At 38.1% G+C, this 72,089-nt stretch overlaps 1 protein-coding gene across 1 annotated transcript; it reads left to right on the forward strand.

Annotated features, from left to right (window-relative positions):
• Nucleotides 1-1,731: 1,731 nt before the first annotated feature.
• LOC145807884 (uncharacterized) lies at nucleotides 1,732-30,014 on the forward strand. Its single transcript, XM_082906867.1, has 11 exons — nucleotides 1,732-3,865; nucleotides 3,979-4,052; nucleotides 4,119-5,421; nucleotides 7,432-7,547; nucleotides 7,731-8,123; nucleotides 8,675-8,731; nucleotides 9,590-9,992; nucleotides 10,308-10,468; nucleotides 26,045-26,079; nucleotides 29,657-29,750; nucleotides 29,850-30,014. The coding sequence occupies exons 1-11, from the start codon at nucleotides 1,732-1,734 to the stop codon at nucleotides 30,012-30,014; spliced, it is 4,935 nt and encodes a 1,644-aa protein (XP_082762993.1).
• Nucleotides 30,015-72,089: the final 42,075 nt, after the last annotated feature.

Genomic DNA, 72,089 nt, shown 5'->3' on the forward strand with positions numbered 1-72,089 from the left:
AATGTGATTGCATTGCCATTGAATGAGAGAAATACTAGTTACAATTGGGTGTAACTTGTATTTTTGGGTAAGTCATTTTAATGTTGAATGAGAAAAAATGTTGATTGCATTGAGTATTATTGTTTTTTGATTGGCCATTGAATATTATTATTTGAGAGAGAGAGACAGAAACGGTAGGCTTGAACCAAAATCGGCACCAACTGTGGCTTGAACCTTGATCTCTAACTTTCACTAACTAAATAAATTAATAAACAAACAAAATGAACATAATACAATCCCTTAAGCCTCCGTTTGGGAAGTGGGTTGGCTTTTTGGCTTTTTGGCTTTTTTAGCTATTTTAGCCTGGGCTAAAAAGTTTGGTTTGTGAAGGGTTTTTTGACTTTTTGGTTTTTTTGACTTTTTTTGTGAGAGAAGATGTAATGATTATGGGTTGGATGTGATATTTTGTTTTTTGTGACTAAAATAGCCTATTTTGTCTTTTGTGGCTAAAATAGCCAAAAAAGTCCCGTTTAGCTCTTGCCAAACGGAGCCTAATTGAGTTCCTATTATTGATGTTGAAATAGAATGGAGTGGACTAGTGAGAATAATGAGCACCCCTCACTGCATTTTATATTTTCACTTTTTTTTAGAAATATAATTTGCTCCCATTGAACAAGTTCATGATAGAAACCATACATAAACCTCAGTATCAAAGAAACATATCCAGCCAAATTTGAATCATTCATCGCCGGCTCAACCCAGTTCTAAATCTGAGGTGGCGCGTGGGGTTGAGGCAGGGGAGCAGGTGGCAAACGGTTTTGAGGCTGGTACAAAGTCGGGAATGGTGGCACGATCTGTGGAACATGCAGCTGTACAAGGAGTGGGGGACGTGGAACCGTTGGGGCGTAATATGGACAAAAGGGATATTCTTGCAAAGTCTGGTAGTGCTGGTACAGTTTTTTCGGATTGTTTGGGTGATTCAATTTTGTCTCAACTGGTTGGGCCAATATCAGAGGGCCATAATCTGGCCAGTGTTGGGGCTTATAACTCTGGGCCAAACGTTTCTACTAGGCCTTCCTATTTTGTTTCAGAACCTGTTGAAGGCCAATCAGATCTCGTCCCAGTTCCCCCTCTGAACAATTTGGCTCGCCCAATTAGTATAGTGGAGTTGAGCCCACCTTCTAGCCCAAAGGCTGATTCAAAGACAGTTGTGCTAGATGAATGTTTGTCCATTGTGTTTAATACGTTAACTCTCAAACGTAAGGCCCCTGAGGTGGAGGAGGCTTTTGCTCGAACACCTAAATTGCTTAAAGGATCTGAGCTTACTAACATTCCTGTTGCTGAATTGGATATCCCTTCTCTTACTACTTCAACGACAGTCCCTTCGAAAACTAGATCCTCTATCCGGAGAGCGACTCCAAAATCAATTGGGAAAGGTAGAAGGGTAAGTAGAGCGAAATTGTTCGAAATTCAGGTGCACGAGGTTTCTTCAGAACATAATGGGGCTTTGGAAGCTGCAATACCAGGTAATTCTTTGTCTACTGGTTCTGCAGAGTATCTTTCTCAAGTGCCTAGTACATATCCTTATAGCAGTGAGATGGAGAATGGGAATAGGGCTCTGGTGGCTGGCCCAGAACAGCCACACCCACCATGTTGATACTCAGCTGGAACTGTCAGGGTTTGGGACGACCCCTGACAGTCCAGATCCTCCGAGGGTTGATTTCAACCTATCGTCCCAAAGTGGTGTTTTTAATGGAAACAAAGAATAAAGCGGGTTATTTGGATAGACTTCGCAGACGGTTTCACTTTCCTCACAAATTTTATGTAGACCCCCTTGGTATATCAGGGGGTTTAGCTGTATGGTGGACTGATGATATTCAACTTGATGTTCGCTTTTCATCGCGGAACATGATTCATAGTGTTATTTCTTCACCTGATTGTCAGAGTAGCTGGGCAGCTTCCTTTGTATACACTCCACCCCAAAAACAAATTCGAAAAAATTTCTGGATAAAATTTCAGCAGATGGCACATGAAAATTCTTACCCTTGGCTTTGTATAGGGGATCTCAATGAAATCAGCTGCATGGAAGAAAACTCCGGAGGAGCAGAATGTCGCATGAGTCAGCTTCAAGCTTTTATGGAGTTGCTCTCTGATTGTGCTCTTATGGATCTGGAATTCAAGGGCCCGCCTTTTACCTGGTCTAATAATCAACGAGGTGCTGACAATATCCGAGAGAGACTGGATCGGGCAGTGGCCACAGTAGAGTGGAGAGGTCTTTATCCTTGTGCCCAAGTGTTTCATGAGCCCATGTTTGGGTCAGACCACTGTCCTTTAATTCTCAAATGTTGTGTCCCTTTGAAAAATATTCCACGGGTGTTTAAATTCGAAACTATGTGGTCTTCTAGCCCTGGTTGTCTTGATGTGATTAAATCCCGATGGGACAAGTTTCAAGCAGGATCGCCAATGTTCCAACTAGTTAACCGGCTGCGGGAGTGTAGGGAGGGGTTAAAGAGTTGGAGTAAAGAATGTTTCAGGAACACCAAGATTCAGATTGCTCGCCTGAAAATGGAGTTGGCAAATCTCCAATCTCTACCTTCTTTTACTGATAATTCAGAACTTCACAATCAGATTCAATCTCAGTTGAAAGAATTACTAGCTCGTGAAGAGATGTATCTCCATCAAAGGTCACGGGTTAGATGGTTAACTTATGGGGATAAAAATTCTAGATTTTTTCATGCCACAATGATTCAACGTCGTCAGCGCAATCAAATCCTTAAACTTCAAGACGAGAATGGCCGTTGGATGGAATCTGACCCTGAAATAAACAGCCATCTGTTGGAATATTTTTCTCAGTTGTTTTCAAGTGTGGGAGATAGAAATATTAATGACGCTCTTTCTGTGGTTCAGCCGCTGGTAACAGCCTCAATGAACCGTCAGTTAATCTCCATGTTATCTGAGGAGGAAGTTAAAACTGCTATTTTCCAACTTGGCGCTGTTAAAGCACCTGGACCAGATGGTTTCCCTGGTTTCTTTTTTCAAAAGTACTGGGATGTGGTTGGCCCCAAAGTTTATCAAGCTGTTCGAAGTTTTTTTATGGGAGGGTTTATGCTTAAAGAGCTCAATCAAACAAATTTGGTTCTGATCCCCAAAATTGGTAATCCTACAAGTTTATCACAGTTCCGTCCTATCAGCCTTTGTAACTTTATTGTTAAGATCATCACAAAAATCTTGGCCAATCGTTTGAAAAAAGTGCTCGGTTCGTTAATCTCCCCAAATCAGTCAGCGTTTGTCCCGGGTAGGTTGATTCAAGATAATATCCTCATAGCGCATGAAGCTTTTCACTCCTTGAAACTGAAGAAGGGTGGGCAAGTGGGTTATATGGCCATAAAGCTTGATTTTAACAAAGCCTATGATCGTATAGAATGGGATTTCTTGGCTGCGGTTTTGCAGAAATTGGGTTTTCATCCGCAGTGGATCAATTGGATTATGGAATGTGTATCAACTGTAAGCTTCTCAATCTGTGTAAATGGTGAAAAAAGGGCTGCTTTCATTCCCACCCGTGGGCTTCGCCAAGGGGATCCGTTATCTCCCTATCTTTTTATTATGGTCGCGGATGTACTCTCTAATCTTCTCTCACAAAGTCTCACGGACCGGCATATCACTGGTTTTAAGCTTACAAGGCACTGCCCAGCTCTCTCTCATCTGTTATTCGCTGATGATGTGCTCCTTTTCCTAAAGGCAGAGGTCTCGGAATGTCAAAAAGTTTTGGATATCCTGTCAACTTATTGTGCTGCTTCTGGTCAAATGGTCAATTTTGACAAGTCCAGTGTCCAATTTTCCTCTAATGTGCCTCAAACTTTATGCAACTCCATTTGTGCCATGTCTGGTCTTACGGTTTCACACCCATCTGCAAAATATTTGGGGCTGCCCTTTTTTTGAGGAAGATCGAAAGCAGAGGCTTACGAGTTTCTTATAGAAAAAGTGGTGTCAAAACTTCAGGGTTGGAAGATGAAGTTGCTTTCACAAGCTGCCAGGGAAACCCTGATAAAGGCGGTAGTTCAAGCAATCCCCTCGTATGCAATGGCCTGTTTTGCTTTTCCAAAAAAGTTCTGTGCTAAATTGAATTCCTACATTCGCAGTTGTTGGTGGGGAGGGGAGTTGGATGGGAAAGGGATCCACTGGGTTTTCGTGATTTCCACAGCTTCAATTTGGCTTTGCTTGCAAGACAGGGATGGAGATTACTTAAGTATCCGCACTCTCTAAGTGCTCGTATTTTGAAAGGCATTTACTTCCCTCATTCTAGCTTTATGTTTGCAAATAAAGGTCGTCGGGCTTCTTGGGCATGGGCAAGCATTCTGCAAGGACGAGAAATTTTAAAAAAGGGGGTCCGGTGGCAAGTTAATGATGGGTCTTCTATCCGTTTTTGGGAGGACAAATGGGTCCCCTCCCTCCCTAATTTTCAACTCACTTCCATGCAGCCTGTGAACTGTGAGATTAATAGAGTGGTGGATGCTATTGATAATACTTCAAAGAGCTGGAAATTGGATGCCCTTAGGTCCCTTGTGTCAGCCTCTAAACTTCAAGCTATTTCCTCCATTCCCATTGCTTTGGCACCGTTGGCAGATTCTCAGGTTTGGCATTTTGAATCTAAAGGCTCATATTCGGTCTCCTCGGGGTATCACACTGTTAGGTCCCTTGTACATGACCCTATAACACACTCTCCGTCTTCTTCCTTCCAAATTCCTAGTAATTTTTGGAAACACATTTGGGCTCTCAAAGTTCCGCCAAAAATCCGCCACTTTTGGTGGCGAGCGTGCCAGAATGCTCTAGCTTCTAGAGAGAACTTGGTCCGGCGAAGGTGTGCTTTTTCTAATCTCTGTCCAATTTGCCAATCTAATCCCGAATCGGTGGAGCATTTACTGTTTGGGTGTCACTGGGTTCGTGCAATATGGTTTGGGAGTAATCTAAATTTCAGAGTTAACTGGAGTTCCATCCACTCGGTCCTTGAATGGTCGTGTGCTATGATGGAGCAGTTACCAAATGCTACTGAACGGGAGTTTTTCTTTCAGCACGTTGCTTGGACTGGTTGGTTTATTTGGAAGGGCAGGAATGATTTTATCTTTAATCACCAACAGATAGATCCTCTTTCAGTTTTATCTCGAGTTCGGATGGCCATGGCAGAATTTGAGTCAGCTATGGGTTTGGGCGCTGTCTCGCGTCTTCAGATTCAGGCTGCTGCCCCTTTTTCTGTAGCAAACTGGGTGCCTCCGTCTATGGGGAATTTTAAAATCAATTGCGATGTGGCTGTTAAGAGGGGCTCTAATCTAGCTGCAGTCGCCGCGGTCCTTCGGAACTCTAAGGGTCAGCTGCTGGATGGACTCACCAAGAAGTGTAGTATTTCTTCTTCTTTTCAAGGCGAAGCTCTAGCTTGCCGACTCGCTTGTTAGTTGGCTCAAGAGTTCAATCCAGCACTGGTGGTTGTGGAAAGCGACAATAAATTTGTCATCCACTTGTGTGTTTCTGAGGATGTTCCCCCTTGGGAGTGTGGAGCCATTATCCATGATATCAAGGGGATGGCTGCTCGATGTCCGTTGTCTTTCCAGTGGTGTCCGAGAGCAGCAAATGGAACAGCTCACTAGGTGGCCCAGGCATTCCTGCATGGCAATCTTTCTCTTGATTGGGTCTCACACCCTCCTGCTGCGTTACGTATTCTGTGTAATGTGGTTTAGCTTGGTGGTTTGCTTTGTTTCCTCATTTTCTATGTTCAAAAAAAAAAAGAAGAAACATATCAATTATGACACAAAGCATTTACGTATTCCATTCCAGATGATGACAAGCCATAAGGGCCACAAATTACACTTTTTTAGGAAAATATCCTGGACTCTCTGCACTGTAGAAGGAGTAAGATGTAGAGCACCATCTAGCTTCCTTATATGCACCAAAGATATATATTTTGTAACAATGCTACCTCCTAAATTTCTTTTCCTGGAGAAGAAGCAATGGCGGTATCTGGGGAATAAGTATTGGCTAACTCTACGTCAGTAGCTGCGGTAATACAGAGGATGCAAGTATTATCCAAAATGATTAGGCATAAAACGTATGTAGATGACTTTTTAAGTCTACTGTCAAATTAGGGAGAGAAAACACAAATAAAAAATCAAAGTGAAAGAAAAAAAGAGAACTAAAAAATATTAATAATAATTAACGCTTAAATGAGTGTGGAAGTGACCATTTAAGGGCTGAGAAGGAAGGGGGTGGATTTGCCCTCGAGTTTGAAATCTCTTTGTTCTTGATCTGCGCCATCTTCATCTGCATATGGATTTCAAGATAAATAGAGTTCAAGTTTGAAGTCTCTATTTCATATCTGCACCGTCTGTATCAACGTCTAGATTTGGAGATAAATCGAGTTCGACTTTTAAAGCTTTATGTTCCAAATCTACGCCATCTTCATTAGCTTCTAGCTTCAGAGATAAATCATGTTCAAGTTGTAGGCTTTTTGTTTCAGATCTGCACCGTCCTCATTTGCATTTGGATTTGAAGATGAATCAAGTTCAAGCTCGAAGGCTCTCTATTTTAGATCTATGCTTTTGTGAGTGCTTTCAATTCAATCTATCTGTTCTTTTTGTCTCTTACTAAACTCGAACTTATTATCTGCTTATATATATGCATATGAACATGTGAGAATATTAGGTTTTATGTATATATGGTAGTATATATATTCCATATATATTAGGGATTGAGCATATATTTTTGTTTTCTTTTTCAGTTCTAGGGTTAGATTGCTATATAAACCATTGTATTCTTGTATTAGAAACAAAATTGAATATACATAAAACATTTAGAAATTTTACAAGGTATCAGAGCCAAAACTGTAGAAACTGTTGCTCTTTCTCAGTCGTGGGTTGTGGGTGATCTTTTCCCCCAATCACGATATTGAAACAGGTTCTTGAATTTTCTCTCTCTAGTTCTTGACACTAATTCTTTGGTTTGCATCGCGACATCAGTTCAGTTACTGATTTAATCCCTTAGTCAAAGTCGTGCATGGTCTTCGCTGGTTAAAGTCGAGTGGTCTGGTCTCCATAGATCGATCAACTCTAGTTCGTGTTCATCAGAAGCCTCTCTCTCTCTCTCTCTCTCTCTCTCTCTCTCTGTGTGTGTGGAATCACGATCGTGGTTCAACTGAAATCTTTTTTTTTAGCCTTGGTTTTCACGATCGAAGAAGGGTTCGACTTTGCCCCTCTTGATCGACTTTTGTTTTTTTTTTCTCTCTCTCTCTCTCTCTATCTCTCTCTCTCTCAGCTTCTCTTCAATTTCAGTCGATGGTAGTCTATTTTGGTTAAATTTAAACCACTGTTTCAAGTTTATTACACTACAACCTCTCAATTTTCTATTTATTCCACCTTGCCCCATTAGTATTCTTCTTTTGTTTTTTCTGGTTTATTATAATGTTAGACACCAAACTCCAAGCTATCAGATGCAAACTTACTGGTGCCAATTATGCTTATTGGGCCAGTGTTATGAAGAATTTTCTTCTTGGTCAGAAAAAATGGAATTATGTTTCTGGTTCTGTTTCTTGTCCATCAAACCCAAAATAAGAAGGATATCTGACTTCCTGTGACACTTGGAATTGTGACAATGCCAAAGTTCTGACCTGGTTTCATAATTCTGTGAATGACCGTATTGGGATGATATTTTCCAAATACAGTATCGCCAAAGAGGTGTGAGACTATTTATTAAGTGTGTATCAGTAGTCCAACTCTGCCAAGCGATATGAGGTAGAAATAGCTATTCAGAGTGCTTGTCAGCGGGATCAGTCTATTCAGGACTTCTACATTGAGATAATAGGTTTCTGGGATAAGTTGGATCTCACGGAAGCATCTAGCCTCAAGGCACTAGACGCCTATGTTGAGTTTCGGGAACATGATCATTTAGTGCAGTTCTTAACGGTTCTCTTCCCTCAGTATGACGCTATCCGTGGCGGCATACTTCACCAGTCTCCTTTTCCATCTGTGGATGCTATTGTTCTTGAGCTCTTTTCTAAGGAAACCCGTCTTAAGACTACCAGTCAAACTCCGTCTCCCTCTGTCTTCTTGGCCCCTACTCAGCCTCCTCTATTATCGACCCTACCTCTTCATCAGCTTCAGGCCATTGCGAAAGCTCAAGAAAGGGCCACTAGCTTCTGATGAGTGTGCATTTTGCCATAAAAAAAGCCATTGGAAGTACAGCTGTCCTAAGAAGGGAAGTTAGTCTACTCCGTCTTCTCAGACACCTCAAACACAATTCAGAGGTCTTGCTTCGAGTAATTTTTGGCCTCTTACTGTTTATACTGCATTTGCTTTGGCTTTTAATCCTGATTTGGCTTCCTTGAGTGTCCAGATTGCTCAACTTCAGTATCTCTTGTCTACCTCTCAGCCATCCTCATGTGCCTCCACTTTCACATCTTTTCATTGTTTACTTGGGTCCTCTTCAAGTATCTCCTCTTCTATCTGGCTTTTTTACTCTAGTGCCTCTCATCATATGACTCCTTACCTTAACTTACTTCAAAACTATATCCCCCCATCACTCTGCCATATTTGTTGTTACTATTCCCTCTGTTATTTATATTTCTCATCTACCTGTCAGTTTATTATCTGTTAGTCAACTTGATACTTTTGGTTTTGATGCTATCCTTTTCTCTTATGTCTGTTGTGTGCAGGATTGGGTGTCCAAGAAGCAAATTGGAACCGACTGTAGAGTTGGAGATCTCTATGTGGTCAAAAAGCTTGCATCTCCCTCTATCGACCTCTCCAGTTATACTTTTCTTATTTCAATTAAATTCTTAGTCGAGTCAATTTTATTTGTGGCATTCTCACCTAGGTCATTTGTTTGTTGATTGCTTACAGTCTTTAGCTCAGTTAGGATTATTGGGTCAAGTTTATCCTAGTCAAATTGATGAATGTTGGGGGTGTAAACTTGCCAAAATATTAGTTTTACCATTTAATAAAAGTACTTCTATTTCTATTTCTCTTTTTTCTCTTGTACATATTGATGTCTGAGAACCCTTTCATATTCTCACTAAAAGGGGTTCTGCATACTACGCGTCTTTTATTGATGATTACACCCGCTATACTTTGGTATATATTATGACTCATAAATCTGACTTCTACCAAATATAACGTACATTTCAGTCTATGATCACTACACAGTTTCGATCTATCATTAAATTGTTACAGTTTGACTTGGGTGAGGAATATTTTAAAACTAAGTTCTGTGAGTATTTAGCCAATTTGGATACCATTCACCAAACCTCCAGTACTGATACACCAGCCTAAAATGGTCACGCTAAACGTAAACACTGTCATCTCCTTGAGACAGCTAGTCTTTCTTTCTCTTTGTCTCTGTTTCCCACTCTTTTTTGGAGTGAAGTAGTTCTCACTGTTGTTTTTCTTCTAAACCATATGCCTACTCCCCTACTCTCTGGTTGTTCTCCATATGAGGCTCTATTCTCTCAACTTCCCAATTACTTTCTCTTGCGTATTTTTGGGTTTGCTTGTTTTGTCATTTTTTTTTTGCGTAAAGATAGGACCAAACTTAGTGCCTGATCTATTCTATGTGTTTTTTTGGGCTACAGTCTTACCAAAATGGCTATCGCTATTATGACCTTGTTTCTGATCGTCTTTATGTCTCTCGCCATGTTGCCTTTCGCGAACATCTATCTTACTTTCAACTTCCTTATATCACTACTCTAGTTTCCAAAGAAGATTTAGTTCACATTGATCCATTTTCTTCTGAGGTCCTTGTGGATAAGTACATCTCTACTGTTTCCCATAAGCATGTTTCCTCTACCACCCCTCTTGCTGAGTCCCTCTCTACTGACCCCTATGAATCTATTTCCTCTTTTCTTCCCCATCTAGCTTCATCTCCGTCTCCTTTTCCGTTGTTTGTCTATTCTTGTCATAAGGCTCTCTCTCCACAGGTTGTCTCTGCCCCTACTGCCGACCCTTTTGCCTCGGACAACTCTAATCTTGCCAACTGTAAGTATCCCTTTTGCATCCGTAAATAGGTAATCAAACTTCATTTTGCTAAAACACATTTTTCTCCTTCATACTGTACATTTTTGTCTGTTATTCACTCTTTTTCACAACCCCAGTCTTACAAGGAGGCCTGTCAAGATCCTAATTGGATTCGAGCTATAGAGGATGAGTTGTTTGTTTTGTAAAAGACTACTACTAGGGAGCTGGTTCATTTGCCTGCTGGCAAGAATCTGATTGGTTTCAAATGAGTCTATAAAGTCAAGACTCATTCTGATGGTTCTCTTGAATACTACAAAACTTGTATGGTTGCGAAAGGTATCTCACAAGAGTATGGTATTGATTATGAGAAAACATTTGCCTTTGTTGCCAAGATGACTACTATTCGTACTTTGATCTATGTTACTGTTGCTCGTCATTGCCCTCTTTATCAAATGGAAATTAAGAATTCTTTTCTTAATAACGATCTCACTGAGGAGGTTTATTAGCGTCTTCCCCTTGGCCTTCCTCATTCCTCTAGACATATTTGTTGTCTTTGGCATGCTCTATATGGTTTGAAGCAATCTCCTCGTACTTCGTATAATCATTTTCAGACAACTGTTATTGAGCTTTGGTTTCATCCTTATACCCATGACTTCACTTTATTTTTCCTTCACACATCTGTTAATTTTGTTTCCTTATATATATATATATATATATATTAGCGTAATGTTCTGTGCCATGCACGGCTAATATATTTATATTATTATCATTTTTTTATATTGTCATAAAATAAAATAGAAAATCATTGTGTAGCACATAAAGACAGAAGAAATTTAAGATGATGTAAAATATTGACAATGTAGTAATAAATTGTTGACAAATTAAAGTATTAAAATTATTTCAAAATTAAATGTGCATCAATTTGGATAATAATGTAATAATGGTCCATTATGATTTATTTCATTATGAGTGAAAGTGTTATAATGTGCATCGAGCATAGTTTTAAGTACCAAATTTGTTGGCTTCCAAAAGTGAAAAAAGTAGTCCTAAAAATTTTTTTTAAAAAAAAGATTAAATTATTCTCAATAATAGTATCAAGAACCAAATGAATGTATTTTAGCATTAAAATTTTAAAAATCTCACTAAAAATGTACTTTTTAAACAAACAAAAAAGATAATAATTTATCACTAAATGTATAGTAACAATAATCTGACAATAAAAATATTTGGTCTTTAAAAATTAATTTTGTCCATAAATGAACTTTTGTTATAATGATATGTCAAAAATGAACTTTTGTCTACAATATTTGGTCCCTAAAAGTTATTTTTCCCTTAATGGTTTTTTTGCGTAATATGTATTTTAATTAAAAATAAGAATATATGTATTTAATTAAAAACACCTTGATGTTTTACCTTAAACCTAAATAAAAATTAATAAAATTATTACTAAAACTAGAATTAAAAACACCTTGATGTGTTTTACCTTAAACCCAAATAAAAAGTAATAAAATAATTACTAACAACTTTAATCAAATTATTTTTAATTAAATACACATTACCGAAATGTACTTTTAGGAACAAAATAAATTAATACGGTTAAGGTTTAAGAAAATCTTATTAATATTTGTTTCAATGGAAAACCAAAATATTTTTTTCTTAATATTTAAATTAAATGCATAGCAATTTAAACATTTTTATTAATATTTACATTTAATTCATAGACAATTTTGCTTGAAAAGAGAATGTACTTTTAATAATAAAGTTATTAGCCGTGCATAGCACGGTTAAGGTTTAAGATTTGTGTTTTGTTCCAAATGAAAATACATATGAATGTCTTGATAAAAAAAAAAATATTTTTGCATTAATGTAAAATCTTAATATTTGTTCCATTATTGTAACTTACGTTGCATTAGTAACTTGTCCCATTTCATCCATGAATATGGATTTGATCCATTTTACAAAAAAATTAAAAAATAATTCCTTAAAAACAAATATAATGAGTAAAGAAAAATCAATCATAAAAAATAGAATAATGATATACAAACAAAAAAACTCTACATAATTTTTAAACATAATGATGTGACTCTTCTTTCACTTCAAAGCAAAACACCATCAAAGATGGATTTATTTAGAATTTTTTTGTATGAATTTTATATATGTTTAGAATTTTCTTGAAAAATAATTATATACCAATAATGTATTAATAAGTTATAAATGTGCCAACAGGATTGGTTGAGTTGGTAAGGATCACACTCTTTACCTTTAAGGCTTAGGTTCGATTTCCACTGCCAGCAGTCCTCTTTGGTTGGCGTTCTATAAGTCCAATATAAGTTCTCATTGAGACCTGACCCAAGCCCTGGCCCTAGACTGGGATAGCTTCTGGTCACGACTCAAACCCGCCCCTATAGGTTTAGCGTTGTAACCGGCCAGTAATCCTGGGATTACCGAAGGCTTCTATGACATATTGACATAATATTAGGGGCTAGCAGAAGCAAACAACAAATATACAATATCTATTGAGCTGTGCAGACTTATATGAGATAGAAAAATTTGAAACTTTTCATATAAATACTTATGCACCATTCTTACGTCATCATATATATACAGATTAGACAAAAAGGGACTTAGTCCTATTTACAAAATAAACAAAGCCTTGTTTAAGCAAACAAGAAAACAAAACTAGAACTTTATGTACTTAGCCATAATCACTAGGCATATCCGGAACCTCCATGGGAGGCACATAGGTTGGCTAACCAAACAGAATCCAGGTAGAAGCTCTAGGCCTGGTTACGTGGCTGATCACCTATATACATAAATAATACAGTGAGCTGGAGCCCAGTGAATAATAACAAAGTAAAGAGTTTTAATGAATGATATCCGTCACAGAGTCTTATGCATATTCAGATTTCAGTTAGAAACGGATTCATATTCATATTCTTATTCAAATCACATACAAGAATTAGAGTTCATACTTAATCTTACATAGTACATCTGTTAGTGCTACAATCACATGCAAAGCATCAAAGGTCATACTTATCAGTTCCATAATGGAACCTCCGGTCGGGTAAGGATAACTTGTCAGTTCCATAAAGAAACCTCTGGACTAGGAACTTGTAAACTTGTCAGTTCCACCTAGGAACCTCCAGCCGGGTACAAATAGCTTGTCAGTTCCATAAGGAACCTCCGGACTGGGAACTTGTAAACTTGTCAGTTCCACCTAGAAACCTCCAACCGGGTACAGATAGCTTGTCAGTTCCATAAGGAACCTCCGGTATCGGGAACTTGTAACATACTTGAATCATAGCATAATGTCACTTGTAACATACTTGAATCGTAGAATATTGTCATTTGTAACATACTTGAATCATAGCATACTGTCACATGTAACATACTTGAATTATAGCATATTGTCACTTGTAACATACTTGAATCATAGCATAATGTCATAAATGCTTGTTATAGTTGGACAATCATTCATATAATGAAACATAGCATCTCATTGAACAGATCTTACTTCGTAGACAGAAAGTATCTTATCTTGAACTTAGCTTTACTAAGTTATTACTCACAGTGTTCAAATGCCTGGTTTGCCTTTGTAATTGACCCTACACAATTCATAATACACATAGAAATTGGGTTACAATACAATTTATTCCGTTCTTTAACTTGTTTAACATTCTTAGGCTTCTCTTATGTTCTTTAATTCATTTACAATGTTTAATGCATGCCTAAGAGTGTTTTGGAAAGCAAGAGAACGGAAAGCGAAGTATAGAACAACTTTTTAAAATTTCCGAAACAGGGCTCTCTGCTTGAGCGTAGTTTCGTCTGCTCGAGCGGACCCCTTTGTTCTGAAAAAGTATTGGTTACTTGCATTTTATGCTCGAGTGAGGAGTCTAGTAAAACAGGGTACGCTCGAGCGGGACTTTCCACGCTCGAGCGAACAGGTCAAATTTTGGATTTTTCCAGATTATGTTTGAGCTTCCAAACTTGGTTCCAACCAATGTAATTAATATCATGAGACTCATATTTCCACCATATAACTTTTAAGATGAACATAAGGACCAATTTTACAGGATTTGAATCTCAATTTCACATAAATCCATCTCATAAATTCGAATCATATCAAACTCACTTCATAACTTCAAAGCTCATGCAAATTAATTTTCATATCATTTTGAAATATACATGCATGTGAATTATAGGCTTAATTTTCAACTTAAATAGTACAATTGATGATCAACTTCATGAAATTCAACATTATTATGCTTGTATGTGCCAAATAGCCTTCAATTTATTATAAAATGCATGTTTGTACTCAAATATGCAAACTCATAACAATCCTTTACATGGATGTACACACAAATTTGAAATTCATCAAATTCAATTCAATTCAATTCATGTTCTTCATATCAAGCCTAATTCCAAACTCACAAATTCTAAAACTTGAATTGAGCTTTTAAAATAATTTCAAAACTTGGGTTCATACATGACTTGTCTAAAACATACAAACTCTTAAATAATCAAGAAAATATGACCAATTTTAAATCATTTACATCAAAACTCCTTTAATTTATAAATTAAGCTCATTGTTCATAAACCCATAAATTTTCAAAGCTTAATTCTTATTTCATCAAAACATGAAATCAGTTATTAGAAATCCATAATGCATGTACAATTAGAACATTAAAACTTGTAGAATTTATCCATGCATGTAGAAATTAGAATCAATTCGTGCATGATATTCCAAAATCAAACCAAAAATAATTAATTTCTAAATTAATTTTCATAAATTTGAACATAGCTTTAATTTCTCATTTTCTTTTTAATTACATAAAATTGACTTCAAGTTCTTTCTATTTTCCTTCAAAACATGAATTTAAAGCTATAACCTTCTAAAAAAAAAATCATTTGCACGTATGAAACATTTATCAAAATCCCACCAATTCTACCTTATCAAACTCAAACCATAATTAAACTCTTAATTTACACCAAAACTCAATCACAAACTTATAATCTTTAAATTATGAATTAATTTCTTAACTTACATTACATGCATGGGTTAAAAATCTAATTATAAAATCAAAACTTTATTTAACATTCTAAATTTTCACAAACTTGATTCTCATGAAACATTTCCTTTTTCTCTTCAAATGTGAATTTGAATTAATTCAGATTTTTCATAATTCATGAAACATATTGTAATTAGAGTATTAATTTGCTCATGCATGTAACAATGAGGTTTATTTTCATGCAAGATTACAACATCAAATTCAAAATAATTAATTCTTAAATTTATTCCATAATCATCCACATGCATGTAACCCATTTCACGTTTAGAACCCAATTTCAAATTAGCTTCCATAATCTTACACTTAAGTCAATTTTTCTTCATCTTCTTGCTATTGATTCCAATTTCACCTCTAATTTCAAGTGTAATGTAAAGATTCTACACAAATTAACATAAATTCTATACCTTAAACTTTAAATGAATTGAAATTCTTGAACTTTCCTTCCTCTCCTTGATTCTCTTCTTGTATTTCTTTCCCTTGACTTGAACCCACCAGCACAATTCTCTCTCTCTCTCTCTCTCTCTCTCTCTCTGTTCTCCTTTCTCTCTCCTTCGGCTCTGTTTTTTTTTCCAGCACCCTCGCCACTTGATGATGTATATCATGTATATGGCACTGTCGCCTTGAACTACCAAGAACACCAACATCCCCTTTTGCATTATAATTATATTAAAAATAAATTAATATACCAATTACATTTTAGTTTAATTGAACATCATTTAATCTTAATTAATCTTGATTAGCCCAAACACAAATCTTACATAATTTAATTAGTCTAATTGACTTCCATTAGAACCTAATTAATTATATTTAAATTTATCAATCCGAATCAGATATTAATTAAACTCCCCAAAAGACTCCAAATATCAAATTGAACTTATTCTCATCCTCGATTTTGATTTCTTAAATCATTTAAGCCTTCAATTTCTGATCAGACTCACAATTTCGTCAATAAATTGCTTATCCAAATTAGGCACCCCATAAATGAATTTAATTCATAATAATCTTAATTCCTAATTTGTATAACTTAATCAACTTCAATTTAGACCCAATTAATCGAATCTTAATATTATAAATTTGAATCGAATATTTAATTAAACCCCCAAATGTGTCCGTAATTAAGATTAAATTGATTTAACTTTTTAACTTCACTTCTTTAAGCCGTTTGGACCCTTAATTTCTAATTTTAAAATAAATGTTTAATAGAATCATATATGAATCAATCTCTATAATTTTCGTGAATCCCTGATTAAATCATAATAATTGACAATCAAATTTTAAATTTTCTTAATTAATTAAGTGCTAATCATTATATGTGATGGGGTCGTTACACTTCTTCTCATCTAAACTTTTTAACACCAAAGTAAAAAAGAAGAAGTTATAAATGTAAAAGTCTGGCGTCATAAAAGAGAATGATATAAATTTAACATAATAAAATAGTTAGGAATCTAACATCACAAAAAAAAAAAAGTTGCATATACAAAGATTCATCAATGATTATCTCTCAAAAATCAAAAAATAGTAGAAGTCTGAAATGTAGGTAGTGATTCTCCTCTCAAAGATCAAAAAGAGTTTAAAAGAAAAAGAATTAAGTCTTTGAGTTTAAAAGAAACATTGGTATTATTATAGAATTTCTATGAAAAAATTCTGTAATAAAGTTAATGGAATTATTTTATAATAAACATGTCGTCCGTATTGAAGGTAATGAGATTATTATTATCTATATATTATATAAGTAAAAAAGAGTTTTTAGTCACAAGCCTTGTGAGAACTCTAAAGTCTCATTTCACAATTGTTAATTTTTATAATTTCAAAAATATTTGAAAATAATACTATTGGCTAACAAACTAATTATAAATTTTAAAAAATACCACCTCCTAAAATTTCAAATTGCAAGTTCCTAAAATCTCTCTCCTAATATTTTTCTATTTCCTAATTCTCATCTCATAACAAAGTAATCATATATATATATTATTAAAAATAATATTTTTTACATTATAAAGGTTTATTTTTTTTCTAAAAAAGTCACATCAGCCTGTCTTTTTCATTTACATATAAAATTCTATACAAATTCAATTTCAATTCTAATAATCAATTTTATATGGACTCTATTTGAGAAATATTTATTTTCTATATATTTTTATATAATTGATAGTTTAATTTAATTATCATGATATTTGGAGGAAATTTTTTTTTGATATACAAATAAATAAATAAGACAAAATTTGCATAATTATGTGCATCGTACGGATCAAATTAATTTTTTTTTTTTGTCTATCTTATTGATATCTTAATATTAATTTTTATTTAACATGAAATTATTTATTACAAAATATTTATATTTAATTTAAATTTTATATACCTATATACAATATAAATGAGTAATTCAAAAAGAATATTAAAGAAAAAATCAGTACGCTACATAATTAATTTATGTATTTTCTTTTTAGTAAAATCACAATATATTTATATTTAATCTTTCAAAAAAATTGTGTAATTCTATTTACACATATTTTTATTTTCCAAATAAAAATAAGTAATTAGAATTACTTTTAATTTTATATTACTTAATTTCTTTCTAATTTAACTATTAATTTTACTGTAATGTCCCGGACATGCATCTGATTAATTTGTCATCTAATTACATTGTTATGTGCTAATTGATTATGCGTTTGATGAGAAATTGTATGTGAATTAGCAGGGTTTGAATTTATATCTGTTGATTGTAGAAAAATTTGTTGCATTTACAACTTTAAATGAAAAATTGAAGGTCTTAGAGGCACTAGAAACCAAAACTAAGCACATATTTGTGATCAGCATAATTTTTAGGACTTAATAAAAAGTTTGATAAAAATTTGATTCAGAATGAACTAAGTGGGTTTAATTGAAAATTATATATATTGGCCTTAGTTGAGAGACTCAACAAAATATCTTCATTCTTGAAGACAAAAAAACGGGGAGAGAGAGAGAGAGAGAGAGAGAGAGAGAACTCAAGAAGAAGAAGGAGAACAAGGGGGATTAAGCCAAATCTTCACCAAGTTAACCATCTAAGATCAGATTTTCCCTCTAATTTCATGAGTCCAAGTCATAGCACTCATGAAATCTAACAATCTAAGGGTTAATTGTGTAAGTTGATGTTAGAAACCCACATGAGCTTTAAAGAGAGGAATTATAGGAAATAGCTCAAGATCTTGTCATCCATGTGTAAACGTTCCCGAACGTCCCGGGAGGGAAATCCCGTTCTGTTCATTGGGCTCACTACAGTTCAGGACTCAAATGTCACGGTCCTGTATCTAATATCGCAGAGTGCAATGCAAGACCGATGAATCATCAAAGAGTCCACATCCAGCAAATCGTTTTTGAAAATAGATTTTTTGAAAGAAGTGCCAAACATGGACTGCTTTGCCAGATACATAGTCGCCACCTAAATATTTTATTTTTGGGGAAATTTAGGAAACCCTGACTCGTTGCCTAAGGCCACGTGTCCGTCATCACCAAAGGTGCCTCGGCTCGGGAACTTGGGTGCGATTGGGGAAGGTCACTTCGTGAGCACCCCTGCTCGCCCGATCAAAGATCGGCATCTACTAACCATGATATCTAGTTTTGAAAACATTATGCATTCTTATTCCAGTTATTAGCCTATATTTACTATGTGATGCGCACAGCATACAAGTATCGATTGGATCGCCTAAATTGGAACGAAACATCTCATGTTTGTTTTGAAAACGGTTTGCTACTCGTAAGTAGGCTAAAATGTGGATTTGTCACCCTCAGGTGGGCTTAGAAAACATGGTTTTGCCACTATCTAATGGGCTTAAAACTCGCAGTCGATGAGTTGTTCCAATCCAAATAACCCAACCTTCACCCACAGGCATTCAGGTAGGTATATCACATAAGCACATAGCCTCATGGTAAGCATGCTATCATGGCAGTCACTCACACACATGCAAGGATGCTAAAGCATAAAACTTACCGAGTACTTCAAGCCAAAACAAAAGCTATGTTAGAAATCCATGCATGATCCTAACTATACAGAAATGCCTAATGCTACACATGCAAAAATGCAACTACAATAGGCTCGGCTATTCTAAGAATAACATATGAGATGCTACAGCTAACACGTATTCATTTTGGAATTGAGATACAAATGCAGTTAGTATGATGCGCCGAGCCCGGTGCATGCAAAACAGATGAATGACACAAACATGCAAGCATAAGTATGCTAATTGAAACATGCCCTAATCTAACCATCATAAGCTGGTAAATAAAAGGGAGAAAGACGTGGGATTGAAAGACATGCATCACACGCACACACACTTATTACAGTTGTGCCCTCGCTCGGAGGGTCCGAATAAATAATATAGTCCGAATAAATAATTAAATATTACAAAACCCTAATTAATTAACAAATTAACTAAGAAAGCGGATAAACTAGCATGCAAGCCTATGGACTGCCTGAGCTCTGTTCCGAATGATGAAAGATGCATGCTTGATTTGCCTGGCGCGGAAATCCATTACGATGCCCCGATTCGCCTTTGTTTGCAATTAATCTCGGAATGTTGTGCAAGGCTCCGGAAGGCTGTTGATTTCTGATTTGCTGCAACAGAGGCAAGAAAGGGGCACAAAAAAGTATTTTCACATATGTATGCATGACTACTCTTCAGGGAGTGTAGTCCTCGATCCTCGTCCCACCAATCACGCATCTCGATGCATGATGGCCGAGGAGTCGAATTGCACGACTCGATGTGAAATGAATGCACATGAAAACACAACAAAACCTAAACTCCATCATGGGTAATCCGGAGTGTCGACGACCGGGAATTGAGACACGTTCCGTCACTCAGAGTACGAAACGTCCCTCGTTTTCCGTGCTTGGGCTAACTCCTATCCCAAACACAATGCAAATGAGATGGCATACACAATGCGACTAACATACAACCTAGCATACGCAATGCTATGGACTGAAATGGCATACACAATGCACGATGGACTTACATCAACATGAGTGGACCTTAGCCACACTCACATCAGTGGCCATTAGATGAAAATGAGACAACCGAAATGTGTGCACACATGCACGAATACCAAGGACCGAACCTAAGGCATGTCATGCAACTCTAACAAGGCATAGCAAAGGATGAAACATGACATGGAATAGCATAAATTACAGTTATGAAACATCATGAAATATGGTCCCGAAACATGCAAATATGGCACACAATGCAAGCTAGGGGGCCCGTGTACCGAAACTAGTGAAGTGCGTTACACTAGAGGTACCTAAAGCAATGCACCAAAGGCGAAACCAACCCCAAACAGACCCTAGGCAGGTCTGAAACAGTGGAAAATTGGCCTAAAATGATGACTCGGAATGCAACGAAATGGAGCTCATTCAATGGTCGGTAAATGGGGCATACAAGCCCGACTCTCAAACGCATTTAAAGAGATGAAAACATGGCAACATGGAATTCAAACAAGCTCTGAAATGTGATGAATAATAGCCTCAAAACATGAACACACCTCAGTATATGCATGGAATGGATCTCAAAACTTAAAGCTAAGCATGGACCTTGAACTACAAGCATGCAGAACTTAACATCATTCAACCATAAGACCCAAAAACAGAGCTAGGGCAGTCCAAAATAAGCACATTATCAGTTTAAGGCATGGCCAAAATATGCTAGAATCAATGGCTTATAAAGCATGCAAAGAAAGCTAGTGAACTATGAGTTGTTCTACAACTATATGAAGCATATGAGGGCTCACCCAACCAGCCAAAAATAGAAGTATTTCATGCCAAAATATGCCCAAATAACCACTGAAACTCAGTCAATGCATGCAAAAATGATGGGCTCCTTTGAAAGGCCAAGAAGAGGGTTACTCTACACATACATGATAGACAAACAAAAGGGAAAAACCACATCTGGAAATGAGTTATGACAGCCCTAAAACCCACCAAAAAGAGCCTGAAATTAGTCTAGGAAGCATGCAATGAAAGGCCCCTTTGAAAGGCCTTGAATGGGATTGTTCTACACATGCATCATAGACATAAAATATGGTCAAAGAGGCTCCGGACATAGCTAAGACAGACCTTGAAACTCACAAAATAGGGCCTGAAATGTGACTTCAAAACATGCAAGATGGAGCCCTTTTGGAAGGCCAACAATGCTAGTAAAGAGAACAAGGGGTGAGAGGGTCACCCCTCTCTGATTTTGAAGCTTAAAAACACATCTAAGCCACTGAAAATCCACTGGATTTCAGTGGCTAAAAGGCCAAACCAAGGCCAATGCAAATGCTCACATGCAAGGCTCAAAACATGAGGAAATGAAGCATGGAAGGGGGAAGATGACCCTAAACAGAAAAGAGTCCTTAAACAAACATGTTTAGAAGATCAAAAAAAGACTTTTTCTAGTTTATGAAAAATCCCTAAAATGCTTGCAAGTAAGGCTAAGATATCATGCAAAATAAGCCCTAAAAGAGAGATGAAACATACAAGGATGTAGGAGACCTCAAATAGAAAAGTATCCTTAATCAAACTTCAAGAGGAGCTCAAAATAAGACACTTTATAGTTTATAAAGAAAACCCATAAATGCTTGCAAATAGGGCTAAGCTATGGAGCAAAATAATGCAAAAAAAGAGGGAAATGGTGTGTTACCCTTAAAGCTCAAGAAGACAGCAGCAAAAGGGGTCCAAACTTTTAGCTAAAACCAGATTTTGGAGCTCAAAATGATCCTCAAAGAACCTCAACCCAATGGTAGTTGAGTTTGATCAAGGGTGCCTAGGCAAAGGAGAGGTATATCTCCAAGTATAGCTCTTGCTATGCACACAAAGGCAAGAGAAGGAGAGAGAGGCAGAGATTTGGCTCTGGAATTTCTAGTGAGAGATGGATTTTTTAGAGTGAGAAGCTCCCAAAACTTGCTTAGGAAGATTGTCCTTCAAAATGAGAGATATAACTCATATATAGCCATATACAAGAGTTGGTTCAAAAAAATCTGAGTTTGGAACAGCTGGAGCTTGTGGAAGACAGCTGGAGGATAAATATCTGAGTTTGGGATTTGTAGACCACTTTTCTGGTCGGCCAGCCACTTTTTCTGGAGAGGGTGGTCGACCAGCGACCTTTTCGGGTCGGCCAGCTAGTTTAGGAAAATTCTGCTTTCTAGGTCCAACTTCAAATGGCCATAACTCCTTCATATGAACTCCTTTTCAGGTCACTCTTGTGTCCAAATTGAAGCCCCGGAAGTTATATTTTCAATGGAACCAGCCTTACATTAAAATTCCTCTTGTGAAAAAAGTTATGCCTATTTTGGTGAAGCCGCGCAGATTCGGTCCAACCGGATTCATGCCGAACTTCTTCCAAACTAGTTTTCTTCTCTCCTTTCTTCTTTTCTTCAACTCCAAACCCCTAAACAAAGTGTTTTGAAAGATTTTTCAAAGATTTCATCTCTCTTTCATTCATTTCTACTTTGTCCTTGCTCGGTTTACCGAAAAGTGCAACATTTGACAAAACGCGAGCCTCGAAACATCGTAAAAACTTTATTTCAAAAACGTTTTGAAAGAGAGAGTTTTGAGGTCTAAAATATTTTGATCAAGATTGTTTTGGTCCAAAAAGGGGTATGAAGTTGAGATTTGACTCTCTCCTTGCCGAAGAAACTGAACCTTTCCCCTGCACACCTTTCTCCACCATATAAACCATCAGTCGCATCCAAGTCTTAAGGGCGGTAAAAAATGGGGTGTCTACACCATGGCATGAGTTCATGAAATTTTTGTTCATACATGTGAAATCTTGCATGGTTCTTCAATTGAGAAAGAAACCCATGAGTTTTGAGAATTGGAGTTCAAACTTGCATGTTTCTAAAGTTATATTTCAATTCAAGGGTTGATTTGTTTTCTTTACATGGGAATTTTAAGGTTGATTTAAAGTCATGAATTTTGATTTGAAGCCTTGATCTTTATTTGAAGTTGGAAATTGTAACAACCCCGAATTGTGATTAGCCACTAATCTATGATTAAGAGTACCTAATCAGTAATTAAGAAGAAATTATGAATTAATTGCATGTGTAATGCATTGTTTGTGTTTATATCTGTCTACTGTAGGAATATTGGTTTGTATTTCCGTTTTGTTCTGCGAATTGAAGGCCTTGTTGGCATCCGATCACGAAATTAACTTGATTTATGTGTTATTGGAATTCTTAGAATTTTATGGTAGGTTGAATTTAAATTTGATTTGGAACGAAATTATTAGATTAAATTCAATTAGACTTAAGCTTAATTACTTTTTTTAATCATACTTGATTAACTAGCCTATATAGGGATAATTGAACTCCACTACCTCATTCTAGACTTCTTTATTTCCTCATTTTTGAGCCTACAACTGTTGGAAAGGGAGAGGAGAAGGAAATCAAGCTCAACTAGGGAGATTGCTAGGAAATTTGAAGAAATTGGCTTAAACTTAGCTAGAATTTGAGATATTGGGAAGAATCACTCAAGAGTTCAAAGAATTGAGACTTGTAGGTAAGAAATCCAACCGATAAGTTATGTAGTGACTCACTCAATTTGTGCATTCAAAAGAAGATGAAAGAGTAATGCATGAAATGAACTAATGTAGTAGGAAAGAAGAGGATTAAAGCATGCATATGCATTTCATCATATTTTTCAAGATTGATTTTAAGTAATTCTTCCATGCATGTCATGTTTCTAACTTAATTTTGAGACTTCATCATGTTTTCCATCAATTTATCTTGTTTGAGCATGATTTGAAAGGTTTAAGTTCAAGGAATTTACATGCAGGTTATGTTTTCAACATTCCAAGCTTGATCTTGCACAATTGGCTTGCTTTTGGGCTTTATTTTGCGAAATGATTTTGACTTCACAATGTTTTACAAGTTTACACATGTTTCCTTAAGCTTTTGACCCAAAAGAACATGATTTGTAACTTTGAATTCGAGTTTTGAAGCTTGAAGAGCAATCTAGAAATTCCAGAATTCTGCATCTTCACTCGAGTGACAGAACTTGCTCTCGAGCAACCACTCTTTGTTTTGCACTTCCGCTTGAGCAACCAAAAGTTCGCTTGAGCGTAAAATTCATTCTCCCAGAAGTTTTACAAAATTTTGCAAACCGCTCGAGCGACAATAGTTGTGCTCGAGCGAGGACCTTGTTTACTCAGTCTTATGCTCGAGCGATCGTCAAGCCTTCGTCGAGCGGAAAAATCATGCAACCAGTACTTTTGCAGACCTTGGGGCTTGCTTGAGCGTAAAAAATGACGCTCGAGCAAGGTGCCCTATTTTTGAAAATTTTGCTAAGTGTTTCAAAGTGCATTCTGGCATCCTTATTATATTTTAGGCATCCATAAGCCTTAATTAAGACATAATAGTGAGGATAAAGACTAGAAACACACCCAAACAAGAAAGAAATGAATTAAATAAATTTTGAGCATGTGTTTCAATGTGTATCCGTTCTGTGTTTGTGTAGGTCATGCGCCATAGGCTATCTGATTATCTGCTCTGTCTGTCTGCTATTAGAGCCAACTGTGAGTAATAACTTTATAAAGCTATGTTCAATTTATAAGTATTCTCTAAATGATATAAAATGATCTGCTTTCTGAAATATTATTTTTTGTATGAATGAATGGTTGTCTAATGTTTTTTAAATGAACTGGTGGCATCATTAGTTTCAGATGATATTTGTTATCTGTTCTGTTATGTCCCAATTATAGGCCAACTGTACGTCTTATGAGCCAACTATTATGGATCCTTCTGCATACGTCTCATTTATAGGTCAACTGTACGTCTTATGAGCCAACTGTACTGTTTCTATGCACATGATTCAACTGTATGCCTTCATGGTCGTCCCTTATGAGTCAACTATTTCTGCTAGTGCTAATGGATGTACCATGTATGATTAACTACAAATTCTGATTATGAGTATAATTTTAAATATGTTTCTGTTATGGACACTGAATTCTGAACATGATTATGAATCCATTTCTAATATATAGACTAAATTCTGCTTTCTGTATTTGTTATGGAAACATTCATTAAACCCATTACCTTGTTATTATTCATTTGACTCCAGCTCATTCTATTATTTATGTATGTAAGTGATCAGGCACGTAACCAGGCTCAGTGATGATCACCTAGACTTCTATTTTGTCGGCCACCCTTTGTGCCTTCCGAGGAGGCTCCAGAAAGAGTCAGTGGTCGAGTTTTGTAAACCAAGCATAAGTCCTTGTTTTTCTTTGTTGAAATCTGAACAAGTTTTTGTTTCTCTGTGCACTGGGCTAAGTCCCACTTTTGTTTTATCTGTATTTTGTAAGTGACGTACGCCTATTATAATTATGATGTCACATGAGTGTATATAAAGTTTTAAATTATCTGTCCCATATATATCTACACAGCTCAATGGACGATGTATGTTTTATATATCTACTTTCGCTAGCCCCTTAATTATATGTTATTCTGTACAGAGGCTTTTGGTAATCCAAGGACTACTGGTCGGTTACGACACTAAACCTATAGAGGCGGGTTTGGGTCATGATAGAAATGTTTAAATATGTTTAGAAGTGTTTTGAGCCTTATTTTCTATACAATGAAGTGAGGTTGCAAAAGGGAAAAGGTCCATTTTTTTTAGTAGATTTCAGACTAGTTTTACAGCTAGACTGCTCGAGCGACTTGAGCCACCGCTCAAGCAACCAACCCTCTTTTGCTTTAAGTTGCACTCTGCTTGCACGAACGGCCAACTCTACCACACAAGTGGCCAGGCCACTGCACATGAGGCCTACAGGGCAATTTTTTTGGTTTTGTTTTCTTTCCGTTTCACCGACTACCGAGCCTTCATTGACATGGTTTCCATGTGTAATTCATATTCATATGCATAGCATGAACACGAAGGAAATTAAAGAATAAATATAAACAATTTAATGAATAAGTAATGGGTGAAACGAATCAGTTTAAGAACCGATTGCATAAATTGAATATGTTATGAAATGTTATGCTTGTGATATGTTTCTGCAGGTTGAGCCATTGAGGTGTATCACTGACCAAGCACTGTGAGTAACATTATTGTAAAGATATGTTCATATGAATTATATTTGAAATGCTATTGGATAAGTTATGCTTTCGGAATGATATTTGTTTTCGTGAACGAATGTCTCATTTTCGAATCTATTATGGCATCTAAAGAAAGTCCCAAGTTATGGGGAACATAATGTTAATATGGGTCCATTACATATAAATGATTACGAGATCTCGTTAGCCACGTGATAATGTAGTGATGTGTTTAATCAGTATCCAAAACCAATTAATCTAGTTGAAAGATGATATGTTCTGTTCTGTTGGATGTACCATTACTATGTTTAGATATGAGAATGATTGTGACATGATTTGTTTTATATATGTGATATATTTGGAATTCGTTCACTAACTCCTTTACTTTAATGTTATTCACTGAGTTTTAACTCACTATGTGTATATATATATATATATATATATGTATGTACAGGTGGACGACATGAAGATCAAGCCTAGATGAACACTGTTAGTTGAGCCACCGCTTGAAGTTTTTGAGGTTTTGGTGCCTCCGAGTTAAGGCTAGGTTGAGAAGACTGTTGTTAAGTTTTGATCATGATGTTGACATTTTGATATATGTATATATGTATATAAATGTTTTGTTCAAGCTGTATGTAATACAGGGTGGGTAAATTAACGTTATGTGCATGTGTTATTTCATCTAGAATCATAGCTCATTGGACAACTAGTTATATATATTTTTTTGATTTGTACAGGAAGGCCTTTGGTAATCTCAGATTATTGAACAGTTACGACGTTAAACCTAGAGGATCGAGTTTGGGTCGTGACAGAATGGTATCAGAGTACGATTTAATTTACCAACACACGTGTCCAATTGAGCAATAGGAAGTCTAGAAAAGAGTTAGGATCATTTGCATTTGTGCTACAAGTATATGAGTTAAGATGTGAATTTATGACCTCCATGTGAACAAGAGAATGACAGTTATATTCACGAATGTGCTATACTAGTTCTCTTATTGAGTGTGAAGTGTATGAAAATACATGCATAAGTATGATCACCGTTTCAGCATGAATATGAAAGTATGTGGCTGTGACAACCCTCACCTCTGATTAGCGTTAATTCATGATAAGTAATTGATTAAGATGAAATCCTAAATTGTTTGTGTGAGTGTGTTGTTTAGAATGCATTTCTATCTTTAATTTCGAATTGCAAATTGAAAGCCTTATCGGTGACTGATTCAGAAATTGATTAGTGTTATATGCTAATTAGGATTTATAGAATTTTATGGTAGGTTTAATTAAAATTTGATTTGGAATGATTAAATTAGAATAAATAATGCTAAATTAATTGAATCTAGGTTAATTACATGTTTGCCATTAGTAGGCCTTACAAGACCATTTATTTTAGTCTTGATTCATATATGTTGGCACACCACTTTTCATCCATCTTCTTGAAAAAAACGTGAGAGAGAGAGAGAGAGAATTGGAAGAAAAATTGATTCAACAAGAGTTTGGCTTGAAAATTTAGAGGAATTGAAGGAGAATTGCACTTTTGAGCTACCACACTTGGAATTCAAGACTTAAGGTAGGAAATTCACCCTCTTAATTATGAATTTGAGTTGTTACATGCATGGTTCATGGAAAATTGGTGATTAGAGTCAAGAATTAGCTTAAAGTGTTGATTTGAGAGTCCATTCATACATGCATGATCATATCACGGAGTTTTGAAGTTGTTTTGCATGAAATTCTTCCATGCATGTCTAGATTATGGTTGTAATCCAAGAATTCACCATGTTTTTTAGCTCAATCTTGCATTTGGTCATACTTTGGAGCATTAAAGTTCATAAGAACTTATGCATGTTATGTTCTTGCATTGTTCTTCAAGTTTACATTTAAGTTTGTGTTCAATTGTCTTGGACTTTGATTTTATAAAATAATCTTTAAAACATGTTGTATTATGAGTTTCTAAGTGTTTTCCAGAAAATTGGCGCAAAAGGATGAGTTTTGGCATGTTTGACTCTTGGTTTGAGCTTCGGGAGCAAATCTGGAAAACCCAGATTTTGGCTTCCACGCTCGAGCGACCACCTTTGTGTTCAGGGCTCCGCTCGAGTGACGGAATGCTGGCTCGAGCGTAAATTGCAAGCTCTTAGGTTTTTGCGTGTGCAGACGCACGCTCGAGCGACGAGACCTACGCTCGAGTGAGCATCGAGCGAAGAATTTCAGTAACCAGTACTTTTCACATTTTTACAGCAACCTCTCTATTTCGGTAAGCTCGCTCGAGCGAAGAAAGCCACGCTCGAGCGAGATCCCTATTTTCAGCAAGTTTGGAAAATGTTGTTAAGTGCATTTTTTTGCATCCTCATTCCATCCTAGGCATTCCTAGGCCACGTTTAAGGCATCTTAATGAGGATAATGTTATAGAACCACACCAAGTCAAGATAGAGGCTAAGTTATTAATCCCGAGTGTGTAATTTAGTGTGTGTTCGTTCTGCTACTGTGTAGGGTTGACACCCGAGGACGCTGATTAGCCTGCCTATAGCCCAGTAATCTGTGAGTAACAATGTTGTAAAGATATGTTCAATTATAATTATTTTATGAACGATTGACTGTACTGCTTTCTGAAGTGACATTGTTTACTAAATGAATGTTTGTCCTATTTTATGAACTGTACTCGTGGCATCCATAACAACTTACTGTTACTGTTACTGTTACTGTTACTGTTACAGAGATCTCTGTCAGTTCCAATGTTTGGAACTACTACTGTTTACTGCTTTGATGGTCATCAATTGACTGTTCGGTCTATTAAGACCTACTGTATTGTTCTGCTATTGGATGTACCACATATGATTGCTATGGTTTCTAAATGACTGTTATGACATGAACTATGAGTCACTAATTGAATAGCTGATCTATTGATGCAAATGACTGTTGTAATTGCTGAAGGGACATTCATTCTTAACCCCTTTACACATTTGTTATTCACTAGGCTTTAGCTCACAGTTTATATATGTATGTAGGTGGCCAGGCACCGGACCAAAGCTAGAAGCGTCGAGTTAAGCTCATGTTTTGTCCAGCCAACCGTTGTGCCTCACTTCGAGATTCCGAGTTTGCTCAAGCCAAGGCTGTTTTTGGGGTGCTTTAGATTCACCTTTTTGTCCCTGTTTTGTACCGACTGAGTAAGACTTGACTGTACAGTTATGGTAAAGGGATTAGGTCCCTAACCTGTACGCTATGTGTATCTGATATGTGTATGTATATATGTATATGGTTGAATGTGGTTATGTCCATAAAAGTCTTTTTCCATTCATATTTTCACTGCTCATTGGACATATTTTATTTATTGTTTGGCTTCCGCCAGCCCCTTACTCTGTACTATTGGCTTTACCGTTAAGCAGGCCTTTGGTAATCACGGATTACTGGCCGGTTACGATGCTAAACCCATAGGGGCGGGTTTGGGTCGTGACGGTGGCTATGTGATAAGAACACAAGCAAAGAAGTTATGGGTAATTTGATTTCAATATTGAATATGTGACTTATGTGAGCATGAGATCTATTAGCATTATTCTTTTATATTTATTATTACCCATATGTATATAGACTGATGGGGAACACAAGACATACAGATGAGATTGAATGCTCAGATGCTAGAATAAATCGGTTAGAAAGAATGATGGAAGTTTTAACTAAACTGGTGAGACAACAACAAAAGCAAAGGTAACAACCCTTACCTTCTCTACCACCTCCGGTTCATATTGAGTTGAATAATGATGACATCATTGCTCTTACATAGAAATACAAGAAAATGAAGCCACCAGAATTTTTGAGGGGTATTGAACTGCTAAAATCTAAGGCTTGGGTACTTGAAATTGAGAAGATATTTGAAGTATTTCCGTGTACAGAAGCATATAAAGTTTTGTTGGCAACATTTGTGCTGAAAGAAGAAGCTATGAGATAGTAGATGCTCGTCCAGGATGAGAATGGAGGATTGACATGGGATCAATGCAAAGAAATTTTGTATGAAAAATATTTTCCCCAATGCATTCGAGACAGGAAAATAACTGAATTTGAACAACTTAAGCAGAGCGAAATGATTGTGGCTGAATATGAAGCAAAATTCACTGAATTGGCTTGTTACACACCTCACATAGTTGACACCGATTATAAGAGGATGAGAAAATTTGAGAGTGGACTTAATGTTGAAATACTTGATCAGTTCAATGTTTTGAAATTGTTAAAGTATGTGGATGTGCTTGATAGAGCTTTGATGTCTGAGGCAAACATGGCGACTTTAAAGAAGTCCAAGTCAATATTATTAACCGAGCAGGAGAGTAAGAAACAAAAGAAACAAAAAGTTGAAATGACCGGTGATTTAATGACCTCCATGACTGAAAAGTCAAATGTAAGAACTTTTGGCAACACAAGTTAGGGAAGTAGTGGAAGCAGTTGCATACTTGTCTGCAGGGAGTACGGGAAACAACATTGGGGCAATTTTCACCGCTTTTCTGGAGCCTGCTTTAGATTTGGAAATAAAGGACATTTGGCTAAGTCTTGCCCACAAGCCCATCCGAACAACAATAGGTCGAATGCTGGTATAGCCAATTCCACTCTGGTACCAAGGACAAAAGCAACTTCTACTCCTGAAAGGAATACTTTGAGGCAAGGAAGGGTTTACACCCTAGCTGCAGAAAAGACCTATAATATTACGACAACTAGTGCAGGTATTACCTTAATTATGTGCAACATGTTTATGTGAAAATTAGTGTGAGCATCATTCACTCCTTGACTTGATATGAATTGTGGACATACTGACTGAACTCATTGAATTCTTGGACATATGAACCTATGCTTTATGCTTTGCTTTCTATTGATATGTAGAATCTTATTAGCATCGACGGGTTATGTTTGACTTGTTTTTTTTTTACCATAAAATCTTTGAAGGGCTATGAGTATGCAATGAAACATGATAGGGTTGAATGATAGCTAATGAATGCTATTGAGACTTATGTGAATTGCTATGGAAACTGGTTGGACTTGTGAATTTTGAAAATTTGTTGGGTTGGTCTTTTATACCTTACTTAGACAATTTAATATGAACTATTATGTTTGACAATTTTGAACTATGTTAACACGTTTAAACTATGTTGTATGTTGAAAATGAACAGATATGGAAGCTACTGTAATTGATTGTGATATGGAGTTATTGTGTACATTTGGAACCCTAACTTTTTGGAATATTGTGATCGGGTTATACTACTACGGAAATTGGTAGACCGAGAACTTAACTAGGATTGGAACATTTACCTTGCTTTGAAAATCTTATGTGAAACACTAATAGTAGACTATTTGATTATGAACGATACTTAAACTCGTACCACCAATAGAGTGAGAACACATGTATTATGTTAAAGAATGATTGCTTGGGTACTATGTTGACTACCATGGGATTGATTACTGAGAAAACGATTGCTTCCGTGCTACTACAATTTAAATGTGATGTTATGGGCTTTGATTGTAAACCCCAACTACTTGGACGTATGTACATTTCATATGTCCTTTGATTGACTGTTTTAGTATTAGTGTATTATGCAATTGGTGTTATGGGAAATGAGAATTGTGCACTGCATAAATGACTTGCATGTATGACATATGGAAATTATATGAAGCTTTATTAAAATTTTCCGCCTCATGTTATTAAAATTCCGGGAAGAACTGAGAAACGTTACTTGTTCACTTGCTGGATTACCATATCAAAAGTGGAATTAGTGTGCAACAAGAAAATGAAACGACAAATGGGACCCAAATTTCATTTGTGACGTAATAAAACAAGTCTGGAGGACCAAACTTTCTAAGGTGGGGATAATGTAATGACCCGGACATGCATCTGATTAATTAGTCATCTAATTGCATTGTTATGTGCTAATTGATTATGTGTTTGATGAGAAATTATATGTAAATTAGAGGGATTTGATTTTATATCTGTTGATTGTTGAAAAATCTATTGCAATTACAACTTTAAACTGAAAATTGAATGTCTTAGAGGCGCCAGAAACCAAAACTGAGCACATATTTGTGATCAGCATGATTTTTAGGACTTAATGAGAAGTTTTTGTGATCAACATGATTTTTAGGACTTATTGAGAAGTTTGATAAAAATTTGATTCGGAATTAATTACGTGGGTTTAATTGAATATCATATATATGGGCCTCAGTTAAAAGACTCAACAAAATATCTTCATTCTAGAAGACACAAAAAACATATATATATATATATATATAGAGAGAGAGAGAGAGAGAGAGAGAGTTCTAGAGAACTCAAGAAGAATGAAGCAAGAAGAAGAAGGAGAACAAGGGAGATTAAGCCAAATCTTCACCAAGTTAATCATCTAAGGTAAGATTTTCTCTCTAATTTCGTGAGTTCAAGTCAACACCCATGAAATCTAACAATCTAAGGGTTTAATGGTGTAAATTGATGTTAGAAACCCACATGAGCTTCAAATACAGGAATTATAGGACATAGCTCAAGATCTTGTCATCCAAGGTATGAGGTCATGAAATTTTTGTTCATACATGTGAAATCTTGCATGGTTCTTCAATTGAGAAGGAAACCCATGAATTTTGAGAATTGGAGTTCAAACTCGCATGTTTCTAAAGTTATATTTCAATTCAAGAGTTGATTTTTTTTCTTTACATGGGAATTTGAAGGTTGATTTAAAGTCAAGAATTTTGATTTGAAGCCATGATCTTTATTTGAAGTTGGAAATTTTTAAATCCATATGTTTAGAAGTGTTTTGAGCCTTATTTTGTATGTAATGAAATTGAGGTTACAAAAGGGAAAATGTCCATTTTTTTTAGCAGATTTCGGACTGGTTTACACTCAGACCGCTCAAGTGGCCTAGGCCACCGCTAGAGTGGCCAACCCTCTTTTGCTTTAAGTTGTATTTTGCTCGCACGAGTGGCCAGGCCACCGCATGTGCGGCAGTTTTTCCGGTTTTGTTTTCTTTCCTTTACCGAGCCTTCATTTACATGGTTTTCATGTGTAATTCACATCCATATGCATAGCATGGACACGAAGGAAATTAGAGAATAAATAGAAACAATTTAACGAATAATTAATGGATAAAAAGAATTAGTTTTAAGAACCGATTGCGTAAATGAATATGTTATGAAATGTTATGCTTGGGATATATTTCTGCAGGTTAAGCCGTTGAAGTATATCACCAACCAAGCATTGTAAGTAATATTCTTGTAAAGATATGTTCATATGAATTATATTTGTAATGCTATTGGATAAGTTATGCTTTTGGAATGATATTTGTTTTCGTGAACGAATGTCCCATTTTCGAATTTATTATGACATCTAACAAAAGTCCCAAGTCATGGGAGACGGCATGTTAATGCGGATCCATGACATATAAATGATTACGAGATCTCGTTAGCCATGTGATAATGTGGTGATGTGTATAATCGGTATCCAAAACCAATTTCTCTAGTCAGAAGACGATATGTTCTGTTCTGTTGGGTGTACCATTATTATGTTCAGATATGAGAATGATTGTGATATGATTTGTTTTACAGATATGTTTAGAATTCGTTCACTAACCCCTTTATTTTAATGTTATTCACTAAGCTTTAGCTTATTGTGTGCATATATATGTATAGGTGGGTGACATGAAGATCAAGCCTAGATGAACACTATTAGTCGAGTGTCACGACCCAAACCTGCCCTTATGGGTTTAGCGTCATAACCGGCCAGTAATCCTTGGATTACCAAAGGCCTCTAAACAAAATAACATATAATAGGGATTGCAGAAGCAAATGTACAAATTTACATAGTCCATAGAGCTGTGCAGACATACATGAGACAGAAATTTCCAAAACAAACTTATATATATATATATATATGTATACAGATGTGACGTCAAAAATACATTAGTCTTACGTCACTCAATTACACAGATAGAGTCGAGAGGAGCTTAGCCCAAGTACAGATATACAGAACAAAATCAACTAAAGCCTTGGCGTGATCCTCTCAAAAGGAATCTCCTCGGGAGACACGGTAGTTGGCTGACAGAACAGAATCTTAGGCCATCAACTCTGGGCCTAGTCATGTGCTTGCCCACCTACATACATAATATAAATAGTGAGCTGGAGCCCAGTGAATAATAACTGAGTAAAGGAGTTTAACGAATGTTGTCCAAGACAGTTAGAGAAAACAGAATTCAGTAGTCATCAGAAATGGATTCATAATCATGTTCAGAAATCATAGTTCATAACAGATACAGATTCAAAATCATAATCATAATCAAAATTTGCAGTTAATCATACGTAGTACATTCATTAGCACTAGTAGAAACAATTAACCCATAAAGGGACGGCCATAAAGGCATACAGTTGACTTACGTGCACGAAGACGGCACAGTTGGCTCATAAGACGTACAGTTGACCTATAAAGGGACGTATACAGAAGGATCCATAACAGTTGGCTCATGAGACATACAGTTGACCTATAATTGGGACGTAACAAAACAGATAACAGATGTCATTTGAAACTAAGAATGCCACGAATACATTTCAGAAACATTGGACAACCATTCATTCATATAGAAAATAATATTTCAGAAACAAATCATCTTATATCATTCAGAAAATAATTAAAGTTAAACATAACTTTACAGAGTTATTATACACAGATAACCAGTGGCTCCAAATAAATGGGTAGGGTGGGCAATTCACTTAACTTGAGGCGCGTGACCTACATAACATGACAGATACATACATTGAAATACATGCTCGGATTGTACATAAGTTAATTCATTTGTTCTTAGTGTGTTTCTAACCTTTATCCTTTTTATGGTGTCTTAATCTTGGCCTAGAAATCTCTAGGATAGAATGAGGATACAAAAATGTACTTGAAAACATTTTTCAAAACTTGCTGAAAGTCATGCTCGAGCGTGAGACTCAGACCCTCGCTCGAGCGTGACTTTTGTCACTCGAGCGATTTACAAAAACACATGAGCTTCTGGGAGCATGCATTTCACGCTCGAGCGGACTTCTGATCGGTCGAGCAGAGGTGCAAAAACAAAGGTGGTCGCTCGAGCATATAATACTTCGCTTGAGCGAAAGGTGCAAATTCTGAAATTTCCAGATTTGCTCCCAAAGTTCAAAACTCAATCTAAAAGCATCAAAACTTGATTTTTCTGGGCCAAAACTTGAGGAAACACTTAGAAACTCATAAAACATCATGAATTAAGGATCATTTCAAGAAATCATGGCCCAATAGCTTGCCAATTGTGCAAAAATTCAACTTAAAATTTATGAATGTTCCATGAACATGACATGCATGAATTTCTTTGAACTTAAACTTTTCAAAACATGATCAAATGATACAAAAAAATATGAAACTTGATGATTTCCCAAAATTAAGGTGAATTTAAGACATGCATGAGGGAATTCTTGGAAATTAAACTCAAAATGTGTGAAAATATGAATGTGTGAAAATATGCATGCATGCATGGTATGGCTCAATATTCTTCATTTCTAACTCAATTCTTGCATTATTCAACATAGTTCTCTTGTGTTCATGCATTATAGTCTAAATTTCAAGGCTTAAGGATAAAATTCTTACCTAGAGACTTGAGTTCACAAGTGTTGAAGTTGAAACTCTCAAATTCTCTTTAATCTCACAACTATTTCTTGCAAGTTTTTCCCTTTCTCACTTGATCCCAAACCTTTTCTTAGTCTTTCACTTCTCTCTCACGTTTTTGTGTGTCTTAGGAGTATGAGTTGATGATATAAAAATGACCTAATGGGATCAAGTATATGGCCCACTTAAGGACACATGTTCAATTGAGGTTAAAGGCAATCATTTCGCATTAAATTGGTCTAATTATTTGGTTCCGAATCGAATTTTAACCAAACCTATCATAATATTCTAAAAATACCAAATAACACATAACTTAAGTCAATTTCATGATCGGATGCCAATAAGGCCTCTAATTTGCAGAACAGATCAGAAACGTGAACAGATCATTTTACGTTTAACAGATATAAACTCAATAAGGCAACACATGCAATTTAATTCAAGTTTTGATCTCAAGAACTTATTAGGCATATTAAATCATGGATTAACGTTAATCATGGGTCAGGGTTCTTACATGGAGCCACTGCTTGAAGCTTTTTAAGATTTTGGTGCCTCCGAGTTGAGGCTAGGTCGAGAAGACCATTGTCAAGTTTTCATAATAATGTTGATATTTTGATATATGTATATATGTATATAAATGTTTTGTACAAGCTGTATGTAATACAGGGTGGATAAATTAACATTATATACATGTGTTATTTCATCTAGAATCACAGCTCATTGGACTACTTGTTATATATATATATATATATATATATATTAAGCTTCCGCTAGCCCCGATTATTTTGATTTATACAAGAAGGCCTTTGGTAATCTCGGATTACTGGCCGATTACGACGCTAAACCTATAGGGGCGGGTTTGGGTCGTGACATTTAATATCAAAATGAGTGTTTATTTTACTATCTTATAATTAATATATATCATATAAAATCATTATATGATAATTACACTTTTATAGTACAATAGAACTAAAATGATCAAAATAAGTGAATAATTTAACTATTTTATTATATATAAGATTATTAGAATAAATAATTTAAATTTAAATTTTATTTTAAATTAAAGTTAATATTATTCTTTTGTAACACATGTCATGATACAAAATATCATTACATTGATTAAAGTTAATTTCTTTGTGATTTTATGTTAGACATCTTTCTAGAAGTGATTTACATACACGTGTAACGTCCAATTTGATATTGATTGATTAAAATAATAGAACTCAATACTTTTTTTTGTCAAGTTTTTAGAAGATAAATTGACAAATATCAAATGATAAATAGTGTGGAGTATTATTTTAAAGAATAATGATTCATCAAAAATAATTGTGCATATTTAAGGCACATATTGATGTTTCTTGAATAATTTTTAAATAAAAATTTTAAATTTAGAATGTGTCACATAAGTAAAGGAAAAACACTGTGAAGACACTGTTTATGGTTTGAATTTGTAATTTTTTATGTATCAACGTGAATAAGGCCAAGTTTGGCAAATCTCAAAAAAGACAAAAAGTCAAAAATTTACTCAAAAAGTTAAAAAGTTATCACTATTCACCAAAAAAAATATAAAAAATTAATATATATATAATGTCAAATACAAATCAGCTGACGCACGGTAGCCTATGTACAGACATCAAAGCATAGGAGTGAAAGGAAAAAAAATAGATTACATGTGTATATTCTTAAATTGGATGGTAAAGTTGGGCCTGTGAGGGCCCACCACGGGTTCTGTTTTTCTAATCGGAACCGTTGAATGTGTAGAACTCGTCGAGTACTATATGTCTGTAAAAAAATCACTTCTATCGGATATCGCTAACTACATGATCAAATCAGTTTTGTATAAAAAAATGAATGGTGTTATAGTTAACATGTGACAAAAAAAAACTAGCACGATCAGATAGCTATCGATATCCACTGAACGTGATTTTTTACAAGAATATAGAACTCGCCGAGTTCTACACATTGAACGGTTTCGATTAGAAAAACGGGACCCATGGTGGGCCTCCACGGGCCAAACAACACCGTCCAATCAAAGGCCAAAAAGTAAGCAATCTTTTCCCATATCCTTTTCAGCCGACGCACTGCCCAACCGTACGGATTAATTAATTATCTTCTCCTACACACTTAATTATATAATATTTTAATACACATTTTTTTATAAAAAAAGTCAAAAAGTTAATCCAAACATCCATTTTTTTCCCTCAACTTTTTAATCTAAAAAGACAAAAAGTGCACTTATTTAGGACATCCCAAACAACCATCGTACTAATATAAGGATAAATCTTACCTTTGAGTCAACCCATTTTAAGCACTTTTTTGTGTTATAAAATACTTAAATATTGTCATATAAAAATATTATAATAGATCATAATCAAACGCCACTTGAAGCATATATAATTAAAGACCCATTGCATCATTTTTTTTTTTTTTTTGAGAATGTGAAAAACAGTTATATTAAAAAACAAGAACATACACTTTAGACATAAACAAAAACATAAGAAATGAGGAACATGGAGGTACGTCAATAGGAGAAGAAATAACCAGTAATATGATAAACCAAGACTATAGGTTCTATCGTAAGATTAGGAACTTTGAAGTGGAGACTGCACTTAAGAAGATGAAATCAAATAAGGCTTTAAGACCCGATGATATCCCTATTGAAGCTTAGAAGTACTTGGGTAAAAAGGGGGTTGCTTGGTTGACTAAGTTGTTTAGCACAATTTTGTTGACTAAGAACAGGCCAGATGAGTGGAGGAATAGTATTTTAGTGCCAATCTATAAGAATAAAGGAAATGTCCAGAATTGTAACAACTATATAGTAATCAAACTAATATGTCATATAATGAAAATGTGGAAGAGGTGATATAACTTCGATTGAGAGATATAACAGAGGAGTCAGAGAATCAATTTTGGGTTTATGCCTGGCAGGTCAACAATGAAAGCGAATCTATCTTTTGAGGAGAGTAATAGAAAAGTATAGAGAAAAAAAAAGAGACATTCATATGGTGTTTATCGACCTTGAAAAAACATATGAGAAAGTGCCTCGGGATATAATATGGTGGGTGTTAGAAAAGAAATGGGTGACAAAAGGTTACATCGATGTAATTAGGGACATGTATGAAGGGATACTGACCACTATTAGATCGCCTGCTGGAGTGACAAATGAATTTCCTATCACTATAGGGTTACACCAAGGATCTACCTTAAGTCTTTATCTTTTTGTTTTAGTTATGGATGAGTTGACGAGAAATATTTAGGATGACGTGCCATGGTGTATGCTTTTTGCAAATGATATCGTGTTAGTGGATAAGACTAGGGAAGGAGTTAACACAAAGTTGGAGATTTGGAGAAAAGCATTTGAATCTAAAGGATTCTAGATAAGCAGAACTAAGACAAAGTACATGGAGTGTAAATTTAGTAACAGTAATAATGAAAGCAGAGGAGAAGGGAAGATTGAGAACTGAGAACTAACTAAGAGTGGACATTTTTTTTATTTAGGATCGATTATTATAACGGCGGGGGAGATTGATGTAGATGTGACCCATAGGATTAAAGCGGGATGGCTTAAGTGAAGAAGTACATCTGGGGTATTGTGCGATAAACGAATACCCACTAGACTAAAAGGTAAGTTCTATTGAACTGCTATTAGACCAGCGATGTTGTATGGGATAGAGTGTTAGGCAACCAAGAAACAACATGTAGATAAGATGAGTGTTGCTGAGATGAGGATGCTAAGGTGGATGTGTGGCAAGACTAGACAAAATGAGTAGAAGTAGCACCGATAGAAGATAAGTTGAGAGAGAATCGTTTGAGATGCTTTGATCATATTCAATGGAGACCAACAGAGGCAGTAGTGAAGAGATACGATACAGTAATGGTAGATGGTAGTGTTAGGGGACCGGGTATGCCTAGATTAACGTTAGCTAGCATTGTAAATAGAGATATGGATCTACTTAATTTGACTAACGAAATAGCATTTGATAGAGTCGCGTAGCAAAGAAAGATTCATATTGCCGACCCCATTTGATGAGACTTAAGGCTTGGTTTGGTTTAGTAACCATAATAGTTTGTATATTATAGAATTTTCTGATGTTTTTATTTTTTTTAGAAAAAAAGATATATATTTTGATACACGTGAAATTTATGATTTTTAGTAAATTTGATTAATACAAATGAGGATTTGATTTTAGGTTGAGAATACACTTTTTTTTATAACTTCGAAAAAAGTTGTTTTTATGAGCCTTTTATATAGGATCATACACAATGACAAAAAATTTCATTAGTCATTAGATAATCTGTTTGTATTTGACTTTCAATTATTAAATTTTTTTACACATAAAGTATTAACACTCAAAATTAATATTTTATTTTAAAAATAAATTTCCTTGTATAGCATGGGTCACCTACTAGTTACACATTTAAAAAAAACACAAATCTCATATCTCATAACAAAACAATTATACATTAAAAAAATTATAGATCAAAATTATTTGAAAATAATACTATTGGTTAACAAACTAATTACAGATTTTTTTTTTTTGAAAAAAAAAACACACAACTACCTAAAATTTTGAATTGCAAGTTCCTAAAATCTCTCCCATAATATTTCTCTCTTTCCTAAATCTCATCTCATAACAAAATAAATATACATTCAAAAAAATATTATACATTCAAAAAAAAAAAAAAAAAAGCACACATCTCATCTCATAACAAAACCATTTAAAAAAACACACACACACACACACACACACACACACACACAACCACCTAAAATTTTCTCATTCCACAATTGCAAATTTTTGTAATTTTAAAAATAATACTATTCAGCTTGTTTGGTTTGGATATTTAGGATTCACTTTTCAGAAAATTTAAATTTTTTGTTTTCAATGTTTTTTTTTTAAAGCAATTTTTTTAATTTTTAGACACCCTTAGCATAAATACACTTAAAATGTATAATATTTGTGAAAAAATCTTTAGAAAATTCACTAAATACGAAAAATACAAAAAAAAAATGATAATTCAATATATTTTTCGTATTCTTGTGCATTTGTTGATTTTTTTAAAACATTTTCCTTTTTAGATATATCTAAGTAAGGTGCATTTTAAAAAGTAAAAAAATTGCTTAAAATTTTAAAAATATTCACTAAAAACAAAAAAAAATACAAAAAACAAAAAGCTCAATTTCTAGAAAATTGAGGCCAAAAAATTGAAACCAAACACACTGATTAGTATTGGCTAACAAAATAATTATAGATATAAAAAAATAAAATATAAATAAAAAAGAGCACACTACCACCTAAAATTTTGAATTACAAGTTTCATAAAATCTCTCCCATAAATTTTTTCTTTTTCCTAAATCTCATCTCATAACAAAGTAATTATCCATTTAAAAAAAATGGATGTACTACGTATGACCAATCTAATGTGAAACCTTGGTCATAGAACTGGTTACCTGGTTATACTCTGCATGTGGGTCATTATGACCAATCTAATCTGTTAGAGCTAATGGATGTACTACGTATAACTATATGCAAAATCTAAATAAGTATATGAATTTGTTTCTGATCTGAATTTTGATTTCTGAATCTATTATGGACATCATTCATAAGACCTTTACTCTGTTGTTATCCACTAGGCTCTATCTCATTATTTTATATATGTATGTAGATGATTAGGCACGTGACCAAGCTTGAGACTTCCAGTGTAGATCCGTTTGTGTCAGCCAACTAGTGCACCTCCTGAGGAGGTTATGGAAGTCTTTTGTGGTCTTGTTTTTGTGGACAATGTTGTGACCAAGTTAATGAACTTGTTTTAAGTTTTATTTTCTTTTCCTTTGTTTGGACAACTTTGTGTATCTTTTGTATGTAAGGTTGACGTCATATTGTATGAAAATAAGTTTGAAATTTTTTATCCCATTTAAGTCTACACAGCTCCATGGACATTTTATATTTGTATTTGCTTTCGCTAGCCCCGTATTGTGCTAGTCTGTTTCAAAGGCCTGCGGTAATCCCTAGATTACTGGCTGGTTACGATACTAAACCTATAGGGGCGATTTTGGGTCGTGATAATTTTGTTTCTAGGATTGTCTCTTTCTCTCGGCCATCATCAGGTATGTTTTGTTTTATTTTGTGTTGAGTGTGTGTATTTTGCGTGTTGGTTTCTAACATCTATTCTATGTTACATCAACATCTGTTGTGTGTTGAGTGCTTGCGATAATTCCATAACTTTTGTTATATTATTGAAATTCATTAAAAAGTATTTAAATATTATTTTAATTTAGCTAAATTAGATTTTAAACCAATTTTAAAATGGCACGTGTATTTTGAAAATTATAAAATTCAAAAAATTGAGAGAATTTTAGTAACATAATTTAAGGTAATATCCAAATTTACAATTTTATTTTTAAAAATATAAAATTAATTTATAAACCAATCAAATTGCAACACATATTAACAAAAATTAATAAAAATAAAATAAAATTAATTTGTATGGAAAAATTAGATTTAATGAGGGTGAAAAAAATTTAAGAAATGAATATTTCAATTTTGAGAGGGGATTTTATACCAAACATTTTGGGATGAGCTGGGGCCATACGGGAAATGGTGTTTGGCCGAGCTAAACCCACATGGATGTGTGTTGGGCTGAGCCAAATCAAAAAGCACGGAACGTTGTGCTGAGCTAGGGTCTGACCGGGTATTGTTCGATCGAGCTATTTGAGGTCGCACAGCTATATACGTCGTGACTGGTTTCGCCGACCCAACGAGCAAGCGATGGATAGGCCGGATGATGAGAGCGAACAAACCAGATCAAGGTCAAGGTATGCAACCGAGTTGATAATGGTTACACTCGTTAATGAGTGTGAAGGCAATGATTAAATGTGACGCCGACCTGGGGTATACCGTAGCTTGGCGTCCGTATGACCAGAGTCAATATCTTTGGCGCAACCTACGTAATAGCGTAGTTGGGTGTTCCACGTAGACCAATGGAGAAGAAACCGCTCTAGGTGTGTGTCAATACTGTTTGGCTGTTTGGCCCATGTTGTTTAGCAAATTTCATGTATATACGTGTAAAGAGTGGAGAGGGCAGTACAACCACATGTCCAACAAAGGACAACAGAGGTGGTGCGCACCCAATCAGGGGCTGCATGGCCAGCTAAGAAAAGGAGGCGCGAGCAGACTCAGAAGGGTAAGCAATCTTTAGCCACTCTCTCTCTATGGTGCTCTGCATTTTCTCTTCTCCAAGAAAGCTAACTTGATTGTCAAAGGGGTTTTCCGGCAACCCACCTGCCGGGTGGCTCACCCTTGTTTGTTCACAATGTAATGGAGTTTTGTTGAAGCAAGCCTAGCTTGGTAGCAAGGAGTACGGAAGGCGACGAATATTTTCCACCCGTACAATTGGCACCGTCTGTAGGAAACTTGGTAGACAAAACCTTGTCCTCCAAGCTTCTTTGATCACTTTCTATGGCGAATAACGAAGAAACCCCGCTGTCTGTCATCAACGGCATCACTCCAGAGTCAGTCCAGAGAAGAGACAGTCCTCCCGCTATTCCGACCATGGCGGGTCTGGAGACTTCCTCCAGAGGGTTGCCCAGAAATGCTCGAAACAAACGCGTTAGGAGCACTAACCACTCACAGAGTCCTAAAGGGTGCCAGTGACGGAGAGAGTCGCACGCTTAACGCTTAGAGCACAAACTGAAAGACCAGGATAACATCATTTAGAGGATGGTAGCTGAGATGGAGGCATTGAAGCTGCAAATCAAAGGAAAAAGTGTTGCTAGAGTAGAGAACCACAATGAGCGCAACCAACCCCGCCGCACAGGCAATCAAAACCAGCGAGGAACACCTTCCCTCTTTATTACTAAGAGCTATAGGATTAGTGATTCCGACCTGCCGGCGGAGAAGTAATGCGTACGAGATAACAGTTATCGTCCTTCGCATCTGTCAACGATGTTGAGATACTCTTACTTCGCCTGTTTGAAGGACCTGAGGGACGTCTTGGAGTAGCGTACATGCCACAGAGAGGCACAAAGAGTGCCGGCATTGTAAAGGCTGAACCCCATAATCCATTCTAGCGAAGAAGTGGCCATGCCACCACCTAGAGTGGTGGTTCCACGCTAGTGGACAGAGACTTAGTGAGACTTAGTGCCACCCTACTTCCCCTGAGATTGAGAGCACACCGCTCCCTGTCGACTTGCATCAACCTAAGTTCACGCTATATGATGGCAAGACGGATCCGTATATGTACGTGGGTCATTACCTGCAGGTGATAGCAGGGCATAGACGTAATGACGCCCTAACGCGCCTTATGTTTCTGACACGCTTGGGCAAGTTGAGCCTGAAATGGTTCGAAAGGCTGCTGGAATGAAGTATCAAGGGCTGGCAGCTGTTAGCAGAAGCGTTCGTCACAAGGTTTAAGACCAATACTCGAACATCGAAGGAGGTCAACCACCTATTGGGTGTCAAGATGGAATCGGGCAGTTCATTGAAGGCATACAATGCCAAGTATTGGGAGACCTACAATGAGATCCTTGATTGCCCCACTAACTTGGCAATTGCCCAATACAAGCGAGGCCTACCAGTCGGACATAGACTGCGGGACTCGCTTAAGATGCACCACCCTACAACCATGGAATCATTGATGCAACAAATTAACGAGCACATCCGAGTTGAGGATGATGCCGCCATGACCACTATAGCTGGTTTTTCGTACTCCTCATAAGGGTTTAGTCTCCTCGGATACGATAGCCCTATAGTTCAGGCTCCCGTGGTTTTGAATCTGGTTTCACTAGTGCAATGTGAAATAGATTAAACAAATAAAAGTCTAAATCTGAAAAATCTTAGAAAATCCATTTATCATCAGAGATACCAAAAATGGACTGCATTGCCAGATTTCAAAGTCGCTACCTAAATATTTTTTGAGAAATTTAAAAAGCCCGTGACTCGTGCCAAAGGCCACTTGTCCGTCATAACCAAAGTGTTTTGGCTCGGGAACTTAGGAATGAGAGGAAAAAGTCATGAATTGAGCACCCCACTCACTCGATCAAAGATCGGCCTGTATTAATCATGATGTGATTTTTATGTACATTATATGTTCTTATTCTGATTTTGATGTTAACATTACTATGTGAGGTACACAAGTATAGACTATGTCACCCACTTTGGAATGCTTTGATTTCATGTTTGTTTGAATTTTTTTTTGAATATGTGCTACTTGAAAAGGCGAGCTCATATATACATTAATCAAAAAATCATCCTAATTTAAGGGTAATAGCTTTCATCCACATGCATTCAAGATGTATATCAAATAAGCACTTAATCTCATGGTAATATGCTTGATATGGCAACACAAACACACAAGCAATATGCTAAAGTAAGAAATGCTCACCTAATACTCAACCGAGGCAAGCCAAAGAGAAGAAAAACAGTTAGAAAAAATGAATGCTCTATTATGCAAGTGACTAATGGAACACACACAAAATGTAACTATCAGATTCAGCTTCTTAACATGGCATATGGATCAATTGAAGGCTTATGGTGGCGCATGTATTCAAGCAAGAAAAAAAAATGACAACAATGTTAGACTGATGAACAGAACCCAATGTATGCAAAAATGGATACAACACATGGCAACGATATGAAACAAAAAAATATGATGCTACCACAATAAACATATTAATAAAAGGGAGAAAGAAATGAGGGTTGGGAGACATACACAATATTACAAGTGTTACAAATTTGCCCTCACACAAGATGGTTCGAATGAATGTCCTAATTAACTAATTATTACAACACCAAATGAATGAACTAAATTGACTAGCTATTACAAATTCAAATGAAGCCAACTAATTAATTACAACACTGATATTAAAGCACCAATTTAAAGGACTTGAACGGGAAGCGAGGAGTTGCACGCACACAACCGAGAACATCCTCCTGGAAACCTTTATGTTTGTTGCTAGAACCTGCTCTGTTTGCAATTAGAAAATTATTCTGTTTTGGCCTCAAGTTCTGCTCTGTTCTGCCACAAAAATGCCACTGCCTGTACAGAATAGATGACCAGCCGGCCTTGGAAAGTGGTTGGTCGTACAGAAAGGTGGCCAGCTGGCCATTACTTTTGGAAATTGCCCTGCTGCCACAAAGTCAAAACATAGCAAAAACAGAGTATTTCTAGGATATGTTTATCCTCTCTACCCTTTCCTCTCATGAAGATGATCAATGGAGGAGTAGATTCAATTCACAAATCATCAATTGTCGCAAATTTTTTGCGTGATGATCTATGAACCGATAAGACAAAAGCACAATAAAAGGAAATGAAAGTTCAAAAAAACCTCCTCACTATCATGGAGTTATCTCAAGGGAAGAGGTGAACATTGCTTCTTGAATCATTAAACATCACTAAAGAGTATGCAATGAATCAAGGTGCAATAGGTTCAATATAACGTCTGATTGTACCCAACTTAATTTTATTACCTCTTTTTACTCCAATTTTATTAGCCCTTTTTCATTACATTTCTATTTCTTATCTTTTTTTTCATTTTTGTCCAAAAATGATAATTACGTCCACTAAGTCCAAAAAGCGATAGAGAGTATCAAGTATTGACTAAACCCGAGAAATGAGCTTTTCAAGCCCTTTTCTACGGAGGAAATGACAAAGGAGGAATCAAACTCATTTATAAGTGATAATGAATTCGGAGTCAAACCCGAAAAGGACAATAATGACCCTAAATTCAAACCCGATAACAAACTATTGTGAAACCTTCTTTTACGATTTCCAAGGGTCTAAACTTGAAAGCTACTCCCTTAGAAGCAATGCACCGGCGAAAAAGAGATGTGTCAAACAAGATATTGTGCTTAGCATGAGAGAGATATAATGCCTTGGTAATGAACTTCCGAAAAGATTAAACCATTAAGCATAGAAAGTCTTTTTCTTATGCCTTGAGCAGCAATTTAGTGTTGGATATAACTCCTAATCAAAGAAAGCAAAAAAAAGGATAGAGATTGCAGAGGTGATTATGCAAAGGTGATTATTACAAGTGTGAATATTTACATGAAAACTATGTAAAGAAAGCTATCAACTCATATAGATTGGTGGCTATGGCCTAAACACCCAAATCTATGAGGACTTATAACAACACAAGCATAGTATTCAAAGCATAAACTAAATAAACACACTAAACAACCCCTAAATAGCACAAAACAATACTGAAAATCATTTTGAAAATGGTAGAAAACTTAAACAAAAATGGAAAGAAAGAAGCCTAGTAAGCAAACCAAAGAAGGGTGGCTAGCCCCTCCTCTTTTTTGTGACTTAAAATCACATTTTTAAGTTTAAAAACACTCTAGAAAATAGTGTGAAAAAAGCAAAGAAAAGAGATAGAAAAAGTTGGTACAAAAGCTCAAAGATTACCCTTTAAAGAAATAATTCTTTTCTAATTTAAAAACCACAAGTTGAACACTCTCAAGAGCTGAAATTTGTGTTCAAGAATCTTAGCAAAAGGCCTCAGGTTTAGGCTTAGGAAGTGCATGTATAGTGTATGTATATTGCAAGAGAGAGAGGTAGTGTATTGAGCAAGCTATATGCACTTAGAGAATTTTTTTAACCCCAAACCATAAAGGGAGGTCATGTATTTATAGAAAAATAGGTCCTCACGTCGGAAATATCTGTAATGAGCCAGCTGGTGCAAGAAATACACATAGGGACAATTGGTAGCCAAAAATATCTGTTTGTTGTTAAACATGGTCGACCGCCATGAAGAGAGATGGCTGGTGTAATAACCCCGACCTCTGATTAACGCTAATCCATGATTAGTTATGCCTAACAGTAATTTAGAAGGAGATGCGGAATTAATTTGCATATGTGTTGCATTATCTTTGCGTTTCTATCTGTTTGCCATAAAATGATTTGTTTATGTTTAGACTTTGAACTGCGAATTGAAAGCCTTATCAGCGCCCGATTTCAGAATTGACTTGATTTATGTGCTAGTTAGGATTTATAGGATTTTATGGTAGGTTTAATTAAAATTCGGTTCGGAACGATTAAATTTGATTAAAATAATGCCATTTGTTTACTTTTGATCAAATTACTACTTATTAGGCTAATTGAGCCCACTCACCTCTTTTATTCATTTTGATCATATTTGAGCTCATTCTAAGGGAGAGAACCGAGAGAGAGAGAGGGAGCGTTGGGAGAATTGATTCAACAAGAAAGTTTGCTTAGAAATTAGAGGAGTTTGAAGAAGACTTGGGAGATTGGGCCTCTACACTTAGAATTCAAGGCTTGAGGTAGGAAATTCACCCTTTTGCTTATGAATTTAAGTGGTTCATGGATGAATTCAAGTCAATTGAGCTATAAGATATGAGAATCAAGCTTAAGGGTTAGAGAGGAAGGTCAATCCATGCATGCATGCATGTTTCATAGCATTTTGAAGGATGATTTTCAAAAATTCCCTCATGCATGTGTTGAGTTCACTTTAATTTTGGGAAAACAATGAGTTTTATGTTATTTAGTAGCATTTGATCATGTTTTGGAGAGCCTTAGCTCAAAATGTACATGCATGTTATGTTCATAAATTGGTTTTGACTTTAAAGTTGAATTTTGTACAATTGGTTTACTTTTGGGCCATGATTTCTTGAATTGATTTTTTAAATATGTTGTTCTATGAGTTATTAAGTGTTTTCCAAAGTTTAGGGCCCAGAAAATTGAGTTTGATGCTTCAAAGGTCGAATTTGAGCTTGGTAATCAAATCTGGAATTTCCAGAAATTTGACCCACGCTCGAGCGTGGAACTCTACGCTCGAGTGTGCACTCTGAGTACGTGCACTCCGCTCGAGCGACGATGTTTACGCTCGAGCGTGAAATGCATATTGTCACAACCCCATTCCGCCCCTAGTAGAATGGTGCCGTGAGGGCCAATAATCCGAGATTACCGAAGGCCAACTTTCAAAATTCACACACAATCAGAGTATTACGTATGGGGCTAACATGTGCGTAAGCAATATATACAAATCTAATTTGTCCATAAGAGCTGTGCAGAAGTCAAATGAAATGGCATACATCTTTACATAGCTTTATTAAAAATACCACTCACATAGTTCTTCAACGTCGGGGTCAAGCGAGAGTCCAAGTCCAGACAAACACATGGCAAAATCTATTGAATGCACTTTCAAACAAGCTTTACATGAATGCAAATGATCTCGGCATTCCTTCAAAACTAAGTCGAACCGAAACAAAACACCGTTTCTCATCTCGAGCAAACTTGCTGGGCACCAACCAGGTCTTGGCCGAGGTCCCACACCTTCTTGCCGAGGTGTGGCCCCCGATGGCCACATTCAAGGAAATGAAGCCGGGAAAATCTGGGTTTCCCTTTTTTTGAAGAACATGAACATGAAGAACATGGATGCAAAGATCATAACTTATCATTACAAAATCTGAGATTTCATGCTGTGAATTCAAAAACATGGACCTGGGTACCCATACTCGAAGATCTTATGAAAATAAACACAAAAACATGAATCTTGATGCAAGCTTTCGGATCAAACAGGGCTTTTATTCAAGAACACATGAATGACACTTTCTCTTTCTAAAACCAAACTTCAAATCGATGCATGGCTTACAAATCATGCTCGATCATGCAATGCAGCTAGATGAACAATAAGAACAACAAGAGTAGATTAAGATTCTAACCTTGAAACACAAATCAAACGGTTTGAACTGTAAGGAGCAAGCTTGGAAATCTATTTCCTCTCTAAGAACTCATTCTCCCTCTTCTAGAGATTCTCTCTCCTCAAGAACAAAGACATACAACAAATGATACATTTCTCTCTCTGCCGGCTGATTTAACACTCAGCTCGGACACGTGGCAACGGCTGGTTGGCTCTACTCAAAAGGTGATTGAGTGAGAAGGCAAGACCATGACAAAGTGTGTTCAACAAGCAAGATGGCATAGGCACTCCGGTAGGTAATGATCTCGGCTAAAAACAAGGCTTCGGCAAGTAAGGAACAATGATCTCGGCTAGGAAGGACAACACTTGGCCTAGCTGTGCCACACCTCGGCCTAGATGTGCCACACCTCGGTCTAGGTCGCACCAATCCAGGAACAAGATCACTTAGGCGCAAGGTAACATCTCGGCCTAGAAAATACACATCTCAGCCTTGAAGTCAACCAAAGTGGTTCCAAGATGGTTCTAAGCTTAAGGTGACCACGGCTTGGATTAACCTAGGCTAAACACACACACCAAACAAGGAACAAAGCATGCAAGTAATACTTATGCAAGACAAATCAAGGTTTTGCAAATGTAACATATCAAGACAAGATCATGGGGTATGTGCAAGCATGACTAAAGTAAAGTGAGGGTCGTTACATCTTACCCTCCTTAAAGAAGTTTGGTCCCCAAACTTAAGTTACCTTGCTCTACAAATAACTCCGGATGTCGGATTTTCACTTCTTCTTCCTTTTCCCATGTAGCCTCCTTGCCATAATGCTCCTTCCATTCAACCTTTACCATCGGTATCGACTTGTTTCTCAACTGTCTCACCTGTCTGTCAATAATTCTTATCGGCTTCTCCTTGTAGCCTAAATCTTCATTAATTACAATCCCGGAGTAATCAATTACATGTAGTGGATCTCGAATATATTTCCTCAACATCGAAATATGGAACACATTGTGAACTTGACTTAGTTCTAGTGGTAAAGCCAGTCTATAGGCAGCTGGGTTAACCTTCTCAAGTATTTCAAACGGCCCGATGTAACGAGGTGCTAACTTACCTTTCTTCCAAAATCTGGAAGTTCCTTTCATTGGTGAAACCTTCAGGAATACGTGATCCCCAACTTCAAATTCCAACTCTCTTCTTCTCTGGTCGGCATAGCTCTTCTGTCGACTTTGAGCAGTTTTGATCCTTTGTCGAATGAGCTTAATCTTCTCGGTTGTAACTTGAACTAGCTCGGGGCCAATCAAAGCTTTATCTCCCACTTCAGTCCAACATATTGGTGATCTGCACTTCCTTCCATACAAAGCTTCGTACAGCGCCATGCCAATGCTAGCTTGATAACTATTGTTATAAGCGAATTTTACCAACGGTAGATGTATTTCCCAACTTCCCTTGAAGTCTAACACACATAGTCTGAGCATATCTTCGAGTGTCTGAATCGTTCTTTATGTTTGTCCATCGGTCTGGGGATGAAAAGCTATGCTAAACTTCAACTCGGTTCCCAAAGCTCTTTGTAAACTCTGCCAAAATCTAGAAACAAACTTCGGATCTCGGTCTGACACAATGGACATCAGCACTCCACGAAGTCTCACAATCTCATTCATATACAGTACAGCAAGTCGGTCAGCATTGAATGTAGTCTGAGCAGGCAAGAAGTGTGCTGACTTAGTTAATCTGTCAATGATAACCCAAATTGAATCCATGCCTTTTTGTGTCCTTGGCAACCAACCACAAAGTCCATGGAGATGTGTTCCCATTTCCACTCAGGAATCGGCAAAGGTCGGAGTAGTCCTGCTGGCCTCTGGTGTTCTGCTTTCACTTGTTGACAATGCAAACACTGGGATACGAACTCGGCTATTTCTCTTTTCATATTCGACCACCAAAAAGTTTGTTTCACATCTTGATACATCTTAGTGTTCCCTGGATGAACAGCAAATCTGGAACCATGAGATTCCTGCAGAATCTTTCTTTTCAACTCTGGAATGTCAGCCACGCACAATCTTCCTTCAAACTTAAGTACCTGATTTTCAATAGTGTACCTTGACCTCGGCTTAGTGAGAATCTCATCGGCAACTTTCTTGAAGAATCCGTCTTCCATTTGTCTGGCCTTCACTTCCTCTATAGCGGTCGGCTCTACTGAAATCATGGCTAAGCATGCCAGACTTCCAACTGATTTTCTGCTCAATGCGTTGGCTACTGAGTTTGCTTTACCTGGGTGATACTGAATTCGCATGTCGTAGTCTTTCAATAACTCAAGCCACCTTCTTTGCCTCAAATTTAGCTTCTTCTGAGTGAATAAGTACTTTAAACTCAGATGATCTGTGAAAACTTGGCGAGAAGCCCCATACAAGTAATGACGCCAAATCTTCAAAGCAAACACCATGGCTGCTAGCTCTAAATCATAGGTAGGGTAATTCTTTTCATGAGGTTTCAACTGACGGGAGGCATACGCTATAACCTTACCTCCTTGCATTAACACGCAACCCAATCCCTTATGTGAAGCATCACTATAAATCTGAAACTCTTCCTTGTCTGACGGTAGTATAAGTATCGGTGCTCTAACCAACCTCGTCTTTAACTCCTGAAAAGCTGATTCCTTATCCTCGGTCCATTCATACGCCACTCTTTTCTGAGTTAGTTGTGTCAGTGGTACTGCAATCCTTGAGAAATCCTTCACAAACTTCCTGTAATAGCCGGCCAAACCCAGAAAACTACGAATCTCTAACACATTAGTCGGCGTCGGCCAATTCACGACAGCTTCTATCTTACTTGAATCAACAGAGATTCCTTCTTCATTAATCACATGGTCCAAAAATGAAATGTTGGAAAGCCAAAATTCACACTTGCTAAGCTTGGCATATAATTTCCTGTCTCTTAGGATTTGTAAGGCTAGCCTCAAATGCTTCTCATGCTCATCACTACTCTTGGAATAGATCAGTATGTCGTCGATGAAAATAACCACGAACTCGTCTAGGTACGGCTTAAAAACTCTGTTCATCAAATCCATGAATGCTGCAGGAGCATTGGTCACTCCGAAAGGCATTACCAAAAATTCGTAGTGGCCATACCTTGTTCGAAAGGCAGTCTTCTTGACATCCTTGGCCTTAACCTTCAGCTGATGGTAGCCCGACCTCAGATCAATCTTAGAAAAGACTCGTGCCCCTTATAGTTGATCAAGTAAATCATCAATCCTCGGCAATGGATATTTATTCTTAATGGTCACCTTATTTAGTTCTCGGTAGTCGATACAAAGACGAAGTGTACCATCATTTTTCTTGACAAATAGAACTGGTGCTCCCCAAGGTGAGGTGTTCGGCCTAATAAATCCCCTGTCCAACAATTCTTGTAATTGTAGTTTCAGTTCCTTGAGTTCGGCTGGGGCCATTCTATAGGGTGTTTTGGAGATAGGTTGGGTTCCCGACATAACATCAACTGTAAATTCTATTTCTCTATCCACTGACTGGCCATGCAATTCATTTGGAAAGACATCGGGGAATTCTCTAACCACTAGGATGTCGGCTAACTCAATATTTCCATTCAATTCACTTAGTATACTACACAGATAACCTTGACACCCCTTTTGGATCAACTTATAGGCTTTCATGATGAGATTAAGTAAGGTGGGGGTACTGCTCCTTTACCCTGAAAAATAACCTCGGCTTGATTTGGGGGTTTCAGTGTGACATTCTTTGAAACACAATTAATAGATGCATGATTCGCTACTAACCAGTCCATTCCCAATATGACATCAAAGTGAGTCATGCTTAACGGCATTAAATCAACTAATAATTCTACGCCCTCAATCACAACGACACGCCCTATAAATGGATGCAACAATCATAGTTCTCCCAGATGGAGTAGACACATATAACATATAATCAAGGGGTTCTTGTTCTCTATTTAACTTCTCGGCAAACTTAGCAGATACAAATGAATGTGTAGAACCCAAATCAATCAATATGTATGCATCTTGAGAGCAGATTGGGAGTATACCTGACACGACTGTCTCAGCATTCTGAGTGTCTCCTAGTACCAATGCAAAAACTCTGCCCTATCTCGTCTGGGCCTTTCCGATGTTATTTCTCTGTGCGAAGCCTGAGGTATTCCCATTCTTCTTACCATCATCAGTCCTTGCCTTCGGACAGTCTTTCATGCGGTGGCCCATTTCGCCACATTCAAAGCAGGCTCCTGATGCCCAACGGCAAACTCCGGAATGCGGTTTCCCACAACTTGCACACGTCGGCTTAGCATTACCTTCCTGGTTCGAGTTGCTGGAGCTGTCCACATTCGCTTTCTTCTTGGCGTTAAACGAAACTCGGCGACTATCATAATTCTGTCTCTTCCTTTGGCTCTCTCCTGGATTCTGATATCGGTTCAAGTTAGCTTCTGCAAGGATGGCCTTGTCCAATACTCCGGCGTAAGTCGGCATGTTGAGCATGTTAACTCGATCTTGTATCGGCCCACGAAGCCCACTTTCAAGCTTCCTGGCTTTTCTATATTCATCATCGACCATGTGAGGCGCATATCTCGCCAACTTGGTAAAAGCACGGTCATATTTTGCCACCGTCCTGCTGCCTTGTGTTAGAGTCTGGAACTCTGTAGTCTTGCGGTCTCGAACGCTAAGGGGAAAGTGTTTGTTGTAAAACAACTCCAAAAATCTGGCCCAAGTCAAACCTGGGTTGCTTTCTCAGGTCATCATCCACCATTTTCGTGCATCATCGTCTAGGGTGAAAGCGGCCAATGACACCTTCTGGACGTCGGTGCTGGGAAAAATCTCAAACAGTTTCTTCATTTCCAAGACCCACTCCTCGGCTTTCATCAGCTCTATACCCCTAGAGAATCTCGGCGGTTTCATTTTCTTAAACTCTCGGATTAGGGCTATGGTGCCGTCCCCATATAAAGCTTGTTGTGGAGGCACTTGTGGCACTAGAGGAGGTGGAGGCGGAACTACATGTCGGCCGTTTGTCTGCTCGGCCTGGGTAGAGGTAGTACTAGTGTCTTGTGGCCTAGGTTGTCTCAACTCACGGACCAAACATTCGACCAATCTCTCTAATCTGTCCAATCTGTCTTCAGGATGATCTCGGCCAACTAGTGGTCTTCCCCTCCTCATGATGCTAAGAGTATGCAAAATGTGACTTTAAAACAAAACGATCAAATAATATGCATGTAAATAACAAATAGTCACGCCAAGATGATGCACACATTGTCAAGTAGCAAGCATTATGATGCAATCCTAACATCAATTCTAAGGGAAATCCTATGCTCTTTAGGACTCGAAGTGTGTGAGTAACGTGCTATAAGAAACTTGGGCTCTGACACCAATCTGTCACAACCCCATTCCGCCCCTAGTAGAATGGTGCCGTGAGGGCCAGTAATCCGAGATTACCGAAGGCCAACTTTCAAAATTCACACACAATCAGAGTATTACGTATGGGGCTAACATGTACGGAAGCAATATATACAAATCTAATTAGTCCATAAGAGCTGTGCAGAAGTCAAATGAAATGGCATACATCTTTACATAGCTTTATTAAAAATACCACTCACATAGTTCTTCAACGTCGGGGTCAAGCGAGAGTCCAAGTCCTGACAAACACATGGCAAAATCTATTGAATGCACTTTCAAACAAGCTTTACATGAATGTAAATGATCTCGGCATTCCTTCAAAACTAAGTCGAACCGAAACAAAACACCATTTCTCATCTCGAGAAAACTTGCTGGGCACCAACCAGGTCTTGGCCGAGGTCCCACACCTCCTTGCCGAGGTGTGGCCTCCGATGGCCACATTCAAGGAAATGAAACCGGGAAAATCTGGGTTTCCCTTTTTTTGAAGAACATGAACATGAAAAACATGGATGCAAAGATCAAAACTTATCATTACAAAATCTGAGATTTCATGCTGTGAATTCAAAAACATGGACCTGGGTACCCATACTCAAAGATCTTATGAAAATAAACACAAAAACATGAATCTTGATGCAAGCTTTCGGATCAAACATGGCTTTTATTCAAGAACACATGAATGACACTTTCTCTTTCTAAAACCAAACTTCAAATCGATGCATGGCTTACAAATCGTGCTCGATCATGCAATGCAGCTAGATGAACAATAAGAACAACAAGAGTAGATTAAGATTCTAACCTCGAAACACAAATCAAACGGTTTGAACTGTAAGGAGCAAGCTTGGAAATCTATTTCCTCTCTAAAAACTCCTTCTCCCTCTTCTAGAGCTTCTCTCTCCTCAAGAACAAAGACATACAACAAATGATACATTTCTCTCTCTACCGGCTGGTTGGCTCTACTCAAAAGGTGACTGAGTGAGAAGACAAGACCATGACAAGGTGTGTTCAACAAGCAAGATGGCATAGGCACTCCGGTAGGTAATGATCTCGGCTAAAAACAAGGCATCGGCAAGTAAGGAACAATAATCTCAGCTAGGAAGGACAACACTTGGCCTAGCTATGCCACACATCGGCCTAGATGTGCCACACCTCGGTCTAGGTCGCACCAATCCAGGAACAAGATCACTTAGGCGCAAGGTAACATCTAGGCCTAGATAATACACATCTCGGCCTTGAGGTCAACCAAAGTGGTTCCAAGATGGTTCTAAGCTTAAGGTGACCCCGGCTTGGATTAACCTAGGCTAAACACACACACAAACAAGGAACAAAGCATGCAAGTAATACTTATGCAAGACAAATCAAGGTTTTGCAAATGTAATATATCAAGACAAGATCATGGGGTATGTGCAAGAATGACTAAAGTAAAGTGAGGGTCATTACACATATACCCAGAAGTTCTTGTGTTTTACAGTCCGCTCGAGCGAGGGAATCTATGCTCGAGCGAGGGAATCTATGCTCGAGCGAGGGTTTGAGTCTCATGCTCGAGCGTTGGTCAAGCGCCCGTTGAGCGTGAAAATCATGCATTCAGCACTTTTTCATAAGTTTGCAGTCCGCTCGAGCGGGGAAGTCCACGCTCGAACGGAGCTTCACTGTCTGCATGTCCGCCCGAGCGAGGGAAGCCACGCTCGAGCATAGACCTTATTTTCAGCAAATCTTAAGAATTGTTTTCCAATGCATTTTTGCATCCTCATTCCATCCTAGGCATTCCTAGGCCATGTTTAAGACCCCATAACGAGGATAAGACATTAGAAACACACTAAGAGCCAACGAAATAAGTTTTGTACAATTAGAATGTGTGTTTCAAGTGTGTATCTGTTATGTGTTATGCAGGTCACGTGTCGCGTTCTGTCTGACTAATCTGCTCTGTCTGTCTGTTTGAAGGCCCACTGTGAGTAATAACTTTGTAAAGTTATGTTTAACTTAAGTATTTTCTGACTGATGTAGTATGATCTGTTTTCTGAAATGCTATTTTATGAATTATGAATGAATGTCTAATTTTTCTGAAAAGTATTTGTGGCACCCTTAGTTCACGTGGCCCTCGCCCGGGGGTAACAATGCCGCGGCCAATCTGCACGTGGCCCTCGCCCGGGGGTAACAATACCGCGGCCAATCTGCACGTGGCCCTTGCCTGGGGTAACAATACTATGGCTACTTGCGCGCAAGATATGGACCTTTATGGTCGTTGGTACCAACTATGCATGTGGGTCCCTGGACCAAATTAATCTGATAACTAATGGGTGTAACACATATGATCTTATGCAAAATTTGAATATGAACATGAGTGTGTATCTAAATCTATTTCTGTTTTGAAGTTTGAATATGTTCTGATTTAAATACTAGATCCTAACTTGTGCTGGACATCATTCATGTAACCCCTTTACTATGTTATTATTCACTGGGCTTCCACTCATAGTTTATATTATGTATGTAGGTGAGCCGGCGGGTGACCAGGGCCAGAGTTGACGGCCTTCTGTCCTGTTTTTGTTAGCCAACCGTTGTGCCTCCCGAGGAGGTTCCGATTGAAGTCTCGTTATATGGCTGTTTTTGTATTCATGCTAGTCTCTGTGACTGTTTGTAGAGTCAGGTCTTGAGAGGTGTACTTCTGTAAATACTTTGTAAATAGTGGTGTCCTTAACTGGTATATATATAAATAAGTTTTGAAATGTTCTGTCCCATGTACGTTATCACAGCTCATTGGACCTTGTCTATTTTGTATTACTGCTTCCGCAGCCCCTTATTATTTGCTAACCTGTTCAGAGGCTTTTGGTAATCCACGGATTACTGGCTAGTTACGGTGCTAAACCTACAGGGGCGGGTTTGGGTCGTGACAGCTGGTCAACCAAAAATGGCCCGCCGGCCATTTGTTGGCCAGCAGGTCTCTGAGAGGTTAGGCTAGAAAAAATTAGGCTTTGGTCCAAAGAAGGTGCAAGGTTTAGGTTCTAAAGCTTGAAAATCGAAACCTTTTGCTGAAGAAATCGAACGATTGTACAACGTAACATTTCATCATCGAGCGTTCAAAGTGAGGCGCCCAAGTCTTAAGGACAGTCAAAAATAGGGTGTCTACAGCCACCGAGAAGACGAATCTAGTAGTAGCGAACAAACGTATAGCTGGGAAGGTTAACTCGGTGGAGCAGGGGGATAATCGCCCCAATAATCGAGCCAGAGAACAACACCGCGGTGCTGGCCATAATGACAGAAATAAGGACCGTGGAAATGATTGGGCTAACGCTTCTCGCAATGAGGAGGAAGATGCCAAGAGAAAATTGAAGGCACGAACCATCATTACCACTGTCTTCAAAATTCTAATTTATAGCATTCTCAGTAAGATTCAAAGCGAGCCATTTGTCTGGTGGCCAGCAAAATTGGAAGATACTCAGAGGGGTTTTAACTCAAGATATCGTTGCACTTATCATGAAGAAATGGGGCACCATACGGAGGACTGCGTGCCGTTAAAACAACATTTAGAGGAGTTGGTTGCGGTGGGGTACTTAGACCAGTACATTGACGGCGGCATGAGGGTAGCCCCCTGAGGGCAAACCGAGCCAAACGAGCTAGTCGTCCTAGATGTCACGCCCAGAGGAGTTATCAATGTCATTCACGGAATCATTGGGCCAGCGCGAGTATGTGAGCTCAGAGAAATGATTAAAAAGGTTGAGCACATGAGGGAGGTGGTATCCGTTTAGCCCATCGTGAAGAAGGGGAAGACCGAGGTACAAGACATCATGACTTTTTCGAGCAAAGACTTGGAAAGAATTCAAACCCCTCACAACAACGCCTTAGTTGTAACCCTGCGTGTCAAGGACTTTGACATCAAAAAAATTTTAATTGACCACAGGAGTTTGTAGATGTCCCCGCGAACGCCCCGGGAGGGAATCCCGTTTCGTTCGTTTGGGCTCACTACAGTTCAGGACTCAAATTGTCACGGTTCTAAATCTGAACCATAGAGTCCAAATCCGGCAAATCGTTTTTGAAAACAGATTTTTTGTAAAAAAGTGCCAAACATGGATTGCTTTGCCAGATACGGAGTCGCTACCTAAATATTTTTTATGGGAGAATTTAGAAAACCCTGACTTGTTTGCCTAAGGTCACGTGTCCGTCATCACCAAAGTTGCCTCGGCTCGGGAACTTGGGTACGATTGGGGAAGGTCAGCTATGAGCACCCCCTCTTGCCCGATCAAAGATCGGCCTCTACTAACCATGATATCTATTTTTGAAAACATTATGCGTTCTTATTCCGATTAATTAACTAATCTTACTATGTGATGTGCACAACACAAAAGTATAGACTAGATCGCCTAATTTGGAACAAAGCATCGCATATCCATTTGTTTGGAAATCGGTTTGAAATTTGCTACCCGCAAGTAGGCTAAAACATGGATTTCGACGAGTTGTTCCAACTCAAACAATCCAACCTTCACCCACAGGCATTCAGGCAGATATATCACATAAGCATATAGCCACATGGTAAGCATTCTATCATGTTAACACTTACACTCATGCAAGGATGCTAAAACATAAATGCTTACCGAGTACTCCAAGCCAAAATAGAAAACATGTTAGCAATCAAACGTATGATCCAAGTCCATGTTAAATGGCTAATGCATCACAGGCAAAATGCAATCTAAAATAGGCTCGGTTAATCCTAGGATGGCATGTGAAATGCAACAAGTAACATGTATTCAAGTTAGATTTGAAATACTATGCAGTTAGCATGATGCGACGAGTCCGGTGCATGCAATACTGATGAATGAATGCACGCATGCATAGCATAAAGTATGCTAAATTAAATATGCCCTAGTACTAACCATCAAAAGCGGGTAAGTAAAAGAGAGAAAGAAACAGGGGTTGGAAGACATGCACACACACACCCATACTTATTACACGTTCGCCCTTGCTTGGAGGGACAAAAAGAATAATACAAATTAATTAACCTACAAGCTAATTAATTATTACAGACCACTTAACTAGTTAAGCAAATTAACTAAGCTAAGAAAGCAATAAAACAGCCTCGGGAAGAGGGTCCAATGCATGTATGCTCGGCTTCGCTCAGAAATCCAACGCCATGCTCATGTTGCCTCTGTTTACACTGCTCTATGCCTCTAAAAATTGCAAAAGTCCAAAGGTTGGTTCTGGAACACTCCCTGAACACTGTGGGATGTCACCGACCAAGAGGAAACATCACCGGCCATGGGAAACTGGTCATCGACCAAAAGTATGGCTCTCGGCCAAAAATATGTAGTCGGCCGGCACACAATATGGTCGGTCGGCAATCAATTCTGCAGAATCCTGTTTGACAGCAGCAGAGGACAAACAGAGCATGACAAAGCATTTACGATGCAATATTTGCACAACCAACCTCCCTATCATGTTATGAACTCAAGGAAGGATGGTCCTCGACCCTCGGGCCACCAATCACGTATTTTGATGCATGATGGCCCAAGAGGCCAAGTGTGCATTTCAATGTCAAATGTAATGCACACAAACACATAAGGCCCCCAATCTCTATCATGATTGATCAAGAGGGATGAGATGCATGCAATGATATGCAACCTAAGCATGCAAACTAAACATGCAATATGAGCATGTGAACAAGCATGAAAACATGCAAGCATGTAACAAGTATGCAAGCTAACAAGCATGCAAAGTGCAACTCAAACATGCAAGTATGCAAGACATGTAACATGTTAAGCAACTTAATCAAAGATGCATGCCAAATGCGATATCACTTAAACATGCAACAACATATTAATAAGCCAAGTATGTAACAATATGCAAGGCGAGCATGCAAGAACATGCAAAGGATGGACTTACACCAAGATGGACAACTCTCTAATAGGTCCAAAACAGTGGCCATATGAGATAAGAACAAGGCCCAAGATTCATGCAAACATGCGCAATGCAAGGGCTCCAAGCCTAGGGCACAAAATGCAACTCTCCAAGAGCAATGCAAGGATGAAACATGGCATACGATGGCATACATTCCAGCTCTGAAATGGCATACTAAATGATTCTAAAATGACTCCGAAGCATGCAAACACTTATGATATGCATGGTAGGGGGCCTCAAAACCCAAAACCCAAAACTAGCCTAAGCATTTACACTATAGCTATACAAAGCATGAGTGATATGGCCATGGCAGCCCAAAACAGTCCTAGGATAGCCCAAAATAAGCATAAAATCATGTTAGAGTCAAGCCAAAATATGCTAGGATGATGAGTCAAAACATCATGCACATGAGGCTAGTAAACAAGATTTGTTCTACACCTATATGGAGCATGTAAAGGATGACCAAACCAACTATGGATAGGGTCATGATATGGCAAAACATTACCAAAAACATGCTGAAATGTAAACCAAACAAGCAAACAAGACATGACAAAGCATGAAGCATGTGAAGCTAGTTTAGGGGATTTACACTACAAGTGTATGAAGCATTCAAGGGGTCACTAAACCAACCCAAAACAAATTCATGACATGCCAAAGTATGACCAAATACCCACTGAAATGTATCCAATACATACAAGAATAAGGTGCTACTTTGAAAAGCTATGAAGGGGGTTGCTCTACACATGCAAGAGGCAAGCCTTAAATGACAAAAAAAGCTCTGGAAAGAGTTCAAGAAGGCCCTAAAACTCTCTAAAAAAGGCCTGAACCGAGCTCAAGAAGTGTGCAGATATGGGCTCCTTTGTAAGGCCAAAAATACAAGTAAACAAGACAATAAGGAGAGGGGATGACCTTCTCCTTCTTAGGACCTCAAAACACTATCCCCACCACTGAAATCCCTCTCGTGAGAGGGCATTACAAGGTGGTCTCGAAGCTCACAAAAAAGACACAAAAATGAGGCCAAACAAGGCCTAAGAGGGGGTAAATAACCCCAAACACAAAAGTGATCTTAAACAAACTTGAAAAGGAGCTCAAAATAAGACTTTTTTCAGTTCATAACAAAGCTCAAAAATGCTTCTAAGTATGGCTAAAAGATGAAGTAAAATAAAGACCAAAATAGGGTAAAGTGTGTTACCCTTGTAGTTTCAGCAAAACCAGCAGCTTTGAGACCAAACAATCAGACCTTCAACCTCTAAAAATGGCCGCCAAGGACCTTAGATGAGTGGTGGAGGTGTGTGGCTATGAGGTGTGGTGCAAAGGGGTCAAGAACCAACACTTTTGGAGCTCAAAATATGGAGATAGAGAGAGATACAACTCTTGTGCCTCAGACCATTTTCTTGGAACCCTTGCAATGGAAGAGGAGCTCTTCTTTTTATAGAGGAACAAAGGTCCAAGCTTCTTAGAGAAGCTTGGAGCAAAGGGGCCGAGCTTCTCTTAGAAGCTTGTAGCAAAAGGACCAAGCTTCTTGAGGAAGCTAGAGCAAAGGGGTCAAGCTTCCTCAAGAAGCTAAGCAAAGGGTTCAAGCTTCTCTAAGAAGCCAAAACAAAAGGGTCAAGCTTCTTGGAGAAGCTAGAGCAAAAGGGTCAATGCTTCTTGGAGAAGCTTAAAAGGTTCAAGCTTCTTGGAGAAACTAAAACAAAGGTTCAAAAGGTTCAAACTTCCTCAAGAAGCTAAAACAAGGGTTCAAAAGGTTCAAACCTCCTCAAGAAAAGGTCTCGGCCAGAAAAAGTGGCCGATTGATCAAAACAATGGCCGGCCGACCAAAAACATTGCCGACCGGCCAACACCTTTGGCCTGTAGCAAGAAAACAGGGCCGGTGGCCTCAAGCCATGACTGGTGAGGTGTGGGGATGGCCAACAAGCCATTCCCTGCCCTCAGAGGCAAAAACCCAAGTTCTTGGTCCACAACCAAGCACAAAACAGATAAGTTAAGAGATCTTGAGGCAAGGCGCGTAGCCGAGACCCCCGAGAACTCAAAACAAACACGAGCATGGATAATCATCGAGTGTTCAAACGATGACGTCCAAGTCTTGAGGATGGTCAAAAATGGGGTGTCTACAGTTGCCCCTCTTTGACAGAAATCGAAAGTCATAACAATAACGGGAGTGAATGTCAAAGCCGGAAGATGACCCATTTTTGACAAGGCTGAAGACTTAGACAAAGCATACAAGCTACAAACAAAGATATGCACCCGAGGGCAGGGGCAAAATGCAAGACAATGCACAAGGCTGAGCATAACTTATAATCATGCAAAGAAAGCTATAACGAAGCATAACATGCAGCAGTTTTAAGCAAGCAAAAACAAAACTACATCATAATGCAGAAAGGATGTAAGAGAGTCATACAATCTCAACCATGCGCTATGCAGGAAAGACTAAGAGCGACCATTGGGGACACCCGAGGTCTCAAACAAGATTCCGTCACGTTGCACACGAAAGGAAAAAGAATGACACAAGCATTGGAACATGTTCCAAATGCTCTTAACCAAAGAGGGAGAAACATAGGGTGTTTCGGAAAGGTATAAGCATTGGAACGTATTCCAAATGCTCTTAACCAAAGAGGGAGAAACATAGAGACGTATCCCGGTGTTTCGGAAAGAATGAGAAACATAGGGACGTATCCCGGTGTTCCGGAAGGGGAGAGAAACATAGGGATGTATCCCGGTGTTTCGGAAGGAAGGAGAAACATAAGGACATATCCCGGTGTTTTGGAAGGAAAGAGAAACATAAGGACGTATCCCGGTGTTTCCCAAGGAAGGAGAAACATAGGGACGTATCCCGGTGTTTCGGAAATGGAAAAGAAACATAGGGACGTATCCCGGTGTTTCAAAAATGGAAAAGAAACATAGGGACGTATATCGGTGTTTTGGAAGGAAGGAGAAACATAGAGACGTATCCCAGTGTTTCGGAAAAGGAGAAGAAACATAGGGACGTATCCCGGTGTTTCGAAAATGGAAAAAAACATAGGGATGTATCCCAGCGTTTCGGAAGTGGAAAAGAAACATAGGGACGTATCCCGGTGTTTCAAAATAAAAAGGAGAAGCATAGGGACGTATCCCGGTGTTTCAGAAAAGAAGAGAAACATAGGGACGTATACCGGTGTTTCCGAATAAGAAAGAGAAACATAAGGACGTATCCCGGTGTTTCGAAAAGAAAGAGAAACATAGGGACGTATCACGGTGTTTCGGAAAGGAAGAGAAACATAGGGACGTATCCCGGTGTTTCAAAAATGGAAAAGAAACATAGGGACGTATTCCGGTGTTTCGAAAAGAAAGAGAAATATAGGGACGTATCCCGGTGTTTTCGAAAAGAAAGAGAAACATAGGGACGTATCCCGGTGTTTCGAAAAGAAAGAGAAACATAGGGACGTATTCCGGTGTTTCGAAAAAAAAAGAGAAAAAAAAAGAGAAACATAGGGACGTATCCCAGTGTTTCGAAAAAGAAGGAGCATACAAAATGATGCAATTGAAAGGGTGCATAACAATGCTAGATAGATGTGTATAACAATGCAACTAATGGTGTACGTAACAATGCGAGAAATGGTGTGCATAAGATGCGATGAATGTGCAACTTCAAAAGCGTGTTTGAAACAAAATGCCGAACAAGGAAATACAAGCCTTAACGAGACCAAATCCAAACGCGACCTCCGATTTACCTCTCGGAGGGGTTTGTAACACACTCCGCTTGAAAAGGGTACACCCTGTTTATATTTTCGAGAGATAACATCTGCTGCTACTTTAATTGCCATTCTGACTTGAAGTAGGCTTAAGGTTGGAGTAGAGGCACACTCATTCTTCGAAGCACTGACAAGGCCTGAAAAGGTACATCCGGAGTACAATCACGGAATTTGCTGAAGGTGAAACACACTCAAATGCTTTGGTTTTCCCTCTTTTCTTTTGCTTTGTAGTCTGGAACCCATATAGCTTCAGATAGGTCCTGGTTCTACTATTCTGACATGACCTGGGTTAAACCTTGCAGTTTTATGAAAGAACAAATACTGTTTTGCACAAATGTGGAGAATGGCACAGCACTCTGAGCACAAAACGATTCATTTTTTTTTTTTGAAATGAGAGAAGGGTTCTCAACCGGGTATTGAGCCTACGACTGAACTTAGCGAAAATGACTCAACAACAGAGAACAAAAGGTAAACAACCTAAACACATTGAGAAACACTCGAAACGACTCAAAGCAAGAATCGAGACAAACAAAACAAAAGACACGACACACAAACGTGCCGCAAAGATGAGCGACATCTCAGTTTGCGAGGAGCCAGTTTCTCCGGGTATTGTTTCCCACCCTTTCTCATTTGTGATTCTCACATCACTTGGCCCTCAGGCTCTGTTTTTCTGAAAAAGCCCTTTTCCTCACTTTTTCTCTCAGCGCACATCTCTCTATTTTTCAATCTCTCATTTTTCATCCCTCCCCTGGGTGGTTGATGGATGAACAGGAAGTTGCGGGCTCATGCCCCTAGCATTCTGCTAGATTTTCTTTCTTCTACTCACAACAGTGAACTTCCTCACAGTGGGGTTGTGCTACAATCAGGTATGTAGCGAATCTACAACTGACATCGGTTGACGATGCTCTGCTGGGGAGCTTAGACGTGATCAGATCTGTCCAGATGAGGGAGTGGAATATCCTCCCCCACTTCCAGCTCGTGCTTCGCACTTGGCTTGATACTTCGTTGCTTGGAGGATGTGAGAGCTTTCTGCCCTTTTGCGGTTAGCTTCAGTGGTGCCCTCTTTCGGCAGGTATGATGCCCTTTTCTGGCAAGTGCGTTGATAAAGGGGAAAAAGACAGAAAACCTGACTCAACTGTGCCTCTAGTTCATCATTTTGACTATTTTTTATTTTTTGGTTTTCTACTAAAACAATTTTGACCAACATGAGAGTTAGATTAACATGCTTGTTCGATTTTCTGATTTAAAATCATGCAAGTCAAGCTATGAGCACTGAAAATTTTCATTTTTTGGGTCTAAGAAATGATCCAGTTTTGAAAAATGGAATACTTTTCGAGAAAATCAGTCAACCTCAGTAAAAATTCTCAAAAACTATTTTTGCAAACGACCACTGCTCAACGAGCACGGAACCTACTCTTGAGATGCATAACCTCAGATCCGAAGGAAAATTGCCCCTTGCTTGAAGGACACTGCATGGCAACGGTAAGTTGCCCCTTGTTTGAATAGCCCCGCGACATAATGTACGACAACGGAAAGTTGCCCCTAGTCTGAATAGCGCCGCAGCACATGGCAACCAGTCCTCATTAGTGCCGCAACACATGGCAACCAGTCCTCACAGTGACAATTACAACCAAATTCTCAGATACAGAGAAGACAAAGATGACCAAAACCATCTTATGGACACAGTCGGATTTGAAGTGTTTATGGCTGGACTTCAGAATGAAGTTGCCTACGTATCCCAAACATGGGAATCAAGCCTTACGTAGTTCGGGGTTAAGGTACACTCGTGTATTTAACCTCTCATTTTGCCCTCTAACTTTTGCCAAGGCCGCCCTTCCGGGTTTTCAACCTTGCGAGCTCTGTTCTTCTTTTCTTTTCAATTCTTTTCATTCCTTTCTTCTTTTTCTTTTTTCATTTTATTTTATTCATTTTTCTTCATTTCTTTTTTTCATTCTTGGCATTTTTCTTTTTTTCTTCTTTTTCTTGCTCTATCTTTTGCCTGGGTCGCCCTTCCGGGGTTTCGGCCCAACGAGCCTCTCAAGGGTAATAGTGTAGCTTTGTCCATGCCAAATGGTTTTGAGATCCTGAAGTCATCTGAATCCAGGAGAATGGTTGTTGTTCGCTGACGATGTAGGAGTCCATCCAATGGGGGCTGAATTTGCCCCTAGTGTTGTGGATAGGAACTCGGTTGTCCTTCAGCAATGCCTTCTTCTTTCCTCCATTCTGGGGTTTGGCATTCTTGCCGATCTTCATTGATTTGTGGAATGATCCATCTTCGGCTTTTCAAGCACAATCTGGCATTTTGTTTGCCCCTAGTTCAAGGGGTATTTGTGACTTAGCTTCACAAGCTTCTGTTGACGACGTCTGACCTTCTTGATCTGACTTTCTTGCCTCTTGTTCGAGGGCTGCCTCAAACCTGGCCACACGGGCCGTACATTGTGGTTGACCGTTGAACATTCTGAATCCAAGTTCAAGGTTTGAAAGGAAAGGGGGGTCGAGTCTCGAGGCTGAGAGCGATCCTATGCTTCACAATCTTAAGAGCGATTCCACACAGGTCTTCGCAGGATCGCGCAAAATATTTTTTTTGAAATCTTTTAAGAAAGCGACTAATCGCTCGCGCGGAAGACAATGTAGAACCAATCTGGATCAAGCCAGGATCGTTCTCAGTATTCACATTAACAAGCATGATCTCAATCATTAAGGGCTTAGCATGCCTCTCTTTCTCTCAATTGATCAAGTTTTGCAAAACCCGAGGAATTCCTTCATCTTCGTTTTCACCACAGTGTTCAAAAGGTTTTCAAAAACTTAGGTCATTACAATGACTTCAAGGCACAAAAAAGACAGAGTTCTCAGTCAAATACTGCCATCTCATTCAAAACTTCCGGCATAACTGGCACAAGGCAGAAGCAAACACGAGGGTGTGAAAATCACTGCTGTTTCATTCAGATCTTCTGGGCGTAACTGGCTCCAAGGCAGTAACAGACGTAAAAGAAAGAGTGCAAAAGACAAACACAAAATAGGAAAGTGATGTCTAAGGTAACACCCCCGAAATCACCCGACTCCAACACGACAAGACAGACTTGATACAATAAGACAGACTCAACAGGACTGACTCGGTACAACGAGACAGACGCAACAGGACTGACTCGGTACAACGAGACAGACTCAACAGGACTGACTCGATACGACAAGACAGACTAAACAGGACTGACTCGATACAATAAGGCAGACTTAACAGGACTGACTCGATACAACAAGACAGACTCAACAGGACTGACTCAATACAATAAGACAAACTCAATACCCAAGTCAGAAAGTAGAATAAACAGCATTCACAAATGCTCAAAATAGTGCGTGCCATCCATCACATCTGGAGTAAACTGAGCACCGACAGCAAGTGGTTTATCCCCCGATCACATAACAACACAGGTCCAGAGTACCCGACGGATATTAGACCCTTCTGGAGCTGTGGTTCCAAGACTTCTTAGCAAAAGAGAAAACAGACAGCACCTCAGCCTGATTTCACCAGAACAGATATGAGCAAAGCTGAATGACTGTGCTCCCCCCATAGAATTCTGCCCAAGCTTCTGCCTGTAAACTGATACCCTCAAGTAAAACTGATTCTTCATATACTAATGCCCGCAGGCCTGATACCCTGCCTTGCAAACTGATACATGCATTCCTTGTAGAGACGCACTCCAAAAGCACATAGCAAACAAGTGAGAGCCAAAACACCCCTATGTTGGGATAGGGTTTCCCTGTCCTATTTTGTCTGGAGCTAGGGTTTCACTACGCACGCAGTGGTTTCAAACAACCTATAATCGGGTAGCAACCTGTCTTAGCTTGGAATGGTCACAATGGATTCCGAATATGCACTAGGTCGAATGGTCAAAAGGGTGCCCCGGTAAAAACTGGGGTTTGTGTTCCCATCCTGGCAGAGCCCATAACCGGTCAGCCTTATGGCACGCAGCCTCCGACAAACCGTTCAGGAATAGCAGACGGCAAACACTATGACTTAAGCGCACCAATGCACATGCAATGCAAAGAAACACATAAGTGTAATCAAAACAAGATATCATGAGTTCGAGTCAAGTTCTCTAACTCCCCAACAGAGTCGCCAGAAACTGTAGACGTCCCCGCGAACGCCCCGGGAGGGAATCCCGTTTCGTTCGTTTTGGCTCACTACAGTTCAGGACTCAAATTGTCACGGTTCTAAATCTGAACCAAAGAGTCCAAATCTGGCAAATCGTTTTTGAAAATAGATTTTTTGTAAAGAAGTGCCAAACATGGACTGCTTTGCTAGATACAGAGTCGCCACCTAAATATTTTTTATGGAGGAATTTAGAAAACCTTGACTCGTTTGCCTAAGGCCACGTGTCCGTCATCACCAAAGTTATCTTGGCTCAGGAACTTGGGTACGATTGGGGAAGGTCAGCTATGAGCACCCCCTCTCGCTCGATCAAAGATCGGCCTCTACTAACCATGATATCTATTTTTGAAAACATTATGCATTCTTATTCCTATTAATTAGCTAATCTTACTATGTGATACGCACAACACAAAAGTATAGACTAGATCATCTAATTTGGAACAAAGCATCGCATATCCGTTTGTTTGGAAATCGGTTTGAAATTTGCTACCCGCAAGTAGGCTAAAACATGGATTTCGACGAGTTGTTCCAACTCAAACAATCCAACCTTCACCCACAGGCATTCAGGCAGATATATCATATAAGCATATAGCCACATGGTAAGCATGCTGTCATTTGAACACTTACACTCATGCAAGGATGCTAAAACATAAATACTTACCGAGTACTCCAAGCCAAAACAGAAAACATGTTAGCAATCAAACGTATGATCCAAGTCCATGTTAAATGGCTAATGCATCACAGGCAAAATGCAATCTAAAATAGGCTCGGTTAATCCTAGGATGGCATGTGAAATGCAACAAGTAACAAGTATTCAAGTTAGATTTGAAATACTATGCAGTTAGCATGATGCGCCGAGCCCAGTGCATGCAATACTGATGAATGAATGCATGCATGCATAGCATAAGGTATGCTAAATTAAATATGCCCTAGTACTAACCATCAAAAGCAGGTAAGTAAAAGGGAGAAAGAAATGGGGGTTGGAAGACATGCACACACACACCCACACTTATTACATGTTCGCCCTCGCTCGGAAGGACCAAAAGAATAATACAAATTAATTAACCTACAAGTTAATTAATTATTACAGACCACTTAACTAGTTAAGCAAATTAACTAAGCTAGGAAAGTAATAAAACAGCCTCGGGAAGAGGGTCCAATGCATGCATAATCGGCTTCACTCGGAAATCCAACGCCATGCTCATGTTGCCTCTGTTTACACTGCTTTATGCCTCTAAAAATTGCAAAAGTCCCAAGGTTGGTTTTGGAACACTCCCCAAACACTGTGGGATGTCATCGACCAAGAGGAAACATCACCGGCCATGGGAAACTGGTCATCGACCAAAAGTATGGCTCTCGGTCAAAAATATGTAGTCGGCCGGCACACAATATGGTCGGTCGGCTATCCATTCAGTAGAATCCTGTTTGACAGCAGCAGAGGACAAACAAAGCATGACAAAGCATTTACGATGCAATATTTGCACAACCAACCTCCCTATCATGTTATGAACTCAAGGAAGGATGGTCCTTGACCCTCGGGCCACCAATCACGCATTTCGATGCATGATGGCCCAAGAGGCCAAGTGTTCATTTCAATGTCAAATGTAATGCACACAAACACATAAGGCCCCCAATCTCTATCATGATTGATCAAGAGGGATGGGATGCATGCAATGATATGCAACCAAAGCATGCAAACTAAGCATGCAAACATGCAAGCATGTAATAAGCATGCAAAGTGCAACTTAAACATGCAAGTATGCAAGACATGTAACAACATGTTAAGCAACTTAATCAAAGATGCATGCCAAATGCGATATCACTTAAACATGCAACAACATATTAATAAGCCAAGTATGTAACAACATGCAAGGCGAGCATGCAAGAACATGCAAAGGATGGACTTACACCAAGATGGACAGCTCTCTAATAGGTCCAAAACAGTGGCCATGTGAGATGAGAACAAGGCCCAAGATTCATGCAAACATGCGCAATGCAAGGGCTCCAAGCCTAGGGCACAAAATGCAACTATCCAAGAGCAATGCAAGGATGAAACATGGCATACAATGGGATACATTCCAGCTCTGAAATGGCATACTAAATGATTCCAAAATGACTCCGAAGCATGCAAGCACTCATGATATGCATGGTAGGGGGCCTCAAAACCCAAAACTAGCCTAAGCATTTACGCTATAGCTATACAAATCTTGAGTGATATGACCATGGCAGCCCAAAATAGTCCTAGGATAGCCCAAAATAAGCATAAAATCATGTTAGAGTAAAGCCAAAATATGCTAGGATGATGAGTCAAAACATCATGCATAAGAGGCTAGTAAACAAGATTTATTCTACACCTATACGGAGCATGCAAAGGATGACCAAACCAACTATGGATAGGGTCATGATATGGCAAAACATTACCAAAAACATGCTGAAATGTAAACCAAACAAGCTAACAAGACATGACAAAGCATGAAGCATGTGAAACTAGTTTAGGGGATTTACACTACAAGTGTATGAAGCATTCAAGGGGTCACTAAACTAGCCCAAAACAGATTCATGACATGCCAAAATATGACCAAATACCCACTGAAATGTATCCAATACATGTAAGAATAAGGTGCTACTTTGAAAAGCTATGAAGCGGGTTGCTCTACACATGCAAGAGGCAAGCCTTAAATGACAAAAAAAACACTACAAAGAATTCAAGCAGGCCCTAAAACTCACTAAAAAAGGCCTGAACTGAGCTCAAGAAGTGTGCAGATATGGGCTCCTTTGTAAAGCCAAAAATGCAAGTAAACAAGACAATAAGGAGAGGGGATGGCCCTCTCCTTCTTAGGACCTCAAAACACCATCCCCACCACTGAAATCCCAGGGATTTCAGTGGTGAGAGGGCAAATACAAGGTTGTCCCAAAGCTCCCAAAAAAGGCACAAAATGAGGCCAAACAAGACCTAAGAGGGGGTAAACAACCTCAAACACAAAAGTGATCTTAAACAAACTTCAAAAAGAGATCAAAATAAGACTTTTTTCAGTTTATGACAAAGCTTGAAAATGATTCTAAGTATGGCTAAAAGATGAAGCAAAATAAAGACCAAAATAGGGTAAAGTGTGTTACCCTTGTAGTTTCAACAAAACCAGCAGCTTTGAGACCAAACAATCAGACCTTCAACCTCTAAAAATGGCCGCCAAGGACCTTAGATGAGTGGTGGAGGTGTGTGGCTATGAGGTGTGGTGCAAAGGGGTCAAGAACCAACACTTTTGGAGCTCAAAATATAGAGATAGAGAGAGATACAACTCTTGTGCCTTAGACCATTTTCTTGGAACCCTTGCAATGGAAGAGGAGCTCTTCTTTTTATAGAGGAACAAAGGTCCAAGCTTCTTGGAGAAGCTTGGAGCAAAGGGGCCGAGCTTCTCTTAGAAGCTTGTAGCAAAAGGACCAAGCTTCTTGAGGAAGCTAGAGCAAAGGGGTCAAGCTTCCTCAAGAAGCTAAGCAAAGGGTTCAAGCTTCTCTAAGAAGCCAAAACAAAAGGGTCAAGCTTCTTGGAGAAGCTAGAGCAAAAGAGTTCAAGCT

The sequence above is a fragment of the Camellia sinensis genome, chromosome 14, assembly GCF_055761805.1.
Source record: "Camellia sinensis isolate YWXY chromosome 14, ASM5576180v1, whole genome shotgun sequence".
NCBI classification, from domain to species: Eukaryota; Viridiplantae; Streptophyta; class Magnoliopsida; order Ericales; family Theaceae; genus Camellia; species Camellia sinensis.

Bases quoted from the DNA above. Each gene is read 5' to 3' on its own strand.
- LOC145807884 (XM_082906867.1), top strand. From the start codon at position 1,732: ATGGAAACAAAGAATAAAGCGGGTTATTTGGATAGACTTCGCAGACGG. The intron at 3,866-3,978 runs GTCTTACGGTTT...TCAAAACTTCAG, and splicing joins CTCCATTTGTGCCATGTCTG to GGTTGGAAGATGAAGTTGCT. The intron at 7,548-7,730 runs GTTTCTTGTCCA...GTGTATCAGTAG, and splicing joins GGAATTATGTTTCTGGTTCT to TCCAACTCTGCCAAGCGATA.